The sequence below is a fragment of the Spea bombifrons genome, chromosome 6 (genome assembly GCF_027358695.1).
Source record: "Spea bombifrons isolate aSpeBom1 chromosome 6, aSpeBom1.2.pri, whole genome shotgun sequence".
Taxonomy (NCBI): Eukaryota; Metazoa; Chordata; class Amphibia; order Anura; family Pelobatidae; genus Spea; species Spea bombifrons.
This window is the reverse complement of record NC_071092.1, coordinates 42,722,944-42,795,032: the sequence shown is the minus strand read 5'-3', so window position 1 is coordinate 42,795,032 and position 72,089 is coordinate 42,722,944. Positions and strand designations below refer to the sequence as shown.

General features: G+C 40.1%; 1 protein-coding gene across 2 annotated transcripts; it reads left to right on the top strand.

The window, feature by feature from the left end:
* Window positions 1-29,271: 29,271 nt before the first annotated feature.
* Window positions 29,272-71,571, top strand: SLC6A9 (solute carrier family 6 member 9). 2 transcript variants are annotated; one of them, XM_053470086.1, is made up of 14 exons: window positions 29,272-29,411; window positions 40,687-40,835; window positions 61,224-61,380; window positions 61,954-62,085; window positions 62,603-62,876; window positions 65,569-65,701; window positions 66,648-66,782; window positions 67,421-67,524; window positions 67,989-68,226; window positions 68,608-68,742; window positions 69,304-69,403; window positions 69,800-69,900; window positions 70,286-70,456; window positions 70,711-71,571. In XM_053470086.1, the coding sequence occupies exons 2-14, from the start codon at window positions 40,806-40,808 to the stop codon at window positions 70,918-70,920; spliced, it is 1,920 nt and encodes a 639-aa protein (XP_053326061.1). In that variant the 5' UTR covers window positions 29,272-29,411; window positions 40,687-40,805; the 3' UTR covers window positions 70,921-71,571. The 2 variants fall into 2 exon arrangements, with proteins under 2 accessions (XP_053326061.1, XP_053326062.1); XM_053470087.1 differs by lacking the exons at window positions 29,272-29,411; window positions 40,687-40,835 and adding an exon at window positions 52,008-52,353.
* The last annotated feature ends 518 nt before the right edge of the window (window positions 71,572-72,089 follow it).

Genomic DNA, 72,089 nt, shown 5'->3' with positions numbered 1-72,089 from the left:
CTTCTTGTTCATCAGTCTTCTTTCTTCATCCTTTTCCCCTGTGTCTTCTTTCAACATCCACTTCTCCATGAACGTGGCCTCCAAGTGCACTTCTGCTTCCTGGAATACCCTGCTCGGAGGAATGTGTCAGAGGCTGTTCCTTTTGCGGACGTGCACCGAGAGGCCTGAATAATGCAGATAAATTCGCAGAGAGAGGTGCAGAAAAAGGTGCTAATTGCCACCTCTGTCAAAGTACCACTTGGATCCCATGGACCCACCAGAACCAAGGGCCAGCTCTGAGTGAACCTCTAAGCCTTTCCAGTTTCACCTCAGCATATGAGGTGTTTAAACAATGATTATGAAAGCAGAAATCTATTTTGTGCTGTTACCTTTAGTGTGTGTGTCGGGGGTCATGCAAAAGAGGCTCTATTTGTATTTATTATTTTAACAGGAAATACACAAAATTTCCATCACCTTTACCCCGCCATAACTTTTGTCATGTGTATATAATGCTTTATTCTTAAAGCACAGCAAATGAAAGCACAGACCGTCTGTTACAAATTCTGTAATTTTCCAGGACTTTAAAATTCCTGGAAATAGACATTAGTAGACATGACAGTGTGCGTGCTTCACGAATCAGCTAATTTAAGATGGGACATGACAATCACAACTCAATAAAAAAGTCAGGTCTACATGAAATAAAAAGTATGTTTATTGGATATTTTACAAGGGTTTCACTTAGAATTTAACTGATTGCTGCTGGATAGCTCAGTCCTAATTTCCCGCTGGACATTCTAATGAAATGGACTATGGAGTAATGAAAGTCTATGGAGAACTAGACATTACAGCATTGCCATAAAGAATCAGCTCAGTGTGGTGTGTCAGCAGGGAAAGTCACTCAAAATATCACATGACCAACAACAATGGTGGCCTCCAGGTCTGCAAATAAAGTGAGTTGATTGGAACCAAATGAGAAAAAAAACATACAGCACTGGGGTTTACTTTTAATAAAAATACATAGATCTTGCATTGTAAAAGTGAGATCAGAGGTCTCAACTATCTCCGATCCCCCCAAACAGCCCATTTACTCCATTGAGGGCTGCACTCCAATTCCCTCCAACCAACCCATTTACTCCATTGAGGGCTGCACTCAGATTTCCTCCAACTAACCCATTTACTACATTGAGGGCTGTACTCAGATTACCTCCAACCAACCCATTTACTCCATTGAGGGCTGCACTCAGATTCCCTCCAACCAGCTCATTTACTCCATTGAGGGCTGCAGTCTGATCCCTCCAACCAACCCATTTACTCCATTGAGGGCTGCACTCAGATTACCTCCAACCAACCCATTTACTCCATTGAGGGCTGCACTCCAATTCCCTCCAACCAACCCATTTACTCCATTGAGGGCTGCACTCCAATTCCCTCCAACCAACCCATTTACTCCATTGAGGGCTGCACTGAGATTTCCTCCAACTAACCCATTTACCACATTGAGGGCTGCACTCAGATTTCCTCCAACCAACCCATTTACTCCATTGAGGCCTGCACTCAGATTCCCTCCAACCAACCCATTTACTCCATTGAGGGCTGCACCAAATAGGCAGCCTCCATAGGATGCATTGCACGGTGATATACACCTTTAAGGCATGAAGTACCGGGATATTATGTCATATCCCGGTGCTCCATAGTTAGGACAGGTCTGAGTCTCTACGTCAGGAAAAAAACGGGCAGATTAGATGGGCTGAGTGTTCTTAAATTCTATGTTTCTATGCCACTGGGTCCAGAGTTGCTTAGCTACCTTTGTCATCGCAAGCATTAAGACTTGCACCCCCTATGCACCCTACCCAACATTCTCTTCTCTATTATTACATACTCAGTTGCTATGTCCTCTTTATATTTAGTAATACACACGCTCGCACACGTAGTTCTATATGTAATAAATGGAGCTGCACACACCCATCTTTTAAACCAACATCATTCTTTAAGTGCCTTAGCTTGAGATATGAGCACCGCGGTGAGTCATACTCGGCGTGTGAGTGACAGCCTGTAAATACTATGAAACATGAGCAATAACCCAGTGGAGATAAAGAGGGGATTCCGCCAGCTGTTATTCTAGCGCTTTATCCCAGGAACGCTGTGTTTGGTTAAAACAGGTACAATTCTGTGAAAAAGGGTGGAAAGAAAATCACTGTAAACACAATGTTGGTTTACTTGGCAACCAGCACATTCTGCAAAAATACCATAATACGTACTATATTAGTATATATATATATATATATATATATATATATATATATATATATATATATATACTGTATATATACATACATATATATATTTATACACAGTACTGTGCAATCATTTTCAGCAGGTGAGAAAAATGCTGTAAAATATCTCTTCCAGGACTCCTTTTTCTTCCTTACGCTAAAGATAGTTCCTAATGACTTTTATGTTCGGGGTCGTTGTCAGCATTTGGCCATGACTGCACAGTATATATATATATATATATATATACGGTATATATATATATACACACACCAGATGGCTGAAGGCACCACACACTTACCTTTAATGCCACGCGTGTAGAGATTGTTGTCCTTCAATGTCTGGTCGCCGACCAGATGCACTAATCGTTTTGCAGCCGCTGGTCATTTTTCATCTTGGGGACATCAGCCCTGTGTATGTATAAATAAATGTATATATACACAGACATATTTCCTGGTTCCATAGATAAAGCAGTCTAAACATTTCTCAGGAAGCTGTAGATCCTCTCTACTATACTTACTAAAATTTCCTATAAATAATGCTGGAGGCATGGCCTTTTGTTGTCTGAGTAAGATAATAATAATAATAATAATAATAATAATAATAATGCATTTTATTAATGCACATTTTTAAAGTCATAAATATTAGGGATTCCGAGGAATTTTATAGGGCTGTTGAACACTGTAATACAATCATACCCACCAAATATTCTGAGCTCCCAGAAAATAACATATTTTGGGTGGTTTTATATGAATATATATATTTATATACCAATACATACACAACACACCTACCAACAATTCCATCGCATGCGTTTCTATGTAAAAATTAATTTCTTACGGTTTGGGAGGAGATTTGGGAAAAATGACACGTATGAATCATGCTAATCTTCCTACACAGTCATGTCGCAAATGGTCTGTGAAACCTACATAGTGACTACTAGCACTGACAGCCTAGATTGACATCTTAATTCAACACCAAACAGACACGCTGTTTATAGTATAAGCTGAACATATTTTCAGGTTCATGCAAAGAGGAATTTCATAAGACGTCTGCATTTTTCTTTTGTCGGAATGGCTCTGCCTATTTTGATGCAAGAACTCACTTTTGATCCATACGCTTGTACCAGACAAGGTGCTTGCTGAGTATAGACTTTAACATATTTTTTTTTTTATCTAACTTGCTTCTTGGCAATCAAAATCTGACATTTTAAGGTCTTGCAGAGGGTGGTGTATAAGTGGAATAGCCTCCCAAAATTGGTAGAGTTTAATACGATATAGGCATTTAACCATGCGTGGGTCAGGCATGAGGCTTTCCTCAATCCAAAAAAAAAACCCACTGTTTTCAGATCACTACGATTAAAATGATGTGGAAAGCAAGCCAAAGCATCTCCACAGCTCGGAACTTTCTAAATGAGACGATATGAAATAGAAGACCTTTAATAGTCCTGAACAGAGATTGTATCGCAGTGACACACTCCGTTCCATTATAACATTCCATGTGAAAACTGACTGGTTTGGGCATTCAAGAATTCTAGGACCGGTGTTTCTAATGTTGCGCTGATCAGACTATTAATTAGATGTTTTGGTAATTAAGCGAGAGAGTCAGATAAGTCTATGGATCATCAAACAGGTAAATAAACACCGGTTAGTCTGACCCTGGATCCTCCGACGGTCTCATTTATTTACAAAGTGTGACTGTGGTGCAAACTTTGAAAAGTGGAATGACCAACCATTATCAATGGAATGGTTAGACTGGCAGGAACGTACGGTTTGGTTAACTTTGCAAGAGGTCACTTTTTTTGCAAGTCAGCAAGTGGTCACATTTTTAAACCCTTTTTATTTTATTGTAAACCATAATTGTCTAAAAAGGACATATTTTATTGTAATCAATGTGAAACAGATTTCAGATAAAGAAATACCAATATCCTTCTTCAAAACTTTATGTAAAGTGTAAATGTATATATATATATATATATATAATATATATATATATATATATATATATATATATATATATGTGTGTGTGTGTGTGTTTTCTCTATTACAACATGTTTTTTTCCACTTTTATCGATATGTTTAACTTCACAATACATGAATAATCTTATTTTCAAGCCCTGGCTATTTATCCTGCTGAAATACAAATAGATCAAGTTATAAAAACTGTGGATAATAACTAAAATATCTCCTGTCTTTATACGGAAGTCTTAGCCAATATTTGTCCAGGCTAACGAAACAAGACTGGCTTACAATGTGTTATACTTTCATGAACTAGGTGTATTGACAGAGTATGTAAAAAAATACTTTTTTCCTGTTTGCTTTTCTGAAAATAAAATACAAGTGAATACAGATTATTAATCTTTTAACCTTCTCCTGTAAGTACAATACTTTACAATGGATTTTTTACTTGGCTGGGAAGTAAACTGATGATGTTTTGGCAGTTCAAGGGTATCTAAGATGCAAAACAATTTTAAACATTTATTTTTATGGGGCAGTAAGCTTCATTTTCTCAATGATCAGTGCTGTTGCGTCACAGCCTACTTAATAGGTTATAATGTATTTGTTGCTCATTGAATGATTTTTTTTCAAGGCTTGTATTACAGATGGGGTCTCCATAAGTATTTTTCTTAGGGCCATATAAAACCATGGCAAGGGCCATTCAAATATTTTGATTAGACCAAAGTTATGTTGTACAATGCGTTTGAGATTTTGAAAAAGTATCTTGTACTTTAGTGGCTCTATGGTAAGAGCTTAGCAGGGCTGTATTGGGGGTGATGAGGCAGGCCTGGTACTTTAAGGCCAGTGGCCGCCAAGTGGCATAATTGTGACTGCCTACTGGTGCGACTAAGCATATCCAGCATGTTGCAGCAGCTGATCTGCCACTCAAACATCTGGTGAGTATGGAGCACTGACGGCCATCAGCCCACCAGGCATTTGCCCGATGTCCCATTGTACAGCGCTACAGAATTTGATGGCGCTATATAAAACAATAAATAATAATGATAATGAGCCAGATGGTCTGTAGCTAACAACACTAAGATTGAAAGATCTAAGGAGCAGAGACTTTTTGTAATGTATTCCTACCTATTGTAGCCCAATCAAAATGTCTGTATAAGTATTATACTGAATATCATACCCGGGACCTCTCCGGGATTCGCTCGGAGAACTCCAGGAGAAGCACCGCTTCCCAGGGTTCCCTGTGTCAACAACCAAAACCTCCGGGCTGCAGGAGCTGGGTCTTGACACGCCCCAGTCCCCGCCCATTTCCCCTTTAAATGGGGGTGTTCCCCGCAATGTCAGCGGGAATGCCCATTGACCTCGGTGGGGGCCCCCCAATGTCAGCCGAACCGGCCGCGTCCCTCAAGGATAGTTCTCAGTGTTGCCTATTATATGACAGCAATTATTGTACGTCCCCTTTTATTACACAGTAAACTATAAAGCATTTTGTACATCTGTTAACACTCAATAAATAAATATATATACATAAAAGGGCAGACAAGATGAGGCGAATGGTTCTTATCTGCCGTTAAATTTAATTTTTCTATTAAAATGCTTCCTCTGGACAGTTAGCCTGTCCCATGTTTTGATCAGATCCATGAGGGATCCTAACCCATTAAGTATCAGGGCTCAGAGCAATTCTAATGTTTTTACTAATGCTTTACTTAAACTGTAAGTTCTCAATTAATGAACCCATATATGTGACATACGTATTTCATATATATATATATATATATATATATCTCACTGATGGTTTTGTTCAGGGCCAGCCAAACTCTCCCTACAGCAAAAACCAACTGGGACTGTCCCTTCATAACTTCTAGTGAGTTGAAACAACGATAGCAATCCAACAATTTGGAAACATTTTCATCTAATGACAAAAGTTACAATATTTGAGCAGCACAAGAAATCTGTTGATCTGTTACCATTTCCTCTTGGGTCAAAAGTGGTAAACAAAACAGGTTTTCCACAGCAAATCATAAAACTGCAAGTATAGGAAACAAATATTCACACTACTGAATTTTACAGGGTTCACAATAAACACAACTTACATTTTATGTATAACAATGTGCACGACTATCACTTTAAATGATTAAATGAACCTGCGCATAACACAATTGTTCCATAGTGTACTCTGTTCACAACTGTGAAATGCCACCAGTTTTGGGGACAGAAAACATAGTCCTTCATAATGCCTAGATCAAATCGTATTTTGTTTGGAAGTTGTTTTGACCTATACATTTGCTTGTATTTTGGCTACTGTATTGTAAAGAGCAAACAAGTGTACCCAGCAGAACACTGTCATCTCCACTCGTGAGCTCGCTACAAAAAGATATAGTGAGAATCTCAATGTATGCGTCAGCGGCCTTAGATATTGTCATTAAATCGACTTCTTAAGAATACCTAGGATTATGGAGAAAAACCACAGGTGGTGTAAAACAATAAACCTGAACCTGATAACTTCCAGGAAGCTCACTCTGGATAACTTGAGCTTAGTACTGGGTGGCTAATAATTCACAGTTCTTCAAGTCACTTCCAGGCTTGGATTCTTAAACAAATGGATCTGTCCATCTTGGAATTAATAGGTCATGTCATCTATTGTAAATCAACTAAAAACACAGATACAGAGAAACACTGATAGACTTTCACCCCCCCCCATATCCAGTACTAGAATAAATCATATTTAACATCACAGGCTAAGGAGCCCCCCAAAAATTATCTATTCCAAAAACATTAGGGTCCAGTTGGATTAAGCCAAGGGCCATCGTTAAGCTTCCTGCAGCTCCTGGCCATTTGGAGAAACATGCGATTGGGACAACCATCAATCACATCATGGAGGCAATGATCGCAAACGTGCAATTTATTGCCAGATCACCTGAAACTCACTCCTTTGTGAATAAACCGTGATGTTTGCCATCAATCCCCAATAATATTATGTTTTCTTTCTTTTTTATGAGATGCCCATGGGCAAAGTGCCACATGGCATGCCCTACAAATCTTCTGAACGCTGGACACGTTGCTGAAATATGTGGTGCCATAAAATCGCCCAGTTGGCTTAATAAAACAGCACTATAATTTCATTGATATACACCTTGTTTTGTGAAAAACATTATAATTTACTGCAGTTAGGCATTGTGTCACAAATTAGGGCAGATTTCTCCATGGAGAACATAAAACTTTTGTGATAAATTATTAACGTCTGAGAAAAATGATTCCCTGCACATTAAACGAAGGTTACGTATGATAATATTTGATCGTGGTACAATCTTCTTTAGTAGGAATAATAGTTACAGGTAACGTGAGGGTACAGCGCCCTCTGATGGTTGAAATTATAGGCCCTACAGCTGCTGTTCCAAGGTCGGGCTGCCAACTTTGTCTTGCCTTGGGCTTTAGAATCAGCACAAGCTGCTCCCGGACAAGCTGAACATACATACTGTACATAACAAAACCCAAAATCATAGCAATATGCAAGGGAGTGGTTACAGAGGAGGTCATATCAGGATATTTCTGAACTTTTAAGTGTGACTTGGAGTAATCTGCAGTAATCGCAGATGAGTAGAATCATAGAAATATAGAATTTGGCCCATTCGGCCCGTCTAGTCGGGCCATTTTTCCTGATGTTAACATCAGTACTTGTAACATGTTAACACCTAGTACTTATATAGTCCCTTTCACCCAGTGGGACCCAGACCTTAATCTGTCGTTGGTCTCATCTTAGATTCAGGAGCCATATGCCTATCCCATACATGTTTAAATTACCCCACTGTATTAGCCTCTACCACTTCTGCTGGGAGTCTGTTAGACACAGGTCTGTGGCTGTGTAAAGTTCTTGTGCCCTGACAGGGTGGTGGGAGACTGTGTGTAAGATGAAAGTAGCACTTTGGTAGAGCTATCAATGGATGACTTGATATCCTTCTAATTCCAGGATCATGGGCCAGCTGGGAGGTCCTCCGATCTCCCCTCATTTGCCCAGGAAGCTGTAAACGTAAAGGAGGTCCCAGGGAGCTCCCACATGGCTCTGAAGCTGAGGCCCATGAGGTGGCTCGTTGGGTAAGGTCAACAATGACCATGCCTCTGCACCCAACAACGTTCAGCACTGGCTCCACCCCTTTCATCTTTTGCCACACCTCCTACACAGATGTCCAATCTAAAGCTGCCTGGAACCTTTAAATATGTAAAAGAAAATGATCTGAAATAGTATTCATCTTATTTGCCAAATGTTAAATGATTTTGTATCTTTATTTTCTTTTAAAGGTTTGGTGCGATTTAAGCCAGGCTTTGTCCTTTTGAGCAGAGGCAGCTTGCATGCTGGTATTGGTTAGCCGGGTTATTGGAGCCGAGGTTAACTGTTAATGGTACAAAAAAATAACACCTTCACGTGTCTAAAGTGAAAATAATATATATATACTCCCCACAGGTTCTGCAGCTCCCAAACACAACACTCCTCACAAGTGTATCAACAGCAGTATATCGAACAAGGGGCGCAAGAATATGTGGAGAAAAATAACAACACAATAGTGTAGCAAATTCAAACAAAGTATCTGTGTAGTGAATATATATTGCACTCACAAGAGTAACTGGTAATAGAGGCTCATCAGACAATGTCAGATCTTGATCAATCCTGAAATGCAGATAAAAGAACCGCCAATGGTACAGTATAATTTGGAATAAATTTTAATAAGAAAAGACTGGATAAACTCACAAGTCTGTTGGCACAACACAATAGTTATGCTATAAGCGCAGTGTAGAAACAAAAATCCAGCAGAGTGAGAAAAGTCCGTATAGCAAAGTCGTTCAAAATCTCTCTCAACGCGTTTCACCAAACTCGTTGGCTTCTTCAGGAGCTGAATACAGATATTACAGATAAAATACAATGAAGTAAAAAGCTGCAGTCTATACATTTTCGTCCGTTTGTTCCATTTTTGAAGATTCCCGGTAGTGTTCCCGTCCAATCACGTCCTCGAGCGGCTACGTCATCACGTTCCCACGCATTGACGCGATCACGTTACTTTCATCATCCGCACAGTGGCGCGATCTCGTCATTGTACTTGTTTCATCACTCCCTCCCGGCTATATTTGCATCTTTGTTCCTCAACAGCTTATTGAATAAAGTTGATCCAATGCAACGGAGGAATACTTCTTCTCCACGGGCGGATATTTTTAACCCTTATGCTTTAAAGGGTTTCGGACGTCGCGGGCACAGGAGTTGTAGATAAACACTCCGGGTAAAAACAAAGACAGTCAATAAAACATATTAAAAAACGAAATACTGTGTGTGTATTAAATCTCCAATGTACTAGGACCAAGAGAAAGGTAAGTGAAAATATAAATATAGAAAACCAATAGAGAATAAAAAACCAATAGAAAGTAAAATGAGATAAAGGTTAAAAATGGGGAGACAGATGAAAAGGAATATCAAAAAGGAAAGCATTAATCGGTGAATTAGGACAATCTAATAATTAATAATATAGTAATATTATAATAGTAATTAATAAAATAAATAAAATGAATAAATATATATATGAATGATAAAAAATGCTAAGTGGATATAAATAGGAATAATCAACCTAACAAAAACCCTACCACTAACCCTAACCTTTTTGTTAGGTTGATTATTCCTATTTATATCCACTTAGCATTTTTTATCATTCATATATATATTTATTCATTTTATTTATTTTATTAATTACTATTATAATATTACTATATTATTAATTATTAGATTGTCCTAATTCACCGATTAATGCTTTCCTTTTTGATATTCCTTTTCATCTGTCTCCCCATTTTTAACCTTTATCTCATTTTACTTTCTATTGGTTTTTTATTCTCTATTGGTTTTCTATATTTATATTTTCACTTACCTTTCTCTTGGTCCTAGTACATTGGAGATTTAATACACACACAGTATTTCGTTTTTTAATATGTTTTATTGACTGTCTTTGTTTTTACCCGGAGTGTTTATCTACAACTCCTGTGCCCGCGACGTCCGAAACCCTTTAAAGCATAAGGGTTAAAAATATCCGCCCGTGGAGAAGAAGTATTCCTCCGTTGCATTGGATCAACTTTATTCAATAAGCTGTTGAGGAACAAAGATGCAAATATAGCCGGGAGGGAGTGATGAAACAAGTACAATGACGAGATCGCGCCACTGTGCGGATGATGAAAGTAACGTGATCGCGTCAATGCGTGGGAACGTGATGACGTAGCCGCTCGAGGACGTGATTGGACGGGAACACTACCGAGAATCTTCAAAAATGGAACAAACGGACGAAAATGTATAGACTGCAGCTTTTTACTTCATTGTATTTTATCTGTAATATCTGTATTCAGCTCCTGAAGAAGCCAACGAGTTTGGTGAAACGCGTTGAGAGAGATTTTGAACGACTTTGCTATACGGACTTTTCTCACTCTGCTGGATTTTTGTTTCTACACTGCGCTTATAGCATAACTATTGTGTTGTGCCAACAGACTTGTGAGTTTATCCAGTCTTTTCTTATTAAAATTTATTCCAAATTATACTGTACCATTGGCGGTTCTTTTATCTGCATTTCAGGATTGATCAAGATCTGACATTGTCTGATGAGCCTCTATTACCAGTTACTCTTGTGAGTGCAATATATATTCACTACACAGATACTTTGTTTGAATTTGCTACACTATTGTGTTGTTATTTTTCTCCACATATTCTTGCGCCCCTTGTTCGATATGCCGAGGTTAACTGTGTTAGCTTTACATGGGATTTTTGCCCCAAACTCAAGAGTGAAGGGGTAGATTCTCCGGGTCAGAGAGTGGTTGGTTCACTCTGTAATATGGTCTCTTACACAGCTAATAGTTTATCATTGCAATAGAAAAGAATTGTACAAGTTGTTCTAGTCGGAAACATCTGTTATAAGGAACATGTCAATCAAAAGTGTTTTGAGGCAGTCTACAGAATTTTCTGTTGCGAGGTGTGAAGAGAGTTTTAGCTTACCCCCCCACCCCCCCGGCTTTCCTTGTGTCATTCCTCATATCGTCATATAGAAATGGACAGGTGTGTTTTTGAGTTTTTAGCAAAGTCATGAGATTCTTCAGGGAACAAAATTGTGAAACACTTGCTTTGGAAAAAAACTATATTTTAAAGCAACCGTAGATGAGTTAGGATGGCAGGAGCCATCGGTGGAAAAGGTATTGGACAGAGAAGTCGAAGAACTCATCAGATCTAATAAAGACTCTGTATAATGCTAGACAGTGTGATATCGGAACATTCTTTCCCAATGCATTGTATAGAATTAGCAAGGGCTTCCATATAATATTATAGCCTAAGTATGACATATAAGGGAATAAAATTATTTATATTTATAGTTATATTGACACAAAAAGGTCCCAGGGAAATACCTGAAAAAAAGATAGTGTTTCATACATTTTTAATTGATGGATATACATTGCCAGTTTTCACACTTTATTAAATATTAAGGATATCTCTGGATTAAAATGTTTATTTTTTATACTTATAATAATATATTACTTTCCTGATTCCACAATTTGTCTATAAAATATATTGTGAATGAAAAAAGCACAAATGTTACATGTTACTATGCTGTCCCGACCATCTCTCTCCTTTTACCGACATTATTATCCCAATAAGATGAAAGCTATAGAGTTGCGCAACATGAAATATATAATAATAAAGGCTGCCGTGTGTTTCAAAAGAGAGAGACAGTAACACGTGTACAAGCGTTACTAATTCTCGGTACCATGACAATCTACCGCATTGTGTTTATGTTAGAATGATGGCATGCGGAGGTATATGATTGAGAGAGAGAGCTAATACATAAATAATCGAATACATAACAATTATATATTTCACATATATATCTCTTTATGACATTGTCCTCAGCCTTTGGACTTTATGTCACAATGGTGCTCACAATGGTTCCAGGAAGATGGCAGCAATAACCCTGCGGCTTGATGTTTGAATTAATTAGGACTCATGTGCTGCGGCCAGGACACATGTTTGGAAAACCACATGCTTTCATATAAGCCGGCGTTATTGTTTACCTTCTCTATTCCTAAAATTAGATATCGGGACAGCCACTTCTGTTGGGCAATCGTTCGAGAAGATATGCAGGGAATGCTCTTCTTTCCACATGCCTGTTCTGCAGAAAGAACACAGAGTTTTTCTCTCCAGCAAAGTTATCAAAAACCTGTTTTTCTACCATGGTAATAAGCACAAAAGGGGGGGTGCAGAGACCCCGCAGTGATGTACCTGCGGAGGTGGCACACATAACTAAGTAGTGATGTGGCGTTGCTACATGCCTTCGGGCCAATGAGTCAGGGACATACCGTGGGATGAATCAGTGGTTTCATTGTGTTTTATTATTGTTACAAATCTGAGATCAAAAGAAACCAAAACAAATCATTTTATGATTTTCCATCTCTATAAATACTCATTTTCATATCAATCAATTATGCAAGAGAGGAAGAATGGACAGTGAAGATGACGTATGCAGTAATACTACCCATGCTTTATACAGGTTCCCATGCTGGCTAATTGCTTATGAGTAAGCGATGATCCAAGTGTGAAATGCGTTAAGCTGCTATTTTAGGTGGGGAGTGGGGTGTGTCAGGACCCCGCTCCCACGACCCGGAGGATTCAGGTTTTGACCCGGAGTACTGGAGAAGAGGCGCTTCTCCCGGAGTCTCTGGGCGAATCCATAAACGTTTGTGCTTTTTGGTGGGAGATGGGGTGTACGCCTGTTGCCTCCCACTTTAACTTGAAGACGTCACTGATACCCCTCTTACCAGACTCTGAAGGGATGCAAGAAGCTCCAGCCCTCTTTCAGACGTTGGAAACCAAGGGGCCACATCCCTTTGAGATTGAATATCTACTGTGGCTCTTCCTGGAGCACATGTGGACAACGACACTTCTTTATTTTGGATATGTAAGCACTAGCAATTCAGGCTTAAATAATTAAAAATGACAAAAATGCCCTAAATAGACTCATGTAACGGTTACGTTCGGGCAGCCTTTTCACGCGTGTTTGAGGAGAAGGGAGAGACCTTCAAGACAATAAATAGATCAGATAATGCCGGGACGGCCACAGGCTGCTGCAGATCTTACCTTCCACCAGGTGAACCTTTAGATGAAATATCTCCAAAATAATTACACTCCTTGCCAAACCAAAAGCACACAATACGGGCGATTTAAAATAAGGAATATGGTTACGCAAAAAGCTGGTGTTAAATTCCAACTCTTTGTTCATGTTCCGCTCTCTGGTTAATAGGATTAAATGTTCTGGGTTTTTGGTTTTTTTAAAGCAGACATCTAGGGAAGAAAATAAAATCCAACAAACTCGCAGCTTTATCTTGCATAATGGTAATTGCCGCTAAGCTCTTACATAACAATATTTATTTATTAGATGGATATCTGACCTCCATTCCAACCGTGGAATTCGAAGGCTTCGATGTGGGAATGTGGCCTGCCTGCATTGTTACTATTTAAGACCATAATTATATGTATGGAAACTACACTGTATTTCTGACGATCTAAAAGAACTCCAAGGATCTGTGAAATGTGTTCTGGTATTGTGTGACCTACTTAGCGTTGTCCTTCCTCGTGCCTTAACAAGAAGATTACATGGTAAAGAAAAGTAGAAGGAACACGTGTGGATGAAGATTAACTGCAAGTACGGAGCCGGCTCTCCAAAAATTTCCATTCCAGAACATAAGGATTTCATCTATGTGTATGAATTTTGGGTTCATAGACACACCTGTTGCAAATCAGAGAAAGGATACTATTATATACATATACTGTATATCCACTAAAATGATCAATAGGTCCCAAAGATCTAATATTTGAACAATGCTAAATAATAATTAGATCTATCATATTTTTAATGACTCTATAGGGGGGGGTAGTGTATGTTAATGCTGACGGGGGATTTTGCAGAATGTCCCTCATACATGTAGAACAGGGACTATATGGAAATCTAAAGGGGCCACTAAGCTATCATTTGCATATGATTCATATGTTGGAGTGTCCCTTGTGTGGTTTATTGAATCTATATCTAACTTGAGTATTATTATTATTATTTATTCAAAAAACAAAAACTGTCTGCGCTTCTCACCCTAATAAAGTTACTGGGGAGGAGGTTTAATTGCACCTCCCCCAACACATTAATAAGGTTTTGGTAGCAGTATAAACTGCTTTGTGTGCCCACTATGTAGGAGGTGAGAGTAGGTTCTCACCCTATTGAGAGTCTGCCTTGACGTGGCGGGTGAGCTTAATTATGCTTTGGCCAATTCATATAACCAAAACCTCTCATTTATATTATGTTTATATATTTGTTGCCAACTTTATTAGGGTGAGAAGCGCAGACAGTTTTTGTTTCTTGTATACATTGTACAGCCAATACACTGTTTCTTGCTGCATGCTTACATCTGTTTGGTAGGCCTCGTATTACACATTTATATTATTTGAGCCTGTGACTAGCTTAGCGCACCGACATTTTTTCTTTTCCTTATTATTATTTATTGTTTTATATAGCACCATCAAATTCTGTAGCGCTGTACAATGAGTATATCTAGTAAGTAGTGTATTCCTCTATTTTATATAGCTGGATCAAAGATGATATGAGACTTACACCACAATAAAGACTTTGGCATTTGATGAGGCATACATGCGCATCCAAATCCCTCTTTTTTGCTAAAAAAATAATAATAATAATAATAATGGGTAAATATATGAAATAAAAAAATACATTCTAGTGTATTTGTAAAATCATTGTCCCTCTTGTTTTCAAGAAATAATTGATGCCATTCAAACCAGGTTCATGAAGGATATTAATACCTCCATAATCCTTATCAAGGCAACTTTTATAAGTATTAGGAATTATAAAGTAACTCAAGATCACCAGTTTTTTTGTTGGTAAAACTTTTGTTTGTGGAACTTTTCACCAATATTTTTTAGATCATCTCTGTTGTGTCTTGTCCATCAGTACTACTTTCCAACCCTTATTTGAGAGCTTTCACTACCAGTGAACTGTATTTTAATCTCCTCCAATGTTAGTCATTCGGATCTAAAATAATCTCTATGATTCATAAAATAAGTTACATTCTTTTCTTTTCCATTTATTATGATATCATCCTTTACAATAACTCAGTATTTATATTTTTAGGTCCAGGGCCCAGCGGTTTGCCAGGGATCCAGCACCGCTTTGGCCATTTTCGATGATTCAAAAAATGAAAACATACTGTGTCGTATGTCCAATTTAATAAATAAACTCAATAAAAAACACACACATGCAAAGTGCAGTGTGAAAAAAAACGCGTGCCGATTACGACCCCAGCCTTATAGGTTGGTGTCATAAAAATTCTCTGCCTAAATGGCTAAAGAAAATTAAAAATCCTGGCAAGAGTCCCAAGGCGCACCAAAAGTCACCAAACACGCACCATGTCAACCGTAGTGGCACCTGCCCAGATCGTTGACCCATTTGGTGGCTCCAAACAACCCCGAGGCTTCAAGCTATCCCAGCCTTAAGACCAGAGGACCAAGCCTTCTCTAAAACTTAAAGTGAAGTTTGCAACATTGATACTTCCATCTTAGTATCAATCAAGATTACAAGCAAAGAGGTTTTTGTCTTTAATCCAAATTAATTTGGGAGTAGGAACCGAATATAACCCGGTTCACACAATGCCCATTTTATGCAAAACAGAACAGATTGTACGTGGTTCTGGAGGAATTCCTATCTCTGTTTCGCTTGATTTTTCTACGAGTGATGGACCCAGGGAACTTGTCTATAGGATTTCGTTATAATGATTTGTTTTTAGATGCATTCAAACTGTTAGACAACTTTGTTAAACGCTGGCTTTATTCATACGGGGGCCAGACTGGAGATTAAAATTAGCCCTGACACTTTAAGGCCAGTTGCCGATAAACTGCTTGTGCTCTTACACTTTTGCGGTGTGTACTTGAAAGAACCGGATCTGCCTCAAAGTAAAGATGAGCGAGAGGCTTCATCGGGCTCCGACCCACCTGACATTTGCCCGGTTTGATCTCTAACCAACTTCTTATATGTCTGATCTTTAACATAATTGTGAAACTTTGCTGTAAATTGGGTTCCAAATTCCAATATCTAACTTGTTAGTTTGTTCCTGCTTCTCTTGTTGATATATCTACAAATTATTTCTGTACACTGTTTAGAAGAATTAAATATTTCATAATATTGTCTAATAATTTGGAATTAAATGTTGCTTTAGATGGTTCGGCAAACTGGTCAGTTCCCAATAAATATAAATCTATTTCCTATATCACTTTAATTAATTTAAAAAAAGGCTATTTTATGCTTTCTACACATTAATTATTATCTGTATTAGAGAGGATTCTGTAAACCTTCAATTTGAAACCTTCCATCAGGGCCAGACTGGGGATGACTAAGAGACCCTGGCACTTTAAGGCCAGTGGCTGACAAATGATCATTCCTGGCAACTCTCTGGGTTTCGCCTGGAGTCTCCAGATGAAGCACTGCTTCTCCGCGTCTCTGGGCCGCTCCGGGTCGTGAATGCGGTATTGTGGCATGCCCCACTCCCCTCCAAAAATGGTGCGTGTCCCAAAATTGAAATGGTAGCCAATACTTAAATATTATATTTTTAGAACAAAATCCTATAGACAAGATACCAGGACCCAACAATAGAGATTACACAAATGATATAAATGATTAATGTTACTTTAAGGACGTATGTTTTAAAATGATTAACTATCCCCCTAGGGTTAACTAACAAGAGCAGCGGTTGAGCTGCAGCTCTTGTGATCCTAAACCAGCCGCTAACCAGCCATAGGCAGGCTGAGGACCATAGGCATTATCGTTCAAAACAGCTGATGAGTTCTCTTTTGGTTAATGTAGTTTTAAAACAATGCCAGAAGGTGCAACGAGTCTGATGGTTTTCTAGACCACAGCTACCTCTTATGGACAGAGCAGAATGTGCAGTGTATTATCCTTTTATTGCTATAAACGCATGTTTTTTTTGTTTTTTTTTTTTTTGTTTTTTTTTTCAAGTACTGGTGCAAAAATAGCAAATGTTAAAAACATATTTAGAATTAAATGGTAGGTTTTCCAGAAATCAATGACTGGCTAATGTGCAGGATTGTTTATAGGGTGCCACATTCTATCTTTGCATTGTTTACTGTTTGTTTGATGTTGGAATATACATTGTTTGCCCTCTTGATTCTTTTATGTAACGTATAGGGAAAACGTATGCTTTTTCCTATGCTTTCCTACTTTCAGGATATGTCAGTAGTGTAATACAGTGGTATCGATTATGTAAAAGCAGATCCAAGTGAAGGCGGCCAGAACAAGGAAGGTTGATGGGTCTAGAGGTTAGGGGCTAAAGGACCGTACCTAGGAGTTATGCCTCTATTTAAATCCCAAACAACATTTGCCCCAATCATTTCACCCAGAGGCATCACCCAGCACTTATTACCCTTCCACTAAAATAACATTTCAGGACCTTATTCCCCAAACTTCTGCCCCTTGTTCCGCATTTCGTGTTAGTAAATGCTTTAATATTATCAAGGTCTTCTGTCGTACTAACAGCAAAACCAGTACAAACTGGGGACGAGTGAGCCGGAGTCATTCCGAGTTATTTTCAGCCTACAAAATAAAAACAATAAGATCGGCCTGATAATAATGTTTTTAAAGGTGTAAGTGACCAGGAGCCTTCGCAGGTGTCTAAACGACCCCGCACTTCTATGAGAAGGCTTAGAGGACATGTGTCACAGCAAAACATGGTGTCATATGTTTAGACAACATTACTGACGATGGGAAACAAAACACATATGACTTATCAAAATGTTTAATTGTTCCATGCATGTTCAAGCGTGTCATAGTGAGTTGATTCAATGGATCTTTGACCAGAGTAGCGTCATCACATGACAACCAGTGTGGGATGCAGTCTTGCTTTGTGCTATTCACTTAATGAAGTAACTATATTCAGGGGAGGGCTACACTTTCTGGGAGAGGTAAATCCGAGTGGCACCGAAGTTACTAACATAGGCACTAGCAGACACACACTAACACTCATCTGCACACTCACAGTAACCTGTGACCTGAGGAAGCAGGGCATCACACAAAGACTTTGGGTGAAACCCAGAGAGTTCCCAGTTATGCCAATAGAGATATCTTGTTCCTGGCTGTCTAGAGTGATGGGCCTTAAACATTTAGTATGTTAGTATGGGGGATTAGGAAAACTAAATGATCTCATCAAGGTAGAACTGAGGAAGAAAAGCGGCTTTGGCATGTTAAGGCCAGTGGCTGCTAAGTGATGTACGTGCGGTGGCCAGCTGCATACTCACAGCCACATGCTATGGTCTTACATGTGAAGCAATGTGTAGCCAGTCCACATCCGCACATTAAAGCACCAAACCAGGAAAGGCACGAGACCTACGCCATCTGGCATCGGCCAACTAGGCCGGATCTCAGCTTTTAGAAGAGAGAAGGCATACTATAGATACATTTAGATACATAAGGGATTTAACAAGATACAAGAGGGAAGTACATGTCAAATAAAGGTTAATGTTAAAACAAGAGGTCATAGTCAGAGACTAAACAGTCAGAGGTTTAGATGTAATGTAAAGAGGTTTTGCTTCAATGAGAGGGTGGTAAATAAGTGGAACGGTTTTCCAGCAGAAGAGGTAGAGGTTAATACAGTGAGGGAATTTAAACATAACACCTGGGATCAGATTAGGTTTGAGGTTTTTACAACAGGAAAAAACTTGGCCAGGCTAGACAGGCTTAATGGTTCCTAATATATTATTTTGTGTTGCACTATAATGCAATACCTGAGATGTACCAGCAGAGGGAGTCTGGGAAATGTGTCTGTACCTGTCTACTGGTATTCTGCTCAGCGAGTGACAACAATGTCTTCTTGATGCCATTGTAGTTTTTTTTTTAATTGAGAGTCAATTGAAGTCAAATTACTTTTTTTTATTGAAATTATATTCAGTAATGAATTCAGGCTTATATGAATCCAGATGAACGAACCCATGAAAGCTCGCCTTCTTGCCGATTCAAATGAAGAGTTGAAAGAAAGAATCTAAATACGATATAACAATAGTAATAATAATAATAATTTAATTAACTGATACATCGCATAGAGTTCATCATTGTGCACATGGTTAGGACGTTAACCGCTTTAGTCCATTTTTGTTATTTCTTTCTTATTTTTTTTATGTGTTTTCTATCTTTTCCGGACCTCAATGAGAAATCATCAAACACTGTGCTTGTCATCATTTCTTTTCAGTCCATCGAAGAGGATTAAGGAGGATACAGGGAATAGAGAAGAAATGGGGAAAAACAATGGGACTGTTTCCAGTTAACTAATATTCAGTGATGGGAAAAGACACTACGCTTTTTACAATATACATGAGTGCAATCTCATTCTTTTTCCCAGATATTCTCTTTTTTAGACTCAAGGGATTAAAGAGATGTTTTTTTAAAATAGAATTTTACTGTTGCATGAAATTCAGATTCTCTTGGACGTAAGTGTAGAACATGTGGTCGCAAAAGAATCTTGTGTGCCGCCGTTCTTATTTATTGATTTGGCATTAAATAGCTAAATTTGGTGGATGATCACATCCAAATCATTAGTGTTCCATATGAAAGAACAGGAAAGAAATCAGTAAATTATAAATAGATTATAGTAGCCGAGTCTACAACAAACTAGCAATTACACTCATTAGTATGATAAAATAAGTGAAAAAAGGGAGACATATCAACATTTAAGTTCCTGTTGCTCTAAGCTTGCGGTTGCTTACAGCGGTGACGCGATATATTATCTACTGCCACTAGATGGCGACGTACTCATGTCCCAATGGTCGTTTCTATAAAGTAATTAAACATGGCAATAAAAACCAAATTCAGTTATTATTAATAAAATGTACCCTCTTTGTATTTTTCAAGCAACCATATCATGTATACCTGTCCCATCATTGCATTAATCAATAGGTATCAAAAACTAACAATTTTATGACCAAAAGGAATACCGTATTTGCTCGATTATAAGACGACCCTGATTATAAGACGACCCCCCAAAATCTGAATATTAACTTAGGAAAAAAAGAAAAAGCCTGAATATAAGACGACCCCAAAGGAAAAAAGTTTTACCAGTAAATGTTAATTCATGTAAACTATTTTTTTTAATAAAAGCTATGATTGAGAAAAAGATTTTTTTTGTTTTTATTTCTTGTATTTTCCAACCTGTCCCCCAGTTACGCACATCTGCCTCCAGGCTTGCCACTCCAATATGACACTGTGGCCCATGATATGCCTTTTAACCCTCTATATGCCACTGTGCCCCATGGTATGCCTTTTGACCCCCTATGTGCCACTCTGCCTCCAGAAATGCCTTATACCCCTATATCCCATTCTGGCATTTAGGGGGTTAAAATGCATATTATGGGGCAGAGTGGCATATAGGGAGGTATAAGGCATTTTAGGAGGCAGAGTGGCATTAAGGGAGTTAAAAGGCATTGTATAGAGCACTCTGCCTCCAGAAATGCCTTATACCCCTATATGCCACTCTGCCATTTAGGGGGTTAAAAGGCATATTATGGGGCAGAGTGGCATATAGGGAGGTATAAGGCATTTCAGGAGGCAGAGTGCTCTATTAAATCCCCCCTTAACGCCACTCCAGAAATGCCCTATGCCCCCATTTAACACACACACACACACACACACACACCCTATACCACCATTTAACTCACACACACACACACACACACTCTCTCTCTCTCTCTCTCTCTCTCTCCCCCCTCCCTTCCCCCGCTCTCCCCCCTCTCTTACCGGTGCTTCCAGCCGGGGCAGCGGGTTGACGTCGCCTTCTGCTTCAGCCCGAAGGAGGTGTGGCTAGCAGCGGGGGTTTGTATGCGTCCGTCGCGTATACTTTCCCCGGCTGTCAGAGATCAAAGTTCCCCGCACCGGTGCCGCACTCTGATCTCTGACAGTCGGGGAAGGTCTATGCGACGGACGCAGACAACCCCCGCTGCTAGCCACACCTCCTTCCGGCTGCAGCGGACGTTGTCTACGCGGATCGCGTAGACGTCAACCCGCTGCCCCGGCAACACAGCAGGAAGCAAGGAAGCACCGGTAAGTGTGTGTAGGATGGGGGGGGGTGAGACAGGAGGATCCAGATCCCCTGCAGCGGTGCGGGGGATCTGGATCTTAGTCTCCTAATCAGACCTCTATTTGAGGTCTGATTAGAAGACGACCCCGATTAGAAGACGAGGGGTATTTTTCAGAGCATTTGCTCTGAAAAAAACCTCGTCTTATAATCGAGCAAATACGGTATTTACCTCCTACCCATGATCAGACTTTTGCATTCGGATTCATACAGATTTTAATGCATTTCATTAAATTCCTTCATTGATATGAATGTCTGGAAATACCAGGGAGCCTCAACGAAACAAATAAAATAAAATGAAATAAAAAAGCCCTGACCTTCTGTGTAAAAGTTGTTTTTTTTCCTCACTCTTTCAATCCCACTCTCTCCATACCTTCTCCGACAACCGCTTCCCTGTCTCCACTTCTCCATCTGGAAGCGCTCTTCAGAATACTTACGTTCTGTTGTGGAATTACTCTGAAGAGCGCTGGAGAGGAGAGAAGAATGCAGACAGAGAATTATCTTCAGCATTCTGGAGAAGGAGACTTGGAGAAGAGGAGATGGGGAAGCAGAGACAGTGCAGCAAAGACAGGGAAATGGAGACATGGAAGTGTTTGATGGAGAAGGTAGGGATAGCGTGAGTGTGTGAGGTAAACAGGTTAATTTTGTTTCGGAATAAAATAATTTTGTTCGAACTGAGAGGACATTAAAAGCATGTACAAAAAATGAAACAAAATATTTGTCCAAATCAGTTTTGGTCCATGCGGACATGTTTAGCTATCACTGCCATAAACCATATTCTCTACGATTGGGATTATAAAACATATGCAGTCGTGGGAAGCCTCTTCAAATAGGACAATATCGTTACCGGTTATGCCTGTGCCCAATGCTAGTTGTCAGCACAATAATTGTCATTTCTATGGAGACCTCCAAGTAGGTTGATCTGAATATAAATAACTACTTTACACAAAAGCATTTGAAATGGGAGCGATGAACCGTAGCCTCAACACCCTTAGGTCAACATGCCTTGTGGAGGGAGAAAAAAATACCTTTTTCACCACTCCCTTGGGGTGCAAAGCTATGTGGCTCATTATCAGATTTATAAACTGTATTTTTGGTTAAAACATTGTTTTCTGGAATAAAAATGTTTCTACCGATGGCGTGGTGCTACGTAACACCTGGCCGTGTAATCTGCTATAAACACCTACAAGCATAAATCTGTTTGCCACATTGTTTTTGATCGCAGGCCAAGGTCGGCAGGCTGCTCGGTGGACTGGGATCCAAGGAAGATGTCAAAGATATGTGTCAGTTCTTAGAAATAATCTCAGTTCTTTATTTAGAAAGAGAGGTTATATTCACAAAGAAACATATGGTACAGTGAAAAAGGAGCTCTTTTAATGGCGTGCGCGTCTAAAGCCTGATTAAAACAATAACAGTGTTGTTTTACCATGTGGTCATCTTATCAAAATGTCTACTTCGAAGGAGAGACATCACTAAATGTAACAATAAATATATGAGATACACAACATGAATTGAGTAAGACAAAAGGTATGGAAGGAGCAACAAAATGCCATCTACAAAAGAAAGTTTATCCGGCTAACAGACACCAACCAGCTCGAGAAATAATGAGAACTTCAGGGCTAGTTATCTCACATCTATAAAGAAATGTGTTACAGACACTAAATTTGCACAAATTAGTAAACAGACAAATGGGCTCTCGCCCAAAGGATACCCTCCACAGGGTCGATACACCAAAACATGTCAAGAGAGATGTTCTTGCTTGGGCTTTTCCGCCTTCAGTCCTTGGAGACTGTTAACAGATTTTAATTATAGTTGTACACTACATACAGATGTCAATAAAAATGTCACACCTGCCATTTCCTTAAAAATCTTTTTTTTTGTTAAAGATCTTAATAATGATCTTAAAGATCTTAATTACACAGCCCCAAGCAGCCAGCCAGAAGAGTGATGTCCTACAGCAAGCCAGACCTAGTGAAAGCGATGCTCCCTGTGGCCATATCCGGAACTGCAGGCACTCGAAATATCCTGACTTTTGTAAACATACTCCTATGTCCTGGGAATGAGGTCAAGTTGAGTATTAAACAAACAAGCCTGTCTGATCTGAGTTCACATGCTTCGCTAGTAAAGATAAATATAGACCCTTCGGGCCCGGACTGGCCATCTGGCCCCCCTAGGCTAATACTGGCCGTTCCAGCCACAGATCTGGTACTGCAGTGAATGGCCAGCAGCTGTATATGCCCGGCCACATGCTACGTGAGCATAAAACATATCCTGCCGTCAGCCACACTAACATCATCAGATGGCCACTGGCCTTAAAGTGCCGGGGCCACCCCATCATCGTCAGTCCAGCCCTGAGACCCTTAGTGCTCCAAGAGTTAAAAAAATATATATATATTATTTTTTGGAGAAGCTACTTATTCACTCCTCTGTTGTTTCAATAAAGCAAATCTTCTTTTAGAGACTATCTTTTGCTGATTACTCTGCAAGTCAAGGGTCGGTCAAATTGCGCTCGATTGTCTCTGCACATTATATATAACCAACCAGTGCTCCTTCTGAGGGGAACCGCAGAGCTCTGTTGATTTCCTTTCATTTCAACAATACTTATATTAATATTAATGCTGATATTTTTGTGGCCGGGCTCAATGCAGACAGACTAAGGTATTACTGGTGAACAAAATAAATACTAGATGATATCCCTAATCATTCATTTTTGCCAGTGTATATTTATGTTCATTATATATAATCTTTCACCATTGAGATATCGAATGCGCAAACTGAAACAAAATCCACTAAAGGATATAAGTGTAAGTAAATTTACAAAAAAAATCCTCTTCTTATCATCTGTATAATTTACATATAGATATCTAACCAAATTTATTTTGTAATTAATAAAACTTTAAACAGGATAATTTAAAATACAGTTTTTCAGAGCGTGAATATGAGAGGGAGTTTCCTATTGGTTAGGTTTAAGCCAATAGAAACTTGTTTTGTAACAGCGCTTATTATTTCATGGCAGCCAATAGAATGGCTCTTCTCATCTGTCATTGTAGCAGTGAACCTTTATGAGCTCTGCATTTGTTGCTATGAGGAAGATAATAGGTGCGTGCGGTGCTAAAAATGAACAAACCTCTGCGGACATATATATATATATATTTATATTATCACCAACCCAGTTCCTATAGGTGTATATTAGTGATGGTGAACTTTTGCGGCCTTGTTGGTATGTTTCCGGCTAGAGGGCACTTCTAGTGTAACCGCGACATACAATAGCAGGGCCGCCAAATCAGCCATTTTTTTTTCTAGATACTTCTTTTACATATTGCTCTCCACCTCCTATAAAGTGTTACGGGGCATGTGTAGACTTGATTTAATGCGTAGGATAGCTGGGATGTCCCCTATGGATTTCAATGAGAGTGCTTTCTTGCCTCTCATTGGCTGCTTCAAGCAGCCAATGGGTGGTAAGAATCGCCAGGCCACTGAGAAGGAGGGCAGCTTCTAGCTCAGGCAAGGTTTTTTTTTTTTGTATTAGAAGAATACATATAAAAAGGGCTAACAGAATATTTTAACCCCTTAAGGACAATAGGCGGTCCCTAAGCCCATTGAAACCGATGTATTTTGAGCCCGTACATGTATGGGCTTTGTCATTAAGGGGTTAATATGATTTCTTATTTAGTGGGGCTGTCTTTTCAAGTAATTGTTTACCTTCTGCGAGTTTATACGTCCCACACACAGTTTATACATCGTACATCAGCAAAAGTTTGGCAGAGCATTATTAGAGTGGTTGTTGCATGTTGCACAAGTGACGATATCATTTCACATTTTGCAAAAATGATGAAACATTAGGCAATTTCTTGTATACATTAAAAAACCCCCCAGCAAAATCAAATAAAACAAGAAAAAAAGGAGATAATACAGATACTTTTTAAGTTTATTTCTTCCAACAGTGGAATAAATAAGGCCCCTTTTCCTGAAGGATGTCCCTTAAGAATCTATTACTGAAGTTTTGCTGGAACATTTGCACCTTGGACAGAAAAACACCATGTTCCAGAGATTTCATGCCTGATGATACTTCCTTGTCTTCTCACTAGGGTGTGTCGATGCTCTTTGAATACAGGAGACATCAGCGAAAGGGTGGCAATTGTAACTCCATTAGGTAAGTCTGGATGCGCGATGAGCTGCCAAAGATAATCTTTGTAAACTGTGATAATAAATTATTATTTGTTTTCCAAAATGCTCGCTTTTTCATTCACAGCCAATGACTGATTTGCTCCAAATGTGCAGAAGACAAATCAGCAGAAGACAAACTCTTAATAGTCTTGGCCTTTTAAAGGATTCATCCAACTTTATGCAGTAATGAATAAATACAATTATAGTAGAAATGACACATTGTTTTCATTAAACACAGATTTCTACCTAGTTTATTATCTATATTTCCACAGAATTGAAATATGATAATTTGTAACCCATCACCCTGTGACCATAGAAAAAGGAATTATTTCTTCTAATTTGCTGTTTGGATGTTGATTTTTCATACGCAGGGGAGCCTGGGTTTTAAACCTTGCCAAGAGTTAGTTTTTAGCATTTATTTTATATCATTGTCCTCTTTGACCACATTAACTATTTTAACCTCATTCTCCCATCTTTGTTATTCCTTATTATTTACTAATCTTTTCGCCAATGTTTACAATGAACATTTATCGGCTTCTTGGTAAATGAAGCAAAAAGAGTGAATGTTCTCCAGGTTCCACTGATACCTATTATCTCTATTATCTATTTGTTTGGCACCAGGGGTTAGTTATTGTGCAACTGGTGGCAGATGTGGGGTAAGCGTCTTAGTCTGCACTACTCAGATGACACACGGTAACATGGAGCATTCCCCACCGACACTTCTTGATCATGTGTTCTTGTTTTCGTGACTGGCATTGTTTAGATCCCTGTATGGACACTGTCTCTTGCGCCTCTCACAATACCCAACTAAAGCACCCCCATGCCATCCCACTGAAGGGGGCAAAACAGTCACAGTAACCCCACTGTTACTCAAAGCCATGGGACAGTTTCCTTTCTACCCCATCATTGATTTGCCCTACACCACCTAAATGTACCGCTCTAAAGGGGCAAGGCTACCTGAAATGGTTACCTAGTATTACACTACATACTGGCCATGGAAACCTAGTAACTTCCCACTCTATCGCATTTCTTACGACTTTTCCATGGAAAATGCCAGCTGGATCCCTGACAGTCTGTCTTTTTTTGGTAGGGGAGGTAAGTTGTCATTTTGGGCTCCTACCTCCCATGGGAGACTTCAGTGGTTCCCCTCTTTGGAGGAGGTCCAAAAAAAAAATCAGTTCTCCCACAAGCCTTAAGGCTTGGGAAGTAAATGAAGATTTGGGATCCAGTGATCCACTTACCGGACACTTTGTTTCACCGCCGCCTTCATCACGTGAAATGAAAGCATTTGCACCTTGGGTTTGAAAACCCAAATCATGTATTTTCCAGTATTAATTAACCCCACATTGCGGGATTATGTAGCCATAACAAAGACAGGATGGCGCATATGCATGTGAATCAAGACTCAGGTTCATGGTCCATGTATCCAGTTATGGCTATTCCGGTGTAAATACCGCAACTTGAAACATTTCTTTCATTTCATTTAACTTCACTCAGTTCCTGCTCCGGGAGGCTTGAAATAAGTCAGAATGGCACAACTGAGAACGTTTGTTATTAGTTGTCATTTATCTAACATGATAACCCACGTTCCTCCTCCATTTTCAATAAAGAGCACAGTTACTGTGTGATAACACAGGTTCTACTAAATAACCCTTAACAAAACTGGTATTAAAAGAAATGTATAGATAGAAATGACAATACTGAATATTATCAGTGCATATCTTAGTATTCTTCCTGTCTTATACATATTAGTCATTATAGGCTTTTTAACCCTTAAAGGCTCTGTATTGGGATAGGAGCCAGCACAAAGCTACACCTCACATGATTGGCCTGGGTTTGGCAGGACTGTCCAGAATGGCTCTTTGATATCTGAAGCCAGCCTGACAACCTACATGGGTCAATTCTGCCTCATATAAAACCAGGACTACGGGCACAGCTCACCTTTTACCTTATTGGCATACTTTGTTTCTAGAGATGGATACGCCAGTAACAAAAGGAAGCCTAGCACAGGCTTTACGGATTTGTAACCTTTATATTATAGGAACCGCAAAAGAGAGCAGGGTACTCCTTCTTTAGGATGGCCAGTCTTTTTTCCTCCCCTGATATCCCTCTTTTCTAGGAGCTCAGAATGTTTGCTGGGTATGAGGGTATCACAGGTTCTGCAGCTGTAAAAGTCACAATAATGTATATAGAAACAATAGAAAATGTGTTTAGAATCTAAAATGTGTACTCATGATACAATCTTTTTCTAAATGTTTAATGTCGCATAAATAAGCTGCACCCCTTTAGCCACGCCTTTAACCACACCCCCAACACCTTTATTTGGAGTGTTGGATTGTATGGAGAATTAGTGAATGGTTACTTTGTGAACACAGCACATCCTGAAGAAGATGTCAATTCTCGGCTTTTGGCTACTAAGATCCAGTGAGTGCCTGTGAGAGAGGGAAAGCTTGGTGCTCTGGCCTTAGGCCTGGGAAAGCCCCGAGGATGTATTAGGTCCCCAGTCTCTGGTCCAGGACCAGGCCCTGTGCACCGGGTGTATGTATGAGGTTAAGTGCACTGCACTTTTTACCTGTCACATGCCGGTAAGCCCCTTTTGCCCCTCGGACCCCTCCATGCTCTTTTTATTTTTTGTATGCACTAGCCCCAGTCTTTTGGCTAGGTGAGCGGTACATATGGGAAACAAATGTTATCACACCAGCCGAAAGTGCTGGGGCTTCCCAGGGGAGCGCTTTGTATGTAGTTTTTTGTTTCACACGATTGCACTGTTTTTTGCACAGAGCACATGTGTTTTTTTTCTGACTTTTTTGTATTTTTGATTTAATAATGAAACGAGAGTCGGTACAGTCACGATTTTGAACACTGAAAAGCCATGATGGAGCCGGGTCCCCTAAAAAGGTCTGTTTTTTCTGAGGAGGGGAGTTAGGTAACCTCTCTTCTGAGCGCCCCCCCCCTCCTCCAATCGACTATTCCAGTGGTCTTATGGCTGGGGAGGAAAGGAAGGGGCCGCATATCTTTCGGGAGTGCGACCCCCGAAGAAAATGAAGAAGGGGACCTGGTGTCCACTGTGGCCTTATGGCACTTCTTTATTTTTCTTCACAGCAAAGCACTGACCTCAGGGCTTCAAAAAAATAAAATAAAAATCAATTCTTCTTAGCCCGAGCTGCACAAAGACTCGCGCTATCCCATGCAGCTCACAATCCGCTCGCTCTGTTTTTCAGGGCTCTTAAGAGTTTGTAAACCCATAGAATTTATGTACAGAGAATCTCATATTCCTGTTTATTCTGCACAAACTCAAACTTTGATCAGTCCTTGGTCTTGTCTTAGATTCAGGAGCCATATGCCTACCCCATACATATTTAAATTCCCTGACTGAATTAGCCTCTCCCACTTCTGCTGGGAGACGGATCCACCACCTATTAACCTCTCAGAACGGTACACTTTCCTTAGGCTACATGAAATGAGCATCTATGCAACCAATTACTTAAACATAAACTAAAGAATGCAATACATCTAAATATATGTGAAGAAGTAGGGGGCATCACTCACTTCCCTCACAGATCGATGGTGGTCCTAAGCTGATGCTGCCTGGAAACAAAGGTCTCTTAACTTCCCCATTCTTTCCTCTCTACCCCACAAACCACAGCAGCAGCAGCAGATACCGAAAGGAGGAGCTCGGCGAGAAGCTGAAAGGGGAGCAGGCGGAGATCTCCTAAAATTGGGCCGTCCTTTGCAAGCTGATGCAACTTCGCTTTAAGAAAACCCCTCTCACGTTGACAGTTGCCATCCAGTGCGCTCACCGCTGTCCTCCTGGAGCGAAGGAGCTCAGACCTCTGCAGCATGGTAAGAAGGGGGGGGGGGGGCTGGGGGGCTTTAACCCTTTCGCGGCAGGAGCTGCTTGCGATGAAGAAGAAGCTCCCCCAAGCCAAGAAGGGGTTAATAGCTGTAGGAGAAGAAGTTAGACCAACTATGCACACTCCGATCTAGTAAAGGCTAAAGCTCGTATACATCGCACGCATACCTGCTACATTCCAATGCATACGGGCATATACGGTAAATACCCCGTACCCATCCATATATTACATACAGCAGGCACTCATTCTAGCAGCCAGTGCAGAGACATACCTGTATCCATAGAAATGTCAACATACTAGAGATCTGCATAGTGCCAGTATACATGCCATTAAACAATAACTGCACACAGGGCTTGTGCACTGATACAAATGCACACTCACAGGTATACATCTCATCTGACTTATTATTGTATACAATAAACTCAGACGTCTGGATTATGAATGCATTGAGCATTTTAAACACTGATCTGCATCTCATTTACATACACGGTCTGGCATATTTACATATTGCGACATGCTGTATATTATTTTCCCATAAACATTCAATGTGGCGCATATACATGTAATATACTTGACATATACACAATCACATATACAATTTATAATATAACTGTAGGTCCCAGTACATCAATTCTAACTGGTGGGTTACATGTTTTCTAATGTACCTGATATTTTCTGCTGTTTGTTTTTTCTTCCTTTTTTTCTGAGAAATCTAAAGCATTAATGTACATTTCCTGTAACTATTTACATACCCCATGGGCAGGAGGTGGGGCAGATAGAGGAGGAAGTCCTTACAGTTTGTACTGTATACCAAATACTGTACAGGTTGTTTCTTGGTGAAGAACCCATGGGCCATATGGGAGGATCATAAAAAAATGCCTTATTTTCGGTTTCTCGTTAGAGCATCCTGAATGAGAAGTGATCAGGGATCTCTGATCATCTCCAGGATCATTTCTCCTTCAATTTATTTTTAACTAATTGCCAACATTCTAAGGCTTAAGACTTGGGGGGTATGGAGAAAGCAGGGGATCTGTTAACCCATAGTGTCACACATTATATATTTAACTGAATAGCCTTGTTATTTTAAGTCCAGAAGGCTGGTTTTGGGATGTCTGCAGGAGGGTACATTGTGTCATCACATCTTGTTTGGGTTCACAGCGGTGGGAAGCCACAGATCGGTGTATATGTTACATGTGTAAGTGTTACATTGTATTGCTCCGCTGGATCTACTGTATAGCATTCCACGATCGCAGATTTTATTTGAGGTCATCAGCCTTGCCTCAGCGATACAAGGTCGTGGATGGAGCTGTGGGGGGATCCAGTGTTGTGGGGTGAGTCACTTTTCGGTAATAAGCTCGCTGCAGGACCGTATCATTCTCTCTTGTAACTTTCCATAACATGTGTAGGGGGAGGGGCCTGTCAATTCAATACAGGAATTGGAGAACACGTGGCAGCTGATGTAACTTACACTAGTGGGAGCTGACTTCTGTTTATTAATAATCCGTGGGCTGTGCATCTCCTTGCAGTGGGCTTAAGGGTACAGTGGACCCTTATGCATGGGGTGTGCATATAAACGATTACCCCCCCAAAAATAGAAACTCTGTATTTTCTATGATGAATCTATCAGCCAATTACCTCTCTTTCTGAGCAAAATGTATTGTTAACTATTTCTTGACCAGAGGGGAGTGCATGAGCTGATCTGGGCAATAGGGGTTATGCAGAGTGGCATTTGAGTGCTGACCTGCACTATGCAAAGAAGAAAGGGTTAAGCCCTTGTCAGAGAGGCTGATTGCATTTAAAGGGTGCCCATAGTGTCTTTGGATCAAGTGAATTCTCTGGATTTAACTGTGCATGGCCAGCAGCTGTCCGGCCTTTGTGCGGCTACAACTCATATGAGTCTCAGCCAGCATCCTAAACTATGACAAGTGTTTCTAGTGTTAGTTGGGGATCTTGGGAACAGAGCCGGAGGCTCACTTTTTTTGGCTTGATTTGTTTTGTAGCAGTTATTACCTTCTCATATAATTATAGCTTTATAGGAAACCTTGTCTTTTCATCGAAACATAAAATGACAAATAAGAGCCATTCGGACCATCACTTTTCCTGTAAAGTCCTTGGTCCCCTCTTAGATTCAGTATAGCTGTATGCTAACCCCACGTGTTTCACTTCCATCACTGTATTCCTCTACCACTTATTCTGGGAAACGGCTCCACCTATCCACCACCCTCTCAATAAAGTAATATATGGTACCAATATATAACTTTGTATGAACAGCCCTGATAAAATTAACCCAAATCGATTTTTGGTAACATTGAACCCGTTCTGGTGGCATTTAGATATAAAGTGCTGTTTTTGTCCACGCATATTTTTGTTTTTAACCTTGGGCTAAGTTATCTAGTTTATTGTTCTGTCCGTGTAAATGCAGTGCTTTGCAGCTTGGTTTAATTTCCATGTTAATTAAGTTTTTTTGATCCAGTATTGGGAAAACTGATATGTGTTACTGATACTGTCTAGAATACATTATCCTATCAATACAGAAGGTGGTCCCATGGGTTTGCCCCTAGGGGCTTGATAAGGGAGATGGAGGGAGATTGATCCTGATCTTTCGCCGGAACCGCTGCATGACAATGTCTAACTTCCCAAAAAATCCCAAGCCTTGACATTTTCCAGAGATAAATTCTCTTTGATAGTTGTGGGTATAATAACTGTGCAGAATCTACCGGCGCTCTGTAAATAACATGTAATAATAATGTGATTCTTGTCCATTCTGTTAACATTGTGATTGACAGGAGCAGCCTTATCTCTCGTTTTGCCTTAATTATAGCTCAGGTAGCGCATGTTGCACGGATTTCCCATACGCTTCTAGATACTTTTGCTAACTAAAATGAAATAATATTATATTGTTAACCCATTTAAAGCCAGGGACAATATATATCGCATTGGAAGGGTTGCATTAATAGAAAAACAACATATGTGAGTCGGTTGCCCGTACACGTCGGCTCTGGAATCTCCTCTAGGGTCTTTTCAGATCTGGCGCGGAGAAGAAAAAACAAATCAGATAATTTGCAAAATCTATTGAATCTATTGAATTTACAGTAACACACCCAAATAATTGTGGGGCACCATAAAACTGTTGCCAACATTTTATATTTATCCGGCTCTTTTCTCTAAGATTAAAATTAAGCAAACGTCATCTTTACACTGAAAATAAACATATTAAAATAATATTAAAGTTTCCTCCATGTTCATATCAGCTGAAGTCGCATACCGACACATTGCATCTTATCGAAACATGTAGGAGCAGAATGCTACACTCCTTACCCAAAAATGTTCCTATAATTCTATGTGGTTTTACTTTATTGTGTTGTCAAACAATTGTAGGATATGATACGATATAGCCAACAGTTTTAGTAATTACCCCATTAAGTTGTAACTATCAGACCATGAATATAATAGATTAGCATTTAAATTTAATTGACGTTCTAGATTTATGGCCGTCAGTGAAAGTGTGAAGGTATTTGGGTTGACATGCCAAATTAGGCAGATTTTTCAGCAATAGAATTCCCATTTTTTTGTATACATTTGGTAGGCAAATCTATTTTTACAAACCGACAGAAAAAGCAGGTATTATGATGGACATCAGATTTACCAAGTTAATTCCGGTACTGATTTATCTACTGAATAAGGAAGGACCACCATGATCTGTTCCTAATTCCCGAGATCTGTAGACAATAGTCCTCTAGCGCGTGAGTTTACCTTAGTCTGTATGGACGAAGCTCTACAGAAATTGTTGGCGCCATGTAAATATAAGATAATAATAATTTAGATGGCAATCTGAATCAGAGATGCCGAGATGCCGAGAAATGGTCAAACCAAATGCAACCAAATCTCATCCATCAGCTATAGGATATAGAACCTTTAGTAAATAGCGGGTTTATTATTAAGTACTTCCAGAAATTGGTAACTCAAAACTTAATTGTCAACCTTTATATATTATGACAACATTACTTGTTTTTCAAACCTTTTTTTGTATGGTTTCTACTCAATTCACGGAATAATTTGGCCATATTGTATACAAATCCATTCTGTGTTAAATCTGGAACAATGAACTTAAAAATTCAGTTGGTTTCCATGGTAATTTTTTATTTTTCCCAATCATTTTCCTTTTAATAAGACCCAATCTCTATATCTATTTTTTTTAAAGGTACCATTATACTTTTATTAAATAGATTAAACAACATCCATTCCATTCCTAGAAGAGATCTTTAAAATGGCAAGCGCTGATATTTTGTTTTATGTATATTAAGTTCATTTCTGCATGTGGTGGATGAAATACTTTCTTTGGTCAGTCCTGTTGAGAAAAACATAAAATAAAACAGAAGTAGGATTTTACAAAGATTTGAACCCATAGTTAAGCTGACACAGTTATTCTATTTTTCACGTGGAGAGAACAGACCACTGACTATAGTTATTAGCCGTAAAAAATGAGGATTTCATTAAAAAGCTAGGTCAGCCGTAGGTATATGTGCAGCTGTCTTCTCATTTAATGTTTGTTTTGTATAAATGCACCTGGAATTTAATGAACCGCATGTGTTAATTACTTTATACATACATACAATAAGCAGTTTAAATGCTATTTATACCCTTTCCCCATTTTTGTGTGTGTATTATGTTCAAGTGGTATAATTACTGTTTGTGGATACAATTGATCCTTTAAAATTAAATTCCAGTGATATGTATAAATTAAGGAAAATGTTGAATTTATATAATAATATCTTTTTGTCCATATGGGCTACATTATTGCATCCCCTTGCAATAAGCATTCTTTTTACGGGTGCCTTAACATTTCTATGTTCCTTTGAATGGTTGAAAGCCAAGTTAGTGGAGAGTATGTCTCTGATCCATCATCTAATGGTTTTAAAGAACCCACAGCCTATAAAATATCAGGAATCAGTTGGGCTACAGAAAGAGTTTGTTGGGCCAGTAAAAAAGGGGTTACCTCTTGAACTGATAATTCTATAAGTGAACACACGGGGAAAGAACCTGTTCGCAAACTTAGAGCAACTTGGGGTTTGTTCCTCTAAAGCCTCTTTCCCTCCTTGAATATTGTCACCTTGTGACACGTGCGATGGCCCAACATATTGTCTCGAGAGGCTCCCTCATAGCTTTCATTCCTTCTGTTGAGTTAATGTTTAAACCTAGTATAACGTATCATTAAAAACCACGTGTAAAGGATAGACAAGCAAGCTTCGGAAATGGTGTCAAATGCCACAATTTGGCTTCCGCATGACATAGGTAGGCTTTTTCTGATTCATAAAAGTTCCAATTTTATATTGGACACAGAACCTATACGCAGCTGGACATTCCTTCAAAGTCCTGCTGACGTATTATCTCGGCTTACATATGAGCCTTCTAATGAAAATCAACGGGTTCAAAAACAGTTTACATGATCATTTTGTGCGTTAATCATTGAGATACGGCTCCAACAGGGAAGCAGTTCACATTGGAGGTTGAAGTTTTATGAGAAGAAAGCTTGATTACGTCAGTGTTCACTTTAAGGCAAATATGCTTTATGATCAGATTGAGTTTTAAGTACAACATAACGCAGAGTGGATAGTTTTAGATCAATGTATATCACATAGAATGCATTTGTAACTTCTTGAATGTAGTTTTATTGTCAGCTTGTTGATGGTTAGATCTTCTTATTATATAATATATATATATATATATATATATATATATATTATTGACTATATTGTTGTTCACAAGTGAAAGGGGAAGGGACTCTTGACATAGACATGATTGAACTATCCTTTTTAACAGAGAACACAGAAATATCAATTACGTGACCTTTATTAAGGGCTTTTTTAGACCTTTTAGCCCAACATCACATGACAGATGTTCTGTGCAGAGTGCTGTCATTGGAACTGATCACATGAGTTATTGATAATCACATCCGGCCCTAGTGAGCCCTTGAATGTCACTTTGTTATTAGAATCCGGGGATATGGAAATTAAAGAAGGAGGTTCTAGATATAATGAGCAATGAAAACCTTTGATGGATCGAACAAAACATACGCTAAAAAATAAAACTCTTTGTTGAGGATATATTGTGTTTTAATCGTTATTGTTTTAATATATTAAACATACAGATAACACATACCCACCATCATCAGATAATGAGTGTGCTTGTCTTTGCGATGAAGTTGCGGCAGATTAGCGTGGGCTACTAAGAGCTAGGAGATGAGCTACCTGTTCCTGGCCGCCGGTCTAAGGGATCGTAAACAGGAAGATGGTAACCACAAAACGATGCTGCACAGGAGACTGATGTCTGCATTCTACGCTATAAACCAAACACATTGTCTAATGAATGCAGCAAACCTGTTTTAAAACTGTTTTTCATGGAGGAAAATCACTAGATTGGGAAATTCCAAAAGCCCCGTTGTGTCATTTTATATAGATACCTATTCTATACCATGTGTTCCTGAGCAAACCCACAGCTGACAAGTCTTCTCGTCTTTCTAATCAATGGCCCTTTGACAGTTTCTTGAAAACTAAGTAAAAAGAGCTAAACAGCTTGTCACCATTTTTGAGAATGCAAGTCTATGGGAAACCCTCAGGCATGTCCCTGGCCTGCTGTCTGTTTAGCCCTGATAGGAGTCATACCTTTAGCATACCCAAGGGTGTGTTATTAGGAAGCACGAGTAGTTGTGGTCTTTAAAGTTTTAGTGTAAGTCGAGCTCTTTCTATGACCTTCTGACCATAGCATTTAAAAAAAAAAGTGGTTTCAGGGAGAATTCAAAATTAGCTGACCTGAGACCCTTGAGCTCGTCGATCTCAGAGACTCAATCACTTTGTAATAGACAAGTTGTCACCTGTTTTATCCCAATTATTGAAGCTCAGCATGCCATAGGGTGGATACCAGGCATTCTCACTTAAGTGAAAGTAGTTATCACTTTACTCATCTTACAGTAAAAAGAGTCACTCTCCATTGTGACTCTTCAGTGTAACGTAATCATGGATTAATTTGGTGTATAAAATCAGGAGAATCAGTTGTACTGTTGTAAGCGGGCAAGGCTTTTGAATATATTCTTACTGGAACCGAAGATGTTAAAGGGGTCGCTGAGAGTTTTATCATAAACCCTGTTGAAATTCTTTTTGATATTTTGATAAGAATATTACAGATATGGCAGGCTAAAATAATCTTAGTGTTGCAAAGCTCCCATAAGAAAAGCCTTTCTAGTTTTAAAGCTTTCTGTGGAATACATGTACACGTGGGAATCATTTATCCCTTTAACTCCATGGAATAACAGAACTGGAGATGCTTCTTTCAGCCGCTCGAAAGGTCTCCGTGTCTCCGATACCTAAGAACAGAAGTGCCAAACTCAAAGGCTGCAGACCTGCCAGAGATTTACGTTCCATCATATGCACAGAATCACACAATATACATCGTGAATCAATTTAAAATGTCTATGCTATTATCTTGAAAATCCACTTCGTCCATGTTCACAAAGACTAGGGTTCAGACTATAGGGATATTAGACGGCTGGGGTCGGAATAGGCAAGGAGTGAAGGACATATTAGTCTCTGTTTTTAGAAGACCTGGTTATCAGTAGAGGAGAGGCAGTCCTGGAAAAAAAAGGGTTAAAAGATCAGCAAATATGTTTTGTTATTATACTGCCTTTTCAACGCTAGAGAAACTGACGTACAAGTGTCCCGGACTAACTTCAGGCCGGGAGAAATATATTCCAACCTTACTTAAGGTCTGACCCTGACTTTTGTTAATGCTCATTGCAAAACTTACCGGAATTGTTTAAAAATGAAAAGCCAAATCAACGATGTATCAATGCTACTGTAACCAACAGTGTTAGAAAAAACATTTCTATTACATGACAATAGCAACATTGCACATTATGTAGTTAGACACAATTTTTTTTTAGCCTAAATGGAAATTGCGGCAGGGAATCCTCCCGCTCCTCTCGCCGAGACACCACAGTGACTAAGTTACCCAAGTCTGTCTTATTATAGAGATATCATGTTTCTACAGTTTTAATAAATATGTAAATGAAATGTTTTTGTCAAACAGAGTGATGCTCAACCATCGCGTTATTAATGAATATTGCTGATATTAATATGTGACATCCCTCAGTTTGTTCTGTGCTCAATGAAGTAGGCATGGGTGGCATGGTCATGATGGCAGGTACCATACTGTCTTTTCCTTACTCTCACCGGATACAGGTAATACTCGTCAATCCAAAAGAACAGAACTGCTGATTTGCAGCAGCATCCTAGACATATCTCCAACGGGGCCAGGCACACATGGCACTCTGCACTCTCATCTGGACCTCCACACCAAGCCTGGCACGTCACGTTTGATCTCTTTCCAGTTCTTTCCCTTTGGTTCGCTTCCACATGGTCTCCAGGGGAAGCCTCAGTCTTTGATTCTTTTGGCTGGCGCAGAGTCAGCGACCGCTTTCAATTAGGATCTTTAAAACGTTATTACCAAAACTAAGCCGTTTACGAGACGCATTACAAGCGTATGGTTTAAGATCCTTTACAAATCAGATTATACTGTGTATACTAAAAAGACATTTGTAATTTTGTATTTTAATCTTGATATTATACCAAGCTCTGGAAAAATGGCCCAGCTCATCCCAGTACAGGCTGTTGGGTTGGCCTTTGTTTTCCACCGTCTGCCACCAGCAGCAAGGTGTGTGACCTTCATTTTGTTCCAGGCGCCCCGAGGCCGGGCACAGTGTTCATGGTAAGACAGATGTCTTTGAACGGTTGCCACAAACCTGTTGGAGCTGGGTTATCAAGCTGCCATGACCCTGCCGATCTCAGCACTGCCAAGCTATTGGCCGTATTCTGTAGAACCTTATATAGAGCTGAGGTTGGCTGTGTGTGTTTGAATCCTGCGTCAGAAATTTGGCAGCTTCTGTGTCCTCTTTGCCACTAACATTAGCTGGTGATATTTACTTTGTCTCAGCCCCTTGGAAGTCCTGACAAACAACATATTTGTTATGGTTTTAGTTCCAGGGATATTTTTTTTATAGATAAAAGAAACCGTCTCTCTAAACAAGGGTTATACATGAACCATGTAAGCTTAGAAGATTATTTTGACCCAGAATAAACAAGCAAAAGGCTTGCATAGTGACTTCTGCCCAACGGGGTGGATATGTCAGAACCTGACAAACGGAGTATCAAAATAAGGCACACCAAGAATGGGGAGTACGAAAGAACTATCAAACCTCATGCCATTCTATTACTTAATAATAATAATTATTATTATTATTATTATTGCGCTTAAAGTCCCTAATGCCTTTGTACCTCCACGTATTGTTTCCTTGAAACGTGATTCAAAGTGGCTAAATCTCATCTACTTTCACTGCATGAAGTCTAAAAGGCGTCCAAATTACTAAAAACACTTGTGTGTACACCGGGATGATATGCACAACCATAAGATAATTAATAAAACTGAATAATGGGTTTATTAGTTCCATTGATGAAGATCACATGTTGTGCTTTCAATCTTCTGAGCTTTCAAATGTCTCTAGGAGTAAGGTGACCTATTTAAGACCATTTTTTTAACGTCTTTATTGTTTTAATGGTAAAGTTGTAATAAAAGAAAATAAAGTGATAAACCAAACACACCCAACATTTGTTACACTGAAGCAGTCACCTAGTGAGTGACAATAGTCTCCCACCCGCCATAATTTGGAAGATCTTGGAAGATTTTCAGAAGATTTCTGTAAAACATTCAAGCCTTCTAGTTGCCTAATATTCTTAGTAGCCCTGACTGTCAGGATTTGTCGATCCAGTCTTGTGATTTCGTAATTCTGTTATTTCATGGTGGAGGGTTCTTAGAAAGTGCTTGTCGTGTAAGAACAGATAAAAACAGAGAAGTTAGTGGTGTTATTAGCTTTGAACAAATGTTAGTACCCTTTAAGTTCCAGATACTGATACAGATACTGATGAGCCCAGCCAAGCAGCACACTAGCACGCCGTCAAATATACATTTGCCAGACAAATCTAAGCCAAACAGCTTTTTTTATTTCTGAGAATGTTGCCCTACTACAACTTTCATCCAGAAAAACACAGTATAATGCTCTAATACATCCCAATATCAGCAAAAGTGAACGGTGGACCGGTGTCAAACATTCAGTGCCGCAATGGTCCAAGCAGAAGTCTAACAAGACTCTCTTTGTGGTGTCCCCTCTTTTCAGATATTCCAAAAATATTCCCAAAGAAAATAAACATTTTACAGGCGCTTAGGAATTTCTCATTCCTGTGCTGTCAGCCATGACATTGAATATTTGTTTTCCATGTCAGCTGTTTAGTTCGTTAACGTAATTTAAAACCCGTTAAGCAGTACATGCGTCTGTTTGATTCTGACCATCGCAGTGGGGTTGTGTAATCAGTTTATTAGGCACAGTTTTCATTCGGTTGTACATATAGAGCATGACATGATCATTATAGTTTTGAGTTGAGGGTATACAGCGAGCCTCGTGGCAAAAAGAGCGAATAATGATGAGATGATGTGGTCTGGCTAAAAACACACGGGGGGGGGGGGTATATGGTTTTTAAAACTTTTATAAACAAAATGTGGGGAATTCCAGATATAAAATGTTCTTTGTATTCCAAGTGGGTAAACTCCTTGCACTTTATGATATCTACGAGGCTTCCAAATGACTACCAAATCTTGTTTGGACACTGGGGAAAAAAATTGTGTATCAGAACCCCCCCCACTATGGACAATATTCAGCAATGATTTTTTGGGGTTTATCTTTTCTGCGTTTTATCATTAGAGGGACAGTCCAATGTTTCTATAATGGCTGAAAACAGGTGGAAACTGTTAATATTGGCACAGGATTATTATGACTCCTTCTATGTGTTTGAATGCACATAATATGCATATGATGACTGGAGTGTACCCTTACGTCTATGGGCCATGGCTGATTGGGTAGGGTCAATGTGGCTCCCAGATTTCTTTAGATTAAGCCAGGAACATCACTAGCATCATTCGCTGCAGGCTATTAGGAAGCGAGGGAAAATAACCCTCTATCATTCAGGGGCTGTTACACTCCTAATGGATGCTGCCCCTTGACGTACTATAAAGGCGTGGCATGCTTTACCTTCACAGCTAGTGTTTTCTTGATGCCTGTAATATATGTGTACGTGTGTTTAATATTATTTGTATACTCCACAGTTTACAGTATAATAAAGGGAATGTACAGGACACAGAGTAACAATCTGGTTTCTTTTCAGCTCAGAAAACTGAACTACTAAAAAACAAACCAGCAACTCCTTCTGAAACTCAAGGCAGGCTCAAGAAGAAGTGACAGAACTTGTAACTCCTACCTAAGAAAGTACCCCCTGGGAGGACCATGAGTGAGAAATGCGGTGAGAGGATGTTGGTAAGTGATTTGGAATAAGTTCATCTCACCAACATGACAGGCTAGCGGGAGGAGACATATCGGAGTCTATTTGGTGAACCTTTTTTATTTTTTTCTCATTTTTTAGCAATTCCGCTTCTCAGTTTATGAGCACTAGATGATGTTTTAAAAGGCTTTAGTATTTAGTAATTATTAACTAACGTGAACATGACTGCAGTTTCCTCAGATCAGTTAAACCCATAACCCAACAGACTTTACGATTTTAGCGTGATGTCATCGGTACCTGCCAAAGCTCCTGAGTTTCCGGCATCTCTAAGTTTACTACCCAAAGAAATAATGTATTTGTTCACTTTAGAGGGTCCATGTTTTAGCCTCCTATCTCAGTAGTTAAGGCCCAGAGTTTAGTGGATTGAAGACATCTTTCTATATGCTGGTTTTTATCAGTTGCATTGCAATTGTATTTGTTCTCTATTTACTTTATCATTGTTACAGTGTATCAATGTGTAGAATTTTACAGAACTTGAAAAAGTTAGAGGGCAGAATGAAGGGGGGGGTAATTGCAAATTTAGGGCAACTGACAAGCAATATAATTGGAGCGCACATGGTAAGTAGATCTCACATATTCTGTAGGTAGAGTTCCGTTTCGTAAACTCAGAGGATGCAGGAGCGTTCTGTCTCTGTGACTTAAACAGTGTATAAGGGGGTTATGGGTACCACAGGGAGACCTCTGGCATTCGCTCCCTTTATCATCCAAGGCAGATGTCTCTTGGTGTAACTGGGAAAGTGACCAGATAACTCAGAAATCACCCCACCCAGTAACCACGCACGTAACATGCTGACACGCAATTCCGCCTTAACCTCCTCATTCATGGCTCTTTGAATCTAGCACGTGACAGATGGACAATTTTTTTAAAAAAAAACTCACATGCGAGAGTAAAAGATTACGGCGGAAAATCAAACATCCGCTTCTATACATGTTTAGCAGTCACGGTTTAAATACACAGAGAGGAAACCGGAAAGTGGTGGGGTGAGCGGTAAAAGCTATGAGGGAATTCATTTTGTGCAAATTCTTAAAGCTTTGGATGTGGGAATGAGGTAAATTAATTTATTCTATCTGTTCTTATAGATTATGTAAGAAGTAGGGGTCATAGAATGGTGAACTTTCCCCTAGTTGTATCATGTTTGGAAATGCAGTGGCTTAACTGTTCTGATCATGGCCTGCTAGCCAAGTGGTCTAGGTGGGACGGTGGCAAACCTTGTCTCTTGTGTTGCTATATTTTCCCCAAGATGTGTCACAAGAATTAAGGGAAAACATCACAAGATGCATCTTCTGACACTGCTGTCACCTTGAGAGGCAAAAGCTGGATATTGATGGCACTTCAGCCTTACGTGAAGTACATCCTAAGAAGGAAACCTGCCCAAGGCAGTATATTTTTGTGTATGCTGTAAAATAAAGTTTCCTTGTTAAGCAGATCTTTGTAAATGTTTAGAATTCTGTTTGGGGGCTTATCATGGGCTACTGCATAAAGTTTTGCTCAATGCTCACTATGGTACCCTTGTGCTATGGTTATGTTTGCTGGTGCAAGGATCCTCTTATGGAAAAGTGAAGCTGTGAGCTAAATATATGCTCAAAAATAATGTCCAACAACAAATCCACCTCTGCAAAATATAAAATAAACTTGTTCCAGCTTATGTAGCAAAATCAATTCCCCTTCACAAAAGATCAGAACTTTGGATCAGACCTTTGACCTAATAGAGCAATGAAGATGGATTCAAGTAAACAGCATTTATTACACAAAATATCTTACAATTTACAAAGTAATGGGTCACCCAGGTCTCTACTCCCAAGTCCTTCAAGCCGTCTCTTTATAGAGCAAACAGGATAGAATGTCCTTGATGTTCTTCATCTGGTGTGCTTTATTCTTATGTTCTTCCCCAGCTTAACTTTGATACCCTTGTAAAATTGTTATCATGGGCTGACTCGATACAAGAAGCAATGAGTATAAAAGTCGGAATTCTCACATAGAATGTAAAAATGCACATTGCATTCGAATGAAGGAATAAGACAAGGTCCACTAGCTCCAAAGTTTTATCTCACCAATCCTCCCTTCCTTTTTCATATAAAGCTACCGCCTTGTAATTTTGTAAGGACCAAAAAGTTGAGATCTTCTATAGATACCGTAGCTAACTTTTCAGTGCTCGTCTTTTTTTTTTTTTTAATTTTAACATAAAAAATAATAGTCCGAAACCTCAGCCCTAATGGTGTCTCGCATGTGTTTTTGTAACCATAGGCTTGTTTGCCCAATTGTAAAGTTGTCCCCATGAAGACCCTAGCAGGCGTCTGTACCACCTGAAAGGTATTCAAGAGCAAAGGTCTAAATGTGGAGCAATTATTTTTGTGATCGCACCAGACTTTGCACTTTTTGCCGGAGGTTCTTCCTTATAAACATGGCCCAATGCCCCTGTTTTTCATTGTACAAACTTAACCTCAGGATCAATACACGTCGGAGAGGAGTGGGAAATTATCTGTGGATTCTGTGCACCCAGGGTCAGATGTGACCTGATTGGCTATGCCAGTGATGATTCTCCAAATTGTGCAATGTTACAATTCCTAATATTTCTCTTCCCCGAATCAGGAGGAAGTTACACAAACAAAAAAATACAACGTGGTTGTTTGCCGAACGTATTCTTAGCAACAGAAGTTAATCAGTACGTCTCTTGATGTCATATGTTTTCTTTCACAGGGTTCGGAGTGTACACCTGTGTTTTACTAGTTATTGTATTTATCTCATACATCTCCTTTAATAATGATGTATATTAAAAAAAGGTCTTTTTCAGGATATATAGAATGTTGGCTGTATATTTGTTATTTTGCTTTATACATCGACCTCTAAACCTTATTATTTTCTAGATAAATACAATGGTTTATCTCTTTGCTCAACATACAACAAACATTGTGTTTTTTCACCATACAACACAATATCCAATCTGCCCAGGGCCAACAGTGATCTTTTATAGGGATATTACATTTATACATACAAGATATATTCCTGAGGTTTGTTCCCAAATCCTGTGTTTATTATTATTGAATATTATTTAACCATACGCGAGAAATGTGTTTTACACACCAGTGGTTTTATGTTGAGGATTTTTGTGTCCTTGTGTTATATTAGTGAGGGCATGTGAGTGCCTGTTTGTGTCCAATTATTGTTTTTGTCCACGGGATGTACTAGCTGAGCACATGTTCTGCCTTTTATCTGAGGTCATGCTTTCGTTGTGACCTCCTCCACTCCCCTACCAGGAGACCTCTCTTTACCCAAACGCGATGTTCTCCAGCCTACAGCATCTGGCTTCACAGTTGGGGGATTGACTGTGCCGTCCTGGTATTCCCGGGATCAGGCAGGCAAAGTTCAAAAAGTGGACCTGTCAATTTAAAAAAACCTTCTTCGTACTCGATGGAGCCTAATAACGGTCCTTAAGCTGCTTTGACATTTCTTAGAAATGGTTATCTGGTTTTAAGGATATTCTAACACTACGTTTCAACCTAATAGATGAGCCGTCCGTTACATCGGTATTACGTTTATTAAGTGAGCTGTAAGATGTCAGATTTGGAAAAAGTGACAGGTCCACCTAATGTGTTTCTGCCACCGACGGCTTAAACCATTTCTCCAGTGCCGACCTTGGGGCTCTTGGCGATCTTTTCTAATTCCTCTAACATTTCTTGTATTTTGTATTGCTACACCTAAGTCTGTCCCTTAATTTGGCCTTATCTGCTAGATAAACAATATTGAACTTATTTTTTAGCTTTATGATCTAATTAGACGATTACCCCTTTTATTGTATCAGTGCACCTTCCAGAATTTTAAAACATAACCAGCTGTCACATCAGTCAAGTCGGCTAGAAGAATTTTAGTCCCTGTGCCAGATTCCATTCATTAGTGAGTCCTTCCCTCTACCAAGAGTCTAAAATCGGTGGTCAGTTCTTTTTAGAATCCAAGACCCCCATTATCAGGTGTCTGTATATAAACTGCCAAAAAAAGCATACGGAGATGTATCAAGAGTTACATTTGAAAAATAGAAAAGCTTGTGTTATTTTGTTTGGGATCTCATCATATTTGTCTTATCATATCATATGATTGTTCTATACAAATCAAAATAAAATAAATAATCTATTTTATAAATACTGATGTAAGGAAAGCCAACAGTTACCTTCAGTGTGAATGTGGCAGACTTTGGCATGGGTGTTGATATACATCATTATTGGGTCTTTATTATCCATGTTTGTAACCTGTTGTAAGGAAGAGGTTAATCCTCAACTATTTCTGTCTCTACCAATGAGAGAGAGAGATCAGCACAAGCATGAGCCTGAGCCATGATCAGCAGCCCTCAGGGGGTTAAATTGAAAGCCACAGATGGGTACTATCATATGCAGTCATCCGAACATGCAGAACAGTTCTATGACCTGGAAAGCCTGCCTCCGGGGGGCGCTGAGACAGCATTCCCTCGTCCGTATGTGTTAACCTTTCCTTAAACAGTGTCACCTTCCTCCCATCTCTTACTGCCCCGATATTCTACCCTAGCAATATAACGCCCACCTTAACTCCATACAATGCCTGTTGGGTAAAAACCCCACTACATACCAACCCCATGCCCAAACGCCAATCCTATAGGCCACCAACTAGTTTATAGGCTGAAAACTGAAACACAAATAAGGTTACTGATCAAAATATCCATAATTATTATTAAATACCCCAAATTCTCCAGGCTACATATGTTTATTTTCAAAACTTTATGAATATTTAATCAAATTAAACAGAAATGTCTTATTTTAAACAATACCCTATTACTGCCAAACTAGGCAGACATTAACACCCCTATGAGTCTTATGAACCCAAATTACATGCAACTACCCCTACACTTAACTTTTTGGTAGCACAAGGTCATGCTAATGTTTCCACGTAATTAGTAGCCTCTCTCGCACCCGCTGGTTTATTTTAGCGATCGCTATATGCGTCTGACTCACCAGCTTAGAGGTTTTTGCCTCTCACATCAAGAAACAGCTGACCATAATCTGAAGCTTCACTCTGAGCATTTATCACGGGGACCGGGCCCAGACTTGACGATGGGCAACTGGGCAAATCACCCCCCCCACGTACCTTTCCGCTCGCGCCCCCGATCTTGTCCTATATGGTACATTAAAAGTGCCAGGACCCAGTCTGTCCTTGACCGGGTTCATCTGCTGCGGGCAGAAGAGGTATTTTCCACTGGCCCGAAGCAATACTGGCCGGCACTTACATCTTTATGACTCACTACAACGCCGTGAGGGAAATCACATCTGGCCCTCTGCCCCCAGCCAGTGCTCTGCTGGACGGAGCGGAAAGCCTCTCTGGCCTTTTAAATGAGCAATTATCTCTTGGTAAATCAAAAAAAAAATATCAGTTTGGGAGGCAGATGTGTTAACTAGAATTAATGTCAAACATATTTGTTTTTTTTGATTTACCGTATTGAATTGACAATCTTTATAACTTCCGTTCCGTGCCACTTTTGGTCATCACTAAAATCTTGAGCAACTTGGTAAAGAGTTAGTGCTTTGTTTGTAAGAAAGGGGCATTCTCGGTGTAAGAATCTTTAGTAATCATCTGCTGTTCCAATAGGGCATTAACATCTTAATAAGACTTTAAAGGAATTGTCTACAATGTAACAATACCTATTTAATCAGAAAGAGAGTCAGTCTGCGCTGGCCAACAATCTTTTAGAAGGTGTTTTAGAGTGTAGTGTTGGTTACACGTTACACGTTACACGTAACATCGTAGCACCCCTGATGTAGATGCCACACTGGGAAGCTTTGCTGGTTAGCATTACATGTGTTATGCCCGGACGCGTGGACAGACACGTGACTTGCGCATCCAACACGGTGTGTTTCCTGACTATTTAGTCAGGATCCCATATGTTCGTCCTATATGAAGCATCTCTCGCCCCCACTTCATCCATGCTCTTTGGACGTTTGTGCTTCGCTTATCTTCTGGACATGCTCTCCCATGAGGGCACTTTGTAGTTACGCACGCGGTAACAGCTGGGTCCCTCCAAGCTAAATACTCCAAATGTGTACTGATAGTCGGAGCGAGAGACGGAGAGAGACGGAGAACGGAGTCCAGAGCAGAAATAAAACTGGGGGATGGGATGCCACCGCAGAACACAGCAGAGAGCCTCGAATTGTGGGCATGAGTCATTCCGATATTGGTGGAGGCAAATAATGGGGGTCGGGGGGGGTTCTGTATCCATCCCTGCAAGTGAAGCAGCATCTTAGAGGCAGAAACCTTCTGTGACATCAGTAGTACTCTAAACCATGTGTCCGATCTGACAAACTAATATATATATAAGCAGGGACAGCCGGCGAAGACCATTTGGTCCACGTCTGTTAATTTTGTATATTTAAAATTGCAGACCTCATCTGATCTCTGGCATTTACTTTAAAGTTGATAAGCGCATTCAGTTATTCAGTTTGCTAGAAGTATCTTAATGCCGGGATATACCCTCACTCGGGTTATTGATATGACCCCACAGTGCACTGGTTGTGGATAACGTTCTATGCCGCAGGTCTTTTGTAATAGACGTGAAATGTTTTCTTTCCTGGACTCATATCCATTTGTACTATAGGCATATTTTTGGTCACAGCTTGACCAATATGTATAGAATTTAGGAGCCAAGGAGACATATGTTGAGCTACTTGTTTTCTTTAAAGGACAAGAAAGCGTGATGTCCATAAACGCTCATATAATATTTCTGTATAAAATAGATGCCAGCAGTAACATTTCAAGTCTTGGACAAGGTTGTTTCTGGTAACCAACTAGACAGACATTATACCTGACCTGGCTGATTGCTTCAGAAGCTCAGATTTAGGTCTTTCGTTTTTCCTGTAATGTGGTATTGGGGGACGTGCTTTTCTCCCGCACTCTTTTATGAAGTCCAGGCCTTGATATAGACTACTGAGCCTTTCTATCAAAAAGGGAAGACAATGGAATTTTCCGGGACAGTAACCATACTAAAAATCTCAGTGTATTGTAAGAAGCGTTGCGTCAATAATGATAATAATGTGCGTCAAGCACTCCAATTAAATGAAAGTGCTCTCTCACTAGTTTAACTATGCTTCATACAGGGTCCGCTCAGCCCTGTATAGTGATGTGAAAATGTTCAACTCTACTGCAAACTCTTATGTAATTAGACATTGACTCATCCTGGTGTACACGTTGGGGGGTATTTAGTTGGTGGGGTAAGCAAAGTCTGAATGGGGCTGTTACAGTAGCCGTAGCACCGCCTAATCAGTACTCCTGGGGTATATAGTCCATCGGCACAATATTCAGAAGTGAATTTCCATTACTGAATTATTACGTAAAAAGTTAGTTTGTGCGGAACACTTCGGCTACAATTTTACACCGGAGTAAAGACTTCTGGGTTTGTCATATACTGGATGCTTTCAGCAGGTGTATAGGCTTGGTTGTGTTTGGAAAAATACCACAAGTGCTCTAGGTTTTTAAATAGTCCACGGGTTTCCCAGTACATGGTGTCCACGGTCTATATTTGTTTCTTGCTGGAAAGCTGTAGGGGTGGTCATAAAGCGTGTCCCTCCTGTACCGGCGGTGACCACATATCATGGCTGAGCTCGCTACCCGTGAGCAAAGTGTAGCGTGTTTCGTAATACCTCTCAAGTTTACACTCTAGAGTATATATATATATATATTTATATATATTTATTATATGGATAAAAGCCTATGCTGTAAAAGAGCATTCCTAGATTCTACCACCAAATTCTGACCGCTGGATAATCTTAGATTGCTGACACTGAAGATAACTTCGTAATATCTGGTTTGGCCATCACTACGATCCAAAGCCATTGTGTTCTACTTGTAAGTAGGGCGGGCGCTCGATTCCTCTAATTCACTTCCATTTTAGATATGGAAACAATACTGTAGCGCGGTATAAGGCCACTCATCGTCTCCAACGATCATTGTTTAGGACGTTCAAAGCAGTAGGTTTTGGATTCCGTTGGAATGAGGAATTTTCCCCAACGGCGTGAAGGTTGTCTTCCTGATAACATAGGAGGAAACATCTCTTGAAGCCCCTTTTTGTGCATCTCAGGAAATTGCATTGAGAGCCCGGGAGAAGTTGAAATCCTTGCCTGTGTGCATGTGGTTTCCTTAGTGAAGGCAGCTCTCCTCTCCGAGGTGGAGGGCCTCTGTGTAATCGGGTGTGTAATAGATGCAGGGGGAGAAGGAGTGTGAAGCAGCTGGATTCCTCTAATGAGACTTCATTAAAGGACACACAGAACCCAGTTTGTACTTTGCTGTCCCTAGTTTTACAACTGCCGCTGCTTAATCCATTAACCTTTTACATGCCAGCAGCGGGGCGCTGTCTTAATTGCATAAGTGCCAACAATATGATGGCACGTACAGCATGCGAAATGTCCTGCGCACTCAAGCAGACGGCAAACTATTAGCTATGAACGAATGGAAGGGATTATACGATTATAGATATCGTAACACAGAAATAAAACAAACATGCCGACATTTTGAGGTGTATCCCCTTCTTCTCATCCCAAAACAGCTAAACAATTACGTTGCAAGCTCACATGTAAAAAGGAAACTAACGAGGAACACAATGTAACATTATCGTTGTGCGTTTCCACTTTAAATACACGCCTGAGGGCACTTTTCCAGTTTACCTTCAATGTTGTATAAGTAAGATATTTATTCAGTAAACTCGAAAAACAATTAAAAATTTAAATTAAAATGCCCGTAGTACTTCTCCTGCAGGGAGACACTTGTTACACGTCTGGCCTTCTACTCTTTAAAAGAGATATTTTATTGATCAGAAGTGAGACGGAAGCGTTACACACCCTTTAAAGCGTTTGTCGGAGATTGAACAAGTAAAAGTAGCATATTGTTGGTCTCGGCTGTGACTTTTGAGGTTTGTTAATATGTACACTTTGGACTAACCATCTTGCATCCGAATTGCTCAGGTTTTACATTAATAAAACATGGCAGTGCGCTCGTTGTTGTTATGTGTTTGCTACTAAGTATATCATGTTACAGAAAGTACATTGTATTGACTGTTCCATGACTTCGGGAGTGCTGAGCCTTGGCTTGGGAACAACATTGTACAGGCTGCATTATTCTTTAACTATACCTGTAAGACCTGAGCCACCAGAAACGGTCCACAGGTTGCTTGAAGGTGGCTATTAGGATGTTACAAGGACACATACCTGTTAATGACGCTAAATGAACCTTTGATTACGGTATGGCTCTAATACATTCTTCCTGGCTTTTAAATACAATTAATTGATGAAATGAAAGACCCCATCACTTGTGGAAGAAGCCATACGTAAAATATAGATCGATAACGCAAATGTATACTGGATGTGAATCCCTTTTGTATGTATTGATACAAAGTATCTAATCAGAAGTAGCTTGCCTGTCATTTCAAGAACATGGACAAAGTAGTGGCCAAAAACACTCACTATGTACAGTGGCCAAATCATAAGCACTCACCAAATGGAGTGCATAAACAGCTCACTTTGGGGGCTCGGGAAATGCTATGTAAAAAAAACGGCTCCGTATTATCTCTGATGCCTCCTGTGGCCAAGTGGAGAATAGCATGTAAAATACCGGTATCGTTCCCGACCCACTGTGCTTTTAAAGAGAGGACTGGCATGTAACTGTGACAGTGCTATTCTTTCTAACTTTGTAGCTCAAAATGTTAATAAAGGGTATATTTGCAAAAGGCAAATGAAAAGCTGGTTTTTACAACATGTTATTTTTACTTTTCACGTAAAAAAGCTTGCTTAAAGTAATGCCGCAGGGTGGTGACTTCTCAAGTGACTTCTCAAACCTAGGCCCTATGAGGTGTTACCATAGAGTTTTTGAGGTATGGTTAGTATATCCTTTACTATATATATTGCTCCCTGAATTTTAAGGACATTCAGTGTTATTCACAGTTACAGAACATATACAGTATGAAATTATGCTTTATTGATTACTACATAATGTTTTAATGGGGATCCGGAAAGGCCATATTATGACCACAACACATGTACTCAGCCATCATGCGGGGACCATGTTATAAGGAGTATGAATCCCATGGCAAAGATCTGAATATAATCACTATGGAAACCAACTCAATATTCTTAATGTTTGCTAACCATTGACTCTATTATTTCCCTTTGCAACTAAAACCCATTGTGTGTTTTACTGGCTATGTGTTGTTTTTTTAAGTTTTTGTTCGCTTTACAGACAGCCACTTATGGCACAATGGTTTTGTATTTGCACAAAATATAGATGATATGATACAGACAACTTTCACAAACTGTGGTCTGATTACCAGCAGCAGTTACGTGGACATTCTGTGTGCTCCTACGGAGGAGTGCGTAGAAGACCCCGTGGATTTCAGATGGATTTCAGTATACACAAAATGAGGACATTTATTAACAATATAACTAAAATGTGCAATACATGTAGGCTGAAGAATGGAGGGAGGCCCAACAAGTGGTCCTAGGAGTTATATGGAGTCCAGTGTCGCCAATGAATGTAAAAATATTTGCAAGCCGATGATAAACCCAGAAAGCTACAAGGATCAGTGTAACGATGCCGAGTGTGGCCTTGTCTCAATGCCTCTTTTGTACGAAGCTCCCAGGGAAACTGTATGATGTCCTCTGGAATTGTTTCAATCCCTGCTAAATTGTCCCCTTTTTTTCCGGGATTAATTTTCACAGTAGCGAGATGGACGTCATATAATCGGGTCTTCCGAAAGTAAAATTTTGAAGACAGGAGAGCTTGAAAGCTCGTAGGGATGCTTAAAAAAGAGGCTCAACTGACCAAAAAGAGAATGGAAATTCCTTCTGTTTTAAAAATGTTTCACGTGCGAAATGCTACTTTCTTTTGCTTTCTTCTTCTTCCTGGCCTTAAACCTTTTTTGGTCTTCCAAGTTAGTTGAGATATCGAAAAGGAGAGGTCATAAGTTCCTTCGCTTTGTAAGAGCATAAAAAGTGGGGAGGCCGAGGGGTTTTTGTGTCTTTCACTCCAGAAAGGACTGAATACACAAGGAGGAGAAAGTGGGGGTGAGGGTGTAGTTGGGGGGTGGGGAGAGGAGATTGTCCTGACTGAAGCCCCCCTCCTCTGCATAGTCTATGGATGTGCCAGAGACTTCTTAACGCATTTCAGCCACTTTGAAAGCATGTCACTGCCTAAAAAGCTGGCAGATAAACGATGTACGCGTCTTTGAGAAAACATACACTTCCGCAGCATTTTATTGTCCCCGTGTGGATTTATATCAGGAACCAGTAAATTTGTCTCCCCTTTCTCTTTCCTCCTTCTTTTCCGCCCGTGAAATGTTGTGTGCCCTCATCTCAGGGACCAGCGTAGAGCCGAGACACAAACCGTCCACACCTGAGAGGCTCACCCATTTCTTTTCCCCTTTGGAGAATCTGCCCTAGAACGATTCCAAGAATTCACAGGTCGGGAAGAGAGTTAAGATGGGACTATGTGTGGTAGGTGATATGATCTGTCGGCAGCTCTGGTTCTGGACTTTCTTTTCTCGTAACTAAAATAGCCTTTTGGGGTCTTTTTTCTCGAGTAATAAATTCAGTGATGCCATTAACTGGTTAAGGACACAAAATTCTATTTTTCTTTACTATTTTCTAATGACCTCCGTTTTTATTTTTATATATATATATCCTTTTTTAATTGTTCTGTTTTAATGGCAAATAAAAAAAACAACAACAATATATAACATTTTATATATCTGTTTTAGCATTGTGTATCATAATTGCAAAGTCATCATTAGACATCGCGTTCCTTAGTTGTTTTTTTTTATATTTCTATATTCTTATAGAATTATTTATTACCTACTATATTATTTGCATGCTACACGCGAGCACTCAGTGTTTTTATTACCTATCAATCATTTTGCTAGTTATTTTCATAATACCCGCAGTTTTCTGACGTTTAGTAGTTTAGGTGATGGAGAGCAAAACCATTAAACTCTCCTTCGTTGCAGTGATGTCCATCGCGGTGGGATTTTTTATTCTCATTGTCAGCTTAATTCTACTTCGTTCTATAAATGCACGTTTCGGTTCTTTTGTTTTGGGCACTTTCAAGTTATAATTGAAATACAGTGAAAGGTTGCGATTGTTGTTCGGCTTATAACAGAAATCAGATTTTAGTTAAAATCTTTAAATCTATAAAATAAAAGCCCCGTGGGCTTCACTTGGCGGCGCAACAGAATTTCTTTCATTTAATGCCGTTCTGGTGATATGATGTTGAGTCCTAAATAAAGACCCCACAGTCTACAGAAAGTTATGGAAACCTCATTGAAAAATGGGCAATCCTTGGATTGTTTTAATTTACAGGGGAAGACAATTTACAGTCGAATCCAAGTTTACATAGAAGCAAAATAAAGTGAGTTTATATTCCTAACCAGATATTTAATTCTCTAGAATAGAAATAACTATACATAGCTCTTGCATACAGGTAAAATGTATCACAGTACAGAGCTTTTACATGTTCACGTAGTCTTACGATGTTGTAAAATAGTGAGACTGAAATCAAATGGCCAATGACCGTAATATGACGAAGGCAGTATAATGTAACTCAAAGTACGTGATGAAGTAAATCGAGATCAGGTCTAAAATAAGGGTTAAAGACATATGGTGTTCTTTGTAAGGTGTTGCAATTAGCTGGGCTATTCAAACTCTCCCCTGAAAGGGTTGATGATCAGAGCACAGTGGATTTGGTACCTAAAGATCTGATTGTTCTCGCTTTCTTAAAAGCCCATCTTCTCAGGATTTTTCTATTGATTTAACAAATTAAAAGGGCAAATTCTAAGGGTTTCGAAATCTGCAGATGACTCTAAATACCCTTCTCTTGTACACATTCTACTCACAGCTGAGATCACTGCTTGCATACAGGTGACGACCCAAAACAAGTCAGGTATTTTCGTACGGGCAGTTATTAAACCCATTTGGTCCTCACCATTAGTAAACCACGTCTGCATAATCTTTATGATGGACAATCCAATGCTTAATTGAGTTCATTTAAAAAAGTCCTCAGGTGTGCAAATGCCCCATGTAACCACGCTAGTAGCCCTCATCTCTCCTAGTTCAGCTAGCCTCAACTGCCCCACCATTGGATCCTTTATGTGCATCGTTAGCCAGTTTCACAGGATCGTGTTCATTCAGATTTTGTCATTCGGAAGCAATTGTCTTATAGAGCGATTTCCTCTACTTTTGTATTAAAAAAAGTAATTTTATGAAAACATTCTAGCTTTATGTAATAAGTATGTTTTTAATTAAAGTGCAAACATGTTTTTTGCTGAATAGGTCAAACTTTGTTTAATTGATTTCACGTCACCGAATGGCACCCTTAAAACCAAACAATGTAGAAACAGAGACTGACGCCATATTGGTCTGCGTGTGAAATTCAACCGCTTATTAGATATACCAGAAAAATACCTGTTTTACCAACCAATTTACTGCGTGATTGTAATAAACATTAACAAATAACCTAACACTTGATTGCAAGGAAAGGAAACCCGACAATTTTGTGAATGCCGGAATTCGTTGTAAGCAGATAGAATGTGAAATGGAGATGTTGGCTTGAGTCTTGTCCTGGCAGAGACAGCGTTTGGAAGAGAAACATGCTTCTTGCTGCTTGAGTTGAAATGGAAGCTTGTAATGTGGTTAATTCAGGCTGAGTGCCCCCGGAAAAAAGGGGGCCATCTGTGTGCGTCGCTCTGGGTTCCATTCCTCTACCTTCCTTCCTCGCTCTTTATCTGTAAATATCTCCGTTCGGATGCTTGTGTCGGCTCTCTACATCTTGAAGTCAACCAGGTTTACTTGGAGAGTTTGAAGTTCTTTATGAAACAGCGTTTGGTGTTTCATCGACGGCTAAAATAGGGAAGTCTCTATCTCAGCCTTTATGTACATTTTTTAAAAAAAATATATATATATTTTTTCAAAACCTATGTTTCAATTCAATTTAAAGAAAACTTTTGTTAAATACATCATAAAAAGTTAGAAGTATAATTCCTAGTCTTGTTCCCAGAAATAATTCTTGCACCTTGTAAAAATTTGCCTCATTCATACTTTTTGCCACTTAGTTGTCATGTGATAGGAAAGCGAGCACTGATAGGCTGTTGCCATATGAACTCTATGAGGCTTCTTAAACGTATGTCTTTATGTTGTATGTCCTAGTTTTATGTTGTATTGTCTTACTATGGCCATGCAATAACTTTTGCCCCCCCCCATATACACACAGCCACACACACATATATATACATATATATATATAGCACACACACACACATATATATATATATATATATATAGCATAAATAGAATATATATATATATATATATATATGTATAGCACTGAGTAAAATGATTGTGATAAGACGTACACTGGGGAATCTATTCACTAGTGGATGTGACCCTCCCCATTGCTGTTATCTGTTGCGCAATGCTTGGGACAAGGTGCTGCCACGAGCTTTGTTTAAATATTGATAACTGGTTAAAGCCTATCTTGGTTTGCCGTATTCCTGATAACTCTTGGCAGAGTGAGAGTAAATACCGGTCGATCTTACATCGAGTTCGCGGTTTTACGTTTATTAACGTTTCTTAATCGCTCAAACTTTCTCTGCCAGAGTGAAATTGATGGCCTTCTAAAAACACCCCCTTAATTTCTGATGACCTCGGAAACTCCCCACACCATTTCCTCTCCCTTGTCTCTCCAGGAACCTCTCTGACAGGCATAACTCTTCGTCTTTTGTGTGAGAGGGCAATTCAGGTTTCTGTGGGACCTGCAAGTTTGGTTTTTATGAAATGGCCTGCTTTGTTATGTTTTGTGTGAGCTCCACTGAATGCCACGGGGCGGAAGGACACCCCAGATCCTCCCGACTGTCAGGGATGGGGGATGAGCTTCCCAAACGTAAATCAGAGAGATTCGGACAATCTATCCTTAATCCGCAGGCTACCCGCATCAATGATGGGTATCTTTCTTTTGAAACATGCTAATAGGAGCCAAATGCCGTGTAAGGACCACTAACAAAATAAGCCCATTGTGGATGAAGACCACTCATTAGCATCTGAAAAAAAAGAATGGGGGGCATTCAGGAGACGGTGAGATTGGAATGATTTTTACTAAAAATCAATAGCCAGATTAAATAATAGAAAGTTTCAGGTATAGAGCCGGTGATTCTTCTGTACATATTTAATTCATCATGTGAAGTTCTTGCCATCCCTGGGAACTCTCAGGGTTGGACTCTGAGTCTCAGGGTTTTTGCCCTAATATCGGGGTCTCAGGGTGAAGGGGCAGATTCTCAGGGTCTCACTGTCTGGAGCCGACTCCTTCCTATTCCACACTCCTGTGGTCATATATAAGATTCCCAATAGGTGCTTCTTCTACCAGTATATTATGGTTGATATTCCTGCTTGAATGCAGGTGACTCATTTAAGTATATCTATTGAGAGTCACTTTGTTGACACATTTGGCGAGTCACTACATAGAATCTTCAATCTCAGCATCAGCTCATTTAGAAAGTTCCCAGAACTCAGGCCAAACCTGATGACCTCCCATGGAGTGGACGTTTAAAATGCCAATCTGTACTTTATCACAGAATAAAGACAATTAAATGATCATTTTCACCATTAAACGATGCATATTTCATTTATTTGGATAGATCGATCAATCAGTCGACCTTCACATCCAGCATTTCCGGTTACTACTTTTGTTTTATTTCTGGTTACAAAGTTCACGTCATAGCAGAGGCTTTTGATCACTATTTACCAAAGCCTTTACAAATATTGTGTTGGTTTATCTCGTTGCAACACTGGATAAGCCAGAAAGAAAAAGGATTTAACTGGTGAGCAGAGACCATTTTTTTTTTTTGCCAATTACTATTTTCTCTCCTTGTTACAAAAACCACATTTTATAGGTCTTCATTGTATTTTTTAATCGGGGTATCATTGTTTTATACCGTTCCAATTTTAGTTTTTTGTCAATGCATTTACCCCCTCCTTAGGGTAAAGTAGCGGTAATACTTATGTCTCCCCGCAATTTCCCAACCTCTTGCTCTATCATGGCTCCATTATGTATTGTGAGCTGTTAGAGACAGATATAATCCATCGTAAATTCATCTTTAAATAAAGATCACTTTTCAGAAGTTCAAAAACCAACCTGAACTTATCCCAGCACCTTGTTGATAGGAGATCATCTGCCCAAATCCATTCAGATTTCTGAGTATTTTCTTTACTTTTTTGTCATGTGGCCTTCTTTTTTATTTTTTTTTTAAAATTTACCAATACATCGCATCCAGTGGTTGTTCTAACGATGATGCTTTTGACCTTAGTGATGTTTTTGGTTTTGCAGGTATTTTAAATTTTTACATTTTGATCGCTTTCTCCGAATAAACTTAATTCCGTACCCGAGTTATTGTATTTCTTATATAGATACATGCATACCCAGATATGCGAAGGTGTATCAAAGTATGTACAATGGTAACAATGAATCCAGTGTGCTCATAGCCATCAGCGGTAGTTTACGAAGCTAAGCCCTTCCTCGTTAGCGTTCTGTATGCTGCTTGGGTCAGCCGCACGCGTCCCAATTCCATTATCATGCTCTGTTGGCCAATGATAGGGAGCCAGCTGCACTAAGGCACTGAACGCCAACATTGCTAAAATAAGGAGCAATATGATGGGATATGTTTATCCAAATCTCCCAGAGGCCAAAGTAGGCAAATAATTATGGAAAAAATACAGCTTCAATGGAAAACATTTTTTAGCCTCGATTTACTTTTTAGCCTAGGTGACTGATATAAAAAAGCCCCCAGAGCCTTCTTCTAAATGAAACATTTAATTTCTCCATAGTAAGGGCAAAACTATCCAGTACATGTAAAGGCAAGGAAAAGCCCCTCTTCCGGGCTTCGCCAAGTATGCGGTGTTCACATTTTAGCGGATAGCATCTCAGAGGGCAAGGGGTTAAACTAGACCACTTTTCTGCAAGGATTAGCTATCGGCAGATTGCTTTGCCTGGCATATATGCGTAAGGATAAGTGCCCGTCACATCCAGGCCACTTGCGTCAGTAATTGAATGACATGGTTAGGTGCACACAGACTCCTGATGCCAGCGCGCCACAGACCTGAGCAAAATCACCGGCGACATCTCGCGATTTGCAGAGGATTTAAAGCAGCTGCCGGCAGACAGCTTTCCGCAGAGGAGAGCCCTGAAGCCGAGCGTGGAGAGAAGGTTCCCGTGTGAAGTCCGAGGAACCCAAGTCCTTCACCGAGAAGGACTCTTGGGCTTCTTCTTCTATATGTTTCTTATGTAGGTGGCAGGAGTATACAAAGTCTTACTCAAAAAACAACTTACTCAAAGATCAGTTCTCAGTTGAGTCAGAAAGGTAACATGATTGACATAACGTGGCTTGTCTTGAGAAACTACCCTCAACAACTTGCGTTGTCATTAAAAGAGTCGAGTGAATGTTGAGCTGTAGCTGAGTTGTGAGTTTGAGGGCTGAAGAACCCTCAAACATCCTACAAACAAGGAACATCAAGGAAAAAGGGACACTCGGGAGACATGCAGGTTTAGTTTTCATGTCAAATTAGCTGATATATTTCCGTAGTAGTTTGAAAGTCACTGACGAGTTTCTTCTCAACTCTTAAACTAAGACCGTTTGTAAACGTAGAGCAACCACCGTAGCAACCGGCGGAATGTTGCATTTGGCCCATTTTTGGAATGTTTTTGGAATGGTATAAATATGTGCTTTTTTTTTGCTTTCTCACGGCAGTTGTATTTGTAAGCCTTGTTTGTTTCCCTGGCGGTCCCATGGTCCAGATGACATAGGCAAGAATGTTTATATAGATGGCTCTTTTTTGAAAAACAAGACCCCTGAACTTGCTGATTTGCCCCTCCCTGGGTACGGGGCTGACCTCAGCTATTGTATTTGGATCAGAATTGGGGCTTGTATTTCGCAGTCACGTAGGGGCTGGTTCGCTTCTATTTTGTGGCCATTGTTTTTGTACACAATAGCTGGCTTTGAAAAAAAAAAAACATGTGAACATTAATGCATTTAACCCCTAATATGACAGAGACTCCTCTAGAGATGTATGTTGGGAGTCTGCAAGTGATCATAATTGTAGGCAAGCTGGATCTTACCCATTGTACAGCACCGTGGAAAATGACAACGCTATATAAATCAACCACTAATAATAATAATTTAATGTTGTCAAAGGAAAAAAACAATGTGTTTTAGAATTACCCATTGTACAACGCTACGGAATTTGATGGCGCTATATAAAACGATAAATAATAGTAATAAATAATAATTGGTTAATGTGCAGAGTGGAAGCTGTTGTATGTAGGTAAGTGTTTCTCTAAGTCATCTAATAAGGCAGATAAAACCTAAAAGGCTTTTAATGCCCAAGATGTTGTTTGTGGGAATAAGCAGATTAGAACTCTTCCGTCCATGTAATATGCACATTTTTCCTAATGTTAAGGACCTTAATCAGTCCTTGGTCTTTTCTGTAATTCAGGATAGATTTATTCCCACCCTGTGCATGCAGGATTTATGGTGCCATAGAATACTTGGAAATGGGATTTTATTTTGAAATTCCTACACATTGATAGTACCTGGAATTCTTGGCACATACAGTTATGGGATCATCAATCTACACGTACTTTTTAAATGCTATTTTTGTTTGAAGCTGGTTGTCCAACTAGAAGTCCTAGAAGGCTTACAATGGTTTGCGGAGGTTTAGGTTGGATAGATCGGTCCCAGTCAGAAATGCCATGATGTGGGTACAGCTAGTTGCACTATTTAGTGCGTTCAGTGAGTTGGGTTTTATTTGTGTGACCCGGACCCTCTAAGAGATCAAATGGCATTATCTGTGCGAATACTCCCTACGAGACTCCGGTTATACACGCCGGCTTTAACCAAAGGCACTGCCTCTCCATGTACCTTTCTTTTTCTGCTTAATGTTTTCCGAGTGTTCCCCGGATGTGCCCTCGACTGTAGATAAAACGGCTATAGAGACATTTATTCTTGTGAAAATTCTGCCGTAGGGACTTGGCAGCTTCCACTTTCCCTGGTGCCCAGTCCATACCTCATTGTAATTAGTGACCATTCTTTACTTGACCTGACTTAACTCATGCCATGAGCATCTGCTGCCGCCTCCTGCCGCCTCCTGCCTGGTTACCATCTTCCTGTGGGTTAAAAAAAAATCAGAGCCAATAGGACATTATATCACACATGCATTACACATGTATTACACATTTATTACACATACATTACACATGTGTTACACATATATTACACATATATTACACAGTGAATAACTTAAACTGCACTGGTAATTCTTGTTTTCTTAGCTTTTAAGCGTCACCATCAATGTCTAATTAATTTGATCTCCTTTTATATCTATAATCAGTTGTAGTCTCTTGGTTGTTCTTATAAATAAAAGCTGCGACACATTTCAATTAAACTTCTAACATCATAAGCCAAGCACTCTTTGAAATACCAGACCGTGGGATGCTACCACGGATATAAAAAGTTATTGTGTTGAAATTTAACAAACCACTTGTGACGGAGGATGACTGGCTTTGTGGATACAATAATATAAGGGGCATAAGTGAAATTTGTTCTCCCCCCTCCGGAAAATGACCACTTGCATTTTCGAGTGTGTTGCTGCCAAGTTGCCATGTCTCCCGTGTCCACGGAGAGTAGACAAGGTAAGGGGGGATAGGTCTGAGACCTCCCATGCTAGCCTCATGTTGTGCCCGGAATGTGAAGAGACAGGGGAAGAACAGAGCGGGCTTTGTGTGTAGACTGAGACAGACCTCTTGTTACAGATGCTTTGTGTAAATCCCAGCAGTCTCTGCCCTTCCTGGGCTGCTCATGCCGGCAACCATTTCTTGACGAGAGCAGAGAGCCAGTGCCGCTCCACACCCCGTAACGTTATGTACAATCATTTGCTGGCGGGGTTTGGGGACGGGATACTCTTAGGGCTAAATCCCTACTTTAACTTTATTCATAACTGAAAAAATGCAGACCGGTTGCTTAAAATATCCCTTTATTTTATGAAAAGAACAACAAAACAGTATGTGTGGCCTCGTGATGTTAAAAAGTGCTTCTACAGCTGCTTAAAGTGGTAAAAATGATTGCCCCTCTTTGCACCGGATTGGGTAAACAATACTTTACGTAACGATTCTTCACCAGTCATTTATGTTACACAACACGTGACCATGTCTTCATAACATCTTGTATGTTCTTGAGGCTTTGGAGACCATTTGTGATACATAGTAACAGAGAGATACCGTCGTGATCAGGGGCGGCGTTACTAACCTTCACGTTTTGTTGTTTTTGCAGAACGGTGCCGTGCCCGGGGAGGCAACAAAGAAAGACGAGAACTTGAAACGAGGCAACTGGGGAAACCAGATTGAGTTTGTGCTGACCAGTGTCGGCTATGCCGTGGGATTGGGGAATGTTTGGAGGTTCCCGTATCTCTGCTACAGGAATGGGGGAGGTAGGAGTAAGCCGTAACTTTACCATAGCAGTGGGGCAGAAATGACTATGTGTGTTCGTCGGCTTGGCCTCAGACTGGAGCGGCATCTGGGTCACGCAGGCTATTGTTGTAGAGGGGCGAGCAGCACAACTTAGACTCATGTTTGTGTTACATTCAATAGCTCAGGACATTGCTGCATTGTTCCCCCTAGAACAATATACCAAACATTCTGTGTGATGAATGAATCACTGGGACCAGAACTGAATTAAATTGGCACTTCTGTTTTTGTCCTGTTTCATGTTCTTGGGTTGAAAAGTATTTTCTTTTATTCCTACACTTTAGCCCTAGGCCTCGTTTTTTTTGTTTGTTTTATGCTCTTTATATTCTATATTTATGCCACTGCCATGTAAAGTGTGTTTGCTCTGTCTTACTCTTTTTCCACTAGTGTTCTGGAAAGGCCAAGTACTCAGTTCTAGCCTGGACTGTTCTGTAGGCAAACTGAACCTTATGAAATTTTGTTTCTGCGGTTATAGTTAATATTACATACATGAAATAAATATGTTTAAGCATTTTGTTTTGTTTCCTTTCATGCAGGGGCATTCATGTTTCCATATTTTATCATGCTGGTATTCTGCGGCATCCCCCTCTTCTTCATGGAGCTGTCCTTTGGGCAGTTTGCAAGTCAAGGGTGTCTTGGTGTGTGGAAGGTTAGCCCGGTGTTTAAAGGTATGTTTGCTGATCCCGAGTCCAGCCTTTAAGGGTCATTCAAATTTGAATGATACAAAGTTAGTCTGTATCAGTGTACTAGGGTTCTGGAATCAAACATGGTAAGCGGTCTACAGATCAGCACAGCGGAAGGTCTGAATTCCAGTTATTGTTTCCCCCACCTGCTTGAGCTGATGGTACCTGAAATGGTGACAAATCTTTACTTCTGCTGTAAACGCTGTTACAACCAGCAGGTGTTTCTATCATTGTTACTTTACATATTTATCAGTTCCACTCTCCCCGTGGCCTTCACCCATTAAATGCTTAGCTTCCAGTGAACATAACAAGAAAGTTCCATGTATGTTGTATTGAAGATTGCATTGTCTTTTTGCAAGGTGTGTGTTAACTGCATGCAATATGATACCGTTGGCTACTTTTTATGATGCTATATTGTACGGAAATGACACAGCTGCCCGATTTATATCCTGTTTAACCAAGCAAGGTCTCTAGGTGAAAGATCTGTTCTCTCCCCTTACAGGTATAGGCTACGGCATGATGGTAGTCTCCACGTATATTGGTATTTATTACAACGTGGTGATTTGCATTGCGTTTTACTACTTCTTTCTGTCCATGAACCGGATTCTGCCATGGACCTACTGCAACAACCCATGGAACACAAATAACTGTGCCGGTGTCCTCAGCCCTTCCTCCAACGTGTCCGTCAACCTCACAACACACCAGGACCTCTTCAACTTCACATCTGGGATTAACCAAACCTTTAAGAGAACCAGCCCCAGTGAGGAGTACTGGAGGTACTTATAAAGGGTAGCCACCTCTGGCCTTTTACATTTATACTGCTATATCCATGCTACAGCACCTGCTATTCCTACTGGTCCATTAAGAGAGTAGAAAGCACTGGTAGGGATTAAAATTATTTTAAACTTTTTTTCACACAAAATGAATATACAAACTTTTCCCTGCTTATGTCTTTAGAAGCCAGTTTCTGACATTACCGGGGCCGGCTGGGTCCATACACCTCTGTTGGATGTGGACACAGCCGTCTTCTGTAATGTCGGAGAAAGGCTTCTGCATAGAAGGGCAGGCAGATGTGGGCATCAGCAGGTAAGTTAAGACTTTTGTTTGGAAGGGGTACTTAAGCCATCATATACACCTTCATGCAAATGATAGCTGAGCGTCCCCTTTACATTTTGTGTGCCTCCTTTTCAAAGGCTTGAAGGGATTCTGCAGAAACCCCCTATATGCGTTTGCCTTTTGTTCCCTGCCTCCCCCGTCACCTGGGCTTGCAGGGCATGTGCACACCATCTGCATGTATGCTCAGAAAGTGCTCCCATTGATTTCAATAGGAACCCTTTCCTGCTGCTGATTGGCTCCTTATGCCTCTGGATTGCAGGTTCCATCTTTATAGTTGGACTGACGCCATACAAATAAAGCTGGGCAGACTAGTTGAAGAAGCTTTATGTCCCCTTTTCACCCATTAGAATATATTAATGTGGGCCATGGTGCGTAATTCACATTAAAATAAACCTGATTTTGCACAGAGCTTCCTTGCATTGTACTTGGCAGCGCACGCTCACACCCAGCTGTATTATAAAGTCACTGGCCCCCCGGCAGCCCGCAGGCTGAATGCTTATTGTGCTATTGTCCTAATCCACTGGCGCCACGTCCAGCAGCTGACAGCGCTAATGAAAGATGCCAGAGATAAGGTGTTATTCTCTGTATCTCTGTCAGTCCAGGAACTCTTCCTAAACTAATAACAATAGCAAGTATTCTATGGCTGCAGCCACTTGCATTTGCTTATACTAGAGTTAATGGGTAAAGTAAATATACCGTGTGTCCTATTTACGGAGAACAATTACATAAATGTTCATAGAGTTCTAAATGTGGCAGTCTCCATTAGCACAGAAACATAACTACCCCCTGTTCGAATGAGCACCACTACTCCTGCCACAATCACCCCTGCCCTCCATAATTCCTCATTATACCCAAATGCATAGCCCAAATCCCCTTTCCCATTAACCAGACTTAATCCTCTTCTACATCCCCTGCATAACCACCCCAGCCATAATCCCCTTCTCCCAGCCTCAGAGCCCTCCACTTCTTCTATATTCTTCTACCCTGCCAGTCCCAGCCAAAATAGCCTATTCCCTGCCACGTCCCCCATCTTGGTTTTGGCTCCTGCACTACGTTCTACAGCAGACAGGGGGCCTCGTCATACTGACTACCACCGATTCGTCTTGGTGCTTCCATACTGTGCACCATGGGAAAGGCTGCGTACGGGATAAGATGTCACATCACGGAGAAGTCCATTTTTGCCTGTGTGCGGCCCAAAAAAGTGGGACCAAGAGCTGAGACACAGACCTAGCTGGGACTGTAGATACATGAATAGAGACATCTACCGTGCCTTGTGACAGCTCCCCCCGATCATATGCATTGCGGGGGCTTCCAATATGCCGCTGCTAATAATACATTTCCTCTCTCTTGGACTCTTTAACATAGTATCCCGTAATGCACCATCATTAACCCATAATGCACCAGTCACCCTTCTTATTAGCTGCTCGCTGTGTATCTTTTTAAACGTCCGTCACATATTCTTACTGGCTAGAGGGATCTTTTGTTGGAAGTGATCAATATGAATCTTGGTGTCGGGTAGTGTTCGTAGGGGTCTCTGTTGTGCCACTTTTGATAAATGCTGGTTCGCGGCCGTGCGCGGTACGGCTCTCTGCAATTGAGTCGTTATTTAGTGGCATTTCCCGCAATTAAAAATATATACTCCTCCAGCTATTCACTCGCAGGGGAAGGAGTTTCAAAGCCAAATCTTTCCTGGAGAGAGGAAATAAGTGCATTACGTAACGACGGGACCCACAAAGGCTTCAGACTGCCAGCCATAGAGGCGCTCAGGAAATACCTCTTCAACTCATACGCTAAAGGCATTGTCTATAGCGCACAACACAAGGGCCGGTGCGTGCCGGGGACCCAGTGCTCCTCACCGAGCAGTCAGGAATACGAAATTCTTTTAAAGTGCTTGGAGTTAAACAACATGTCTTAAACAGAACATCGTGGCTGAGCATAATGGGAGTTGTAGCTGAACAAAAAAGGAGAGAGTCGTTTTTGCCAAGCCTTTTATAGGGCTGTTCAACCACATCCAGCCAGTCTATTGCGTGACTAAAGCCGCCATGTTCTTCGGTCAACCTCAGACCTGAGCAAAGGATTACGAGAGCTAGGGGGCCACAGTTGGACACTTGAGCCTCTATAGTGTACTTGATCATTACAGATTTATGTAGAGATTGATCAGATATAAATATCGAAATAAATACACAAATAATACATCATCTGTAATTGATATAGAGGATTAACTGGCCACTTTACGTCAGGAAATGTGTGAAATCTTTGTGTAGAATGTCCACCTGTCTTTGGATTTATCACGTCGGGTGTGAGGGGGGACATACAGCGGCACCCCGATAATCCATACATATTGTGTTGCAGGCGGCATGTGCTCCAGGTCTCCGGGGACATTGGAGATTTCGGCGAGGTGCGGCTGCCTCTTCTGGGGTGCCTTGGCTTGTCATGGGTCGTGGTCTTCCTTTGCCTCATAAGAGGCGTGAAATCCTCTGGAAAGGTGAGTTCTTCTGTTGACCGTTTTTTAATTTAGCTTGGTCTCCTTATATACAAACCCCACTCTACAGGTTTCATGTAAATAATGCAAGCAAAAAAATATTCTCAACCTCATTGAAACGTCTTCAGAAGAGAAGCACCGTTTTTTATGTAAATAGGATCGGTATTTTCAGGCTGTTCAGCTAATAATAGTTGCCAGGATGTTTTTCAGAAGCATAATTAATATAGAAGGTCCTTAAATATTGACACTTAAGGCAAATTAGGACTGTAGGTTTAAGTTAAGTCAATGTTTGCTTAGCAAGCAATGTTATATTCTTGGAATTAAAGCTCGTCATGTGGTGACCTTTGGAATCTTATATATATATTTATATATATACATATATATATATATACAGATGCTCCATATCCCTGGGGATCTCTTTCCTAGACCCAATGATGCACCAAGTACACCACTTAGGTGACGTCCACCGTTTCCGGTTATTCGCCAAAGCAGCATTTCCCAGTTCTGTTCTACAAGACGAACTTTTCAGCAGAGGCAGGTCGGCAAGTCACTAAGGAGTCAGACTGATAGGGAGAGTTAGCTGGAAAGTTTGCAGGACAGTTAGCTCTCTCACTTCACTATTCATTATGAAGAGCCAACACCAACAGGTTTCAGGTAGAATGGCGGAGGTGGCCCTGCAGAATGCATAATTTAATGCATTATACAGGGCCAGCCAAGCTTCAGCAGAAGCTCACTAGGGACGGACCTTCGTAATATATAGTGAAGTCAAGGAGCTGATACACAACTCTCGCAAAACACACAAGTGTCACTCACTCCCAAGCCACATCAAATAGCAAAGCAATTGAGTGGAATCACAATGAGTGTAAGTTGAGTTAGTTCTTTTGTCCGTTTTTCATTGCTCCCGGTCTCTGACCTGTGCTTTCTTGTCTCGTGGTCCCGTATGCAACAGGTTGTTTATTTCACTGCTACTTTCCCGTACGTGGTCCTCACCATCCTCTTCATCCGTGGCATCACTCTGGAAGGAGCCGTTAACGGAATTATGTATTACCTCACTCCTCAGTGGGATAAGATCCTGGAAGCCAAGGTACGTCTCAGGCACAAATGATCGACGGATCAAATATATATCCCCTCTAGATTGTAAGCTCTTTTGAGCATGACCCTCCTCACCTCTTGTTATATATTACTTGTAACAGCGCTTTATAAAACAATAAATAATAATAATAATATAATATTTATTTCTAATTTTAATGTATTTGAATAAAAGGATCATTTGCTTTTAATATGCTTTTAAGTCTGTAATGTGTATTCTCCTTTTGAAATAAAGTAAATTTATATGTCATGTCCCAGATACAGATGCAAAAAATATACATTTTTAATAAGTAATTGTATAATGTTGATCTGTTGTTAACGTGATCTGTAACTAGTGATAGTTTTCTTAAAGGGTACATTATTGCTCGTTTATATTAAAAGGTATAGGACACGAGACAATATGATTGATTCATCTTCAGATATATTTTTTGACCAAAAAGATGTAATAAAAGCATCATAAATGCTGAAAAGCTCTTATCAGGGTGAGTGCTGGATGCAAAGAGACGGAGCGGCTTAGGTTTTTATCCATGATCCTCTCTGATGATAAGAGGTGTATTTGGTTATTACCCATAATCACTTGCACTTTATTGGTTTATTGCTTTAACTTGGTATTTTTTGCTTATTCTCGGGTAGGTTTGGGGTGATGCCGCTTCACAGATCTTCTACTCTTTGGGTTGCGCCTGGGGGGGTCTCATCACTATGGCTTCCTACAACAAATTCCACAATAACTGCTACAGGTGAGGTCCAAGAGGATTCGTTATTATTTTATTTTACAATAATACAATTATCTTTTTTGGGGGGGTTGTGATTATTTGGAAAGAGTCATGGAAAATATACACTGGCAAATATTTTGTTAATAATTATTTATTCATCAATAACAAACGTATTAATGTAGATAAACGTGTACCAGAATAAATGTAACGATAAAGACAAGACATGCGTTGACGTTGTCGTAATTTGTCCTTGTGCTAAATTAATTATGCTTTATCCAAGTCATGGAGTCTACATTATACCTTCGGCATGTTTTCTAATTAATATTATAAAAAAAGAACCCCTTAGAACAGTATTTTTGAATGTCGATGACTTAGGTTCCTGGGAATTATTTTGAAAGGACATGCTAATAAGGTTATTTCTTCCAGCCCCACCTGCCAGTAAGTAACAAACACGTATTTATCAGACTCTTCTCTTGCTTGATTTCCAGAGACAGTATAATTATCAGTATCACCAACTGTGCTACCAGCGTCTATGCCGGCTTCGTTATCTTCTCCATCTTGGGCTTCATGGCTCACCACCTGGGAGTAAATGTTTCTGACGTGGCGGACCACGGCCCTGGCTTGGCATTCGTGGCATATCCCGAGGCACTGACTCTGCTGCCCATATCACCGCTTTGGTCGATCCTCTTTTTCTTCATGCTCATTCTGCTTGGACTCGGGACTCAGGTATTAACTTACTCAGTTTAAAACTAATGTAAGATCAGCTAAAATGGACCTGCTGCTTCCTGCACCGAAAACAAATTAAAAATATGTTACAAAAATAAATGTCATGATCTGTTTATTTCTTAAATTATCTTTATAACAATTTAAATATTAGTTTACAGCGGGAAGCTGCTTTCCCCCTTTGCACTCTTTGTGTGTTATACAGATCGAGGGGCAGCTGCTGTAATATTAGGTTTTCCTTAAAAGATTTTAAGAAGTTAGGTTCATGGAATATGACTTTCAAACTCTTGGAGCGGCTTCCATAGAACACAAATTGTTTCTTAACCCCGAAAATGGTTCTGGAGCATTAATCTAATCAGTGTTCTGGGTTTTCGTCGACTATAGTTCTGTTTACTGGAGACCTTGGTCACGGCAATTGTGGATGAGATTGGAAACGAATGGATCATACGCTGGAAAACCTGTGTGACCCTTGGCGTGGCTGTCGTTGGTTTCCTCCTTGGAATCCCCCTCACTACCCAGGTAATTAATGTGAAATGTCGCCTCTTTGCAGGTATGGTAGACTAGATCAAAAATAGTTTCCCTTTAAATTGCAAATTATATTATTACCGATATGGCATGTGAGTATATGTCGGGAGCTCACTAACTGCGCGTTTGTCGCAGAGAGCATGCGATTGCACATTTTAGATCCTTTGGATACTGGAGCGAACTGTCTGTGCAGGAGAAAGATAGTTGCCTATAATGCATGTGCTTAGCATTTGTACTGCATTCCACATTCTTGCACCTTTACAATTAAAGCACAGCGTGGAATGGGCATCTAGAACTAAATACTCACCCCTTGCAAACCCTGTGGACCACCACAGAACCCCCACATTACAAGGTGCAGTTATTATGGATGTTAATATAATTTATATATTTGTTTTTTATAGGAAACCCTAATATCACAGTTTCTGAGATACATAGTGATGACCGGACGGGACCCACCTAGTCATTGAAGACTTTTTTGGGCCTGTGTTTACTTATAGAACATGTGGTCCAAACCACGGGGGTGATGTTTTTAATGCTTCTCTTTCCCCCTCACAGGCTGGGATTTACTGGTTGTTGCTGATGGATAACTACGCTGCTAGTTTCTCCCTGGTCATCATATCCTGTATTATGTGCGTGGCTATCATGTACATTTACGGTAAGTGACCGCGTGCGGTTGGCTCTATAGCCATGTGACAATTAAAGGATCCACTCTTTTAAATGCAGTCCTTCATAGCCAAGCATGTCTTCTAACCTAATTCCTCTAAAGAGGCAGATTGAATAAAGCGCAGGTCTGCAACAGTGATAAAATGGATCATTTACACCAAATATCCTCCCAGTATTGTTCTTCCGATAAGCTCACACCTCCTGTTGGACATTGGAGCATAAATAGTGAGGAATAGCTGGGTGATTCCAGCATGGCTGACGGGAAGGCTCATAGAGTCTTGCTTGGTCCCGGCTCAGATTGAGTCCTGTTAGGGTCGGCCTGCCCTCTCCTAGTATATTCCAAAATTATTTCAAGTGCTGACGATACTCACTGATTCTCCTTCACCAGGCCACAGGAACTACTTCAAAGACATTGAGATGATGCTGGGATTCCAGCCTCCTCTATTCTTCCAGATCTGCTGGCGGTTCATCTCCCCAGGCATTATATTTGTAAGTCTATAGACCATTATTCACGGCAAGGGAAAGAGGTCTCAGGTCTCTCGACTCTCTTTAACTCTCAAGATCTAGCTGTATAGTTGAAAGGGCAGATTTATTTCTTCAATGTTTCAATGAAATGTGTTTTAAAGATGGAGACTCTCAGGTTGGCTGCAAAAACTCGTTATTGAAGTGTCTCTGTTAGTTGTACATGAACCATGTAGGGTAATTGCAGATGGGCCAAAGAGTCCTAAAAATGTTTGGTAGGATATTGTAGCTATAAGTGGGTACTTTCTGAGAAAAATAACTTTAGGAGCCAAAAAAAGATATTCGCAAGACATCTGGTTTAGTGAACTGTAATGAGGACTTCTTGTCTTCTTCTTCTCTCGTTCTTTCTTAGTTCATTCTGATCTTCACTGTAATTCAGTACCGTCCAATTTCATACAACGACTATGTCTACCCCAGCTGGGCCATCACCATCGGCTTCCTCATGGCCCTGTCTTCTGTAATATGCATCCCCGGCTATGCAGCTTTCAAAATCTGGCGCTCTGAAGGGGACACGTTTTTCCAGGTGAGAAAAAGAGAGAAAACAGTTCAAAAACAGCTATTCTACGTCACACTATAAGATGCTAGTAGATTCCCCAGAACTATTACAATAGGAGAGAATACAGCAATAACATAGATTGACAATATACTATAAGATTAACATACTGGTTCAGAAGCTTACAATCTATTATTACTCGTAAAAAAAGCCATAATACGTTGAATCTGATTGTTTAGCGCTGACGTCTCACCGTTATTCTCATCTGTTTCTTGTGATTTCAGAGGTTGAAGAACGCCGTTAAGCCCAGCAAAGACTGGGGCCCTGCCTTGCAGGAACACCGAATAGGCCGCTATGCTTCCATCTCCGGCGCCATGAGCGAGGACAGTCCAGAGGCGCATCCTCTCAATCCGGAGAAGTCTAAGAAAGAGGACGTCAGTCTAACAGTACAGGGCAGCAACGGGAAGGCGCACAGCCAAGACTCTAAAGTGTAGCAAGCTCCAGCAGGGACCTGGTGAAAGGCAAGGTCACTGGTGGCAGTATGGATGAGAATATGTACCCCCGACCCACTTTAACCTTCTTGTGATCATCCAGACCAGATGTACCTTCCTTTTGATCCATTTCTGACCCATCACCCCAGAGCATTCGACAGAATACTACAGAAACTCTAACCGACTCCAGTTTAAATGGAGAGAAAAACTCAAACCTCCAGCTGCTGAGTGAAGATCCTCGCTGTCGGGTCGTCTTCATTCCTTCTCCCCAAGAACCCAACTACAAGGACAGCGGTTTTATTGTGTGGGATGATGTTTTAGTATCTCCTTAGTGCAACAAAAAAAGAGCGAAAAAATGGTAGGGGAGAGAGGAGACACGAGTTCATCTCAAATAAGTAGTTCATATACTTTTTTTTCCCTAAGTTTAGTTTACATGTGTTGTTTTTTTCTAGAAAACCTTAGTTTATATTGGTATTGAACCAGCCTAGATGGGTGGTGAGGAGCATCCATACCAGCATCTGTCTTCCTTAGACATTTCTGAGCCAAGTGCTGAGGCAAGATAGGGTGCCCTCAGCACCTGAAGCATTAGGACATTTTTTTTACTGTGCCAAGGACAAAGAAAATATAAAAACAGGATCTTATTTACTTAAGGAACCCAACGGGAAGCAAAGTGGACACCATGTGGAGCAAGACTCACTCATCTGCTTACTCGGTAACTGACATAACGTATGGAAAAGTGGACCTCTTTCCCGCTCCATGGATTAAGTCTGCTACTCTGTGTTGTCTTACGGAATGTCGTGTGTTACCAGGAGAGAAAAGGCATTCCTGAATAGTTAGGCGCTGGTGCTCCATATGAAGTCCTGTATCCTGATGAGAAAGGATACCGCAGCACCTCCTGGTTATCGCGCGCTCTCTGCGGCTCTCCCACTTTGCTCTTTACATTGCCGTCCAATAAGTCCCCTTAAACTCTGCTTCTTACATGCAAGTTAATGATTTTATTCCCATTCAAGATGAATTCTGCACGCGTCAGTAATGTCCTGACCATTTTCTAAATGCCGTGTACCGGGGTTATTAAGTCTTTCCTTCGTATCTGTAAAGTGTGTGTACAGCCTGCCGGCGCCAGCAAGAAATATTTTGTGGAATTTAAGACCTTTAGCCATTCTGAACCAACA

Excerpts from the sequence above, each read along its gene's own strand:
- SLC6A9 (XM_053470086.1), top strand. The coding sequence starts at position 40,806 with ATGAGTGAGAAATGCGGTGAGAGGATGTTG. Across the intron at positions 62,086-62,602 it reads GGTTAGCCCGGTGTTTAAAG|GTATAGGCTACGGCATGATG; the intron begins GTATGTTTGCTG and ends CTCCCCTTACAG. Across the intron at positions 69,404-69,799 it reads GGCTATCATGTACATTTACG|GCCACAGGAACTACTTCAAA; the intron begins GTAAGTGACCGC and ends CTCCTTCACCAG.